At 33.8% G+C, this 60,948-nt stretch overlaps 3 protein-coding genes across 4 annotated transcripts; 1 reads left to right on the forward strand and 2 right to left on the reverse strand.

The window, feature by feature from the left end:
* Positions 1-7,118: 7,118 nt before the first annotated feature.
* Positions 7,119-13,137, forward strand: LOC132055344 (receptor-like serine/threonine-protein kinase ALE2). Its single transcript, XM_059447116.1, has 11 exons — positions 7,119-7,835; positions 8,399-8,515; positions 8,815-8,895; positions 8,969-9,181; positions 9,312-9,404; positions 9,509-9,607; positions 9,961-10,332; positions 10,429-10,725; positions 11,035-11,427; positions 11,528-11,771; positions 12,292-13,137. The coding sequence occupies exons 1-11, from the start codon at positions 7,760-7,762 to the stop codon at positions 12,926-12,928; spliced, it is 2,622 nt and encodes an 873-aa protein (XP_059303099.1). The 5' UTR covers positions 7,119-7,759; the 3' UTR covers positions 12,929-13,137.
* Positions 13,138-15,034: 1,897 nt separating this feature from the next.
* Positions 15,035-22,655, reverse strand: LOC132055345 (protein HOTHEAD-like). Of its 2 annotated transcripts, none has more exons than XM_059447118.1 (6): positions 22,256-22,655; positions 20,999-21,380; positions 17,327-17,637; positions 16,693-17,078; positions 15,745-16,313; positions 15,035-15,395 (listed from the first exon to the last, which is right to left on the reverse strand). In XM_059447118.1, exons 1-6 carry the CDS (start codon positions 22,347-22,349, stop codon positions 15,341-15,343), a joined length of 1,797 nt encoding a protein of 598 aa, XP_059303101.1. In that variant the 5' UTR covers positions 22,350-22,655; the 3' UTR covers positions 15,035-15,340. The 2 variants fall into 2 exon arrangements, with proteins under 2 accessions (XP_059303101.1, XP_059303100.1); XM_059447117.1 differs by having other exon boundaries at positions 20,999-21,383; positions 22,256-22,653.
* Positions 22,656-31,431: 8,776 nt separating this feature from the next.
* LOC132055346 (protein ROOT HAIR DEFECTIVE 3-like) lies at positions 31,432-43,172 on the reverse strand. Its single transcript, XM_059447120.1, has 22 exons — positions 43,013-43,172; positions 42,603-42,669; positions 42,424-42,526; positions 41,636-41,706; positions 41,472-41,535; positions 41,326-41,391; positions 41,177-41,224; positions 41,021-41,083; positions 40,873-40,929; positions 40,549-40,707; positions 40,394-40,462; positions 40,196-40,287; positions 37,135-37,213; positions 36,625-36,790; positions 35,822-35,946; positions 34,399-34,661; positions 34,211-34,307; positions 33,976-34,125; positions 33,454-33,558; positions 32,972-33,066; positions 32,776-32,872; positions 31,432-32,096 (listed from the first exon to the last, which is right to left on the reverse strand). Exons 1-22 carry the CDS (start codon positions 43,170-43,172, stop codon positions 31,848-31,850), a joined length of 2,445 nt encoding a protein of 814 aa, XP_059303103.1. The 3' UTR covers positions 31,432-31,847.
* Between the last annotated feature and the right edge of the window lie 17,776 nt (positions 43,173-60,948).

Below are 60,948 nucleotides of genomic sequence, written 5' to 3' on the forward strand. Positions count from 1 at the left end.
GGTTCATGCATGCTAGTTTATGATATGTTATGCTATTTTCAAGAAAATAATACATGTTTTACAAGTTCATGCAAGCAAGCTATAATTCATGAAAACCATGTACAAGCAAGTTATGATTTATAAAAACCATGTATAAGCAAGTTATGATTCATGAAAACCATGTACAAGCAAGTTATGTTTCATGATATACTATGGGCAGCAAGTGCCACTATTTTACATGTTCATATTTTTGGGAGTTGCTTTAATTACCGAGGAGGGCTTCGGATAGCCTCGAAACTACGTAGCCACCGTAGGAGGATCGCTCCACCCATGTCCTAGACGATCTCTCATAATGACCGGATCCTTTCATATTTTATTAAATCTCATGTTCCCCGGCAAGGATCGAGTGTTCCGGCGAAGGACGCAAGCACCAGACCATGGATCGGTTATAAGTTATTGCTCTCCCTACTTATGATATTTTTACCATGTTATATATATATATATATATATATATATATATATGTATTCATGTTCATGACCAGGTTTCAGTTCCTATCATTATTATTTCATGTCCCACGTTATTTCATTCAGTTGCTTTACATACCAGTACAGTCAAAGTGCCGACGTCCCTTTCTATTGCCGGGGGCCCGCATTTCACGATGCAGTACGATTACGGGACGACACATCCGCTCGTGGGGACGCATTCGTATCGGCTATTGCGAGCCCCATCTCATTCGGGTTTAGTCAACTTTTGTTTTATGATTAGTTATGCATCTAAGGTATGCTCGGGGCCTTGTCCCGCAAGTATGTTTTCCGGTCGTTCAGACTCATGAATAGAGGTTTCATAGACTAGACAAGTCATTATGTTATGTCGACATTCGGAGTCGTATTGCCATTTTGGCTCATTCATGTTATTTTCGCACTCATGTTTAAACAAGTATTTTTATTAAGTATTATGACTTACTACGTTTTATAAAGGCTCATCATGCATTTACGTTATATTTCGCTCATGTTATGCCTCATGATGATTCAGCAAGCCATGTGGTTCGCTCGGTCACATGCAGTAAGGCACCGAGTGTCGTGTTTCACCCAGGCCATGGTTCGGGGCGTGACAGGCAATTTGCAGGATTGGCCTTCGCTAGGGTGCTCTTTAATTTTTGTCCCTCAAATTGAGGGTCTTTAACTTTTGCCCTTCACTAAAAATTCCTTGATTTAGGGTTCGAACTCCTGCTCAAATTTTTTTTTAAAAAAATCGCAAGGTAGAGTTTGGATTCGCAAGGCAGAATTTTGCCTTTAAAACTCTGCCTTTTGCAATTTTGCCTTGTGAATCCAAACATCTGCCTTGCGAATTTTTTCTTTTTTTACTAAGCTGAGATTCGAACTCACAACCTCGTGTATTAGGCGAAGGGCAAAACTTAAAGACCACCAATTTGAAGGGCAAAAATTAAAGACCACCCCAAATGAAGGGCAACCCGCACAAAAAAAAATGATTTGTGGCGGTTGATGTTTTAGGACTTTAGGTTATCATTTCTTCTATAATCGATAATTTAACATCATCATGGTGTATGCAATCGATAAACGATTCCCACACTTCTCACTTAAATCTATGCTTTTATGTGCGAAAGAGTTCAAATTTGTAATATACGCCTAATCTATACATCACGCAATATGATCTTACCATTAGACCAAAATTTTGTGGCCAATTCAAATTATCTTTAGAAACATATTCATTCTTGCATCCAATTCAAATGAAATTCCATAAGGGACAGTCGGACAGATAAGTGATATGTCTGTCCCTTATGGAATTTCAAAATATGGATGATCTGTCTGTCATGATATGGATGATATGTGAATATGTGACAGACGTATCCTTCAAATGGACAGATATGTGACAGATATGGACTGGTCTTTAATTTTTCTCCTTCAAATGGATTGGTCTTTAATATTTGTCCTTTAAAATCGAACTTATGCCTAGCGGGGCATAAATTCTTTAAGGACGCTGGCATAACTTGTGGATATTATGATGCGTAACTTATGCCGCTCTAGGCATAAGCTCGACTTTGAAGGGCCAAAAAAAATAAAGACCAGTCAATTTGAAGGACAAAAATTAAAGACCAGTACAGAATTAGGAAACCCAACAGCCTAAATACTCAACATACCGATCAGAAACTTTTTTTGCGCTTATTGTCCTTCATTTGGGGTGGTCTTTAATTTTTGTCCTTCAAATTGGTGGTCTTTAAGTTTTCCTCAAATTAGCTGTCTTTAACTTTTGTCCTACGCAAAAAGTGCCTTAAGGCGGTTTTGCAAATCGTCCATGCAAAGGCGTAATTTGGACCTTAAAGCGTAAATTTGCACGGCGGTACCTCGCATTGGGCACTTACAACTCGCAAATTTCCGCAGGGCAAAAATTAAAGACCACCCCCCGCGAAGGACAATCCTGCAAATTGCCTGATCAGTAACCCACTCACCGGCCTCATTGGGCGGTAGCCGGTAGGGAGACCTAATTGCCTTCTTGCTAAGTAAATGGGAGCATGGAGCAACTTGCATGTTTGATTAATGCTGACAATTATATTTGGTAAACCATAATATAAAAATTGATGGAATGCAGGCATATACAGCGGAAGCAAATAGCTAGGATCGAACTTGCATGTAATATAGACAACATATAATCAAGATATTAATCAAACGTAAAATTGGTACTTATCTCTTGAAGTGTGACCGCGACCAAGAATAGAATCTTCAACCACGAACACACACCATCCATGAGATCGTCATCCTTTAGTTCCACAGTCTTCTACTGTGTAACCCGAATAAAACCATAATTTTTTAAATTCGTGTGGGCGAATTTCTGTGGAAAAAGTGTAGAAACTTTTAAAACCCTTTTTGCCTCCTTATGGAATAAGACCCCTATTTTATAACTACAGGTTTAGGGTTTTCACTCTTTTTCAAAAACTGTTGGGTCTTTATTTTTCCACCAAGAAATAATATTCCATTTAATTCTTTATTATTTTGGAACAGCAGGGACCACAAAATTTAATTAATGAGGCTTCCAATTATGGAATTAATTCAAAAAATCTGAATTAATCCTACCATAATAAATTACGAATTATTCCACTAAAAAATCGTAACTGCACTCCTCAATTCAATTTCGAAATCTTTCATTAAATCTTATTTAACTCCCCATGTTAAGATTACAGATACCAATCAATTAAATTAAATTATTAATAATTTAATTCATTGACTAATTGAATCCTTTATATTTCCGCTTAACTTATATCATGTGACGGGTACAAAATTCACCTGCAGGGTTTTTACATGAGACTTATAAGCGTCCATAAAGGGGTATCATCAATCTCAAAGTCGAGACATGGATTCTATCAACTACTTATTATTTCACAAATGTAATTTGCCATTATCCAATTTACCAGGAATTCATAGACCCGCAATTGAGTCGTACCTTTTAATAAATCAAAATAATGAACAAGTCACATTGATCATAATAATTATATCAAGATTAAGAGTATAAGTACATTTAATGAACTAGAGAATTTGTTTTATATATTCAGTGCAAAAACGCTTATCTCTACTTGGTCCGTTCAATACATACAAAATGTACTAGAACAAGAAGATGAAACCATACCTTTCCCATAATGAAGATACATTATATTAATCTTGTGCTACAATCATACCGATGGCTTTATCCAATTTCCATCTTAGATTGTGAACATAAATTTTATACTTATAAGAACCGACGATTTAATCTTCCGTGTATAAGCTAAACTCTATACACTAAATAATCTACTATATAAGTAAAGGACACACATACTAGTACATGATCTATTTAACTCTTTATTAAACAATGAATAAATAATTGTTCTATAATAAATACTATATCCAAACACATGGTTAATAGTATATATCCTACCAATCTCCCACTTAGACTCTTAACCATAAAAATTGTTAGAATATACCATGGCTAAACGCATGGCTAATGGTATATATACATGACCGGTGGTATTAATGCTATGCTCTACATAAATTAAGTATATGATTGAAATGTGGAAAGAAAATAGTAAATTCCTAATCAAAGACCCCCCACCTCCCAAAAAATAAAAAAAATAAAAAAAAATAAAAAACTACTGGTTTAATAGACTATTGAATTCTCACCTCCCTTCCAATAAATGTTATAAATGCTAAAAAAGGATCGAATTTCTAGTCTCAACTGTGAAGAACATTAAATTATTTAACACTTTCCATTGGATACTTTTTTTTTTTTTTTAACACCCCTCCCCGCAGGAGCTTTCCCTTTTGCTCCCTTAGTGACTCAAACTCGCAATCTTCGGGTTGAAAGTGGAGGGCGCTTACCATCTGAGCAACCCCCTCTTGTCCATTGGATACTTCTACTTTCTCCACTCGATAAGAAATTAGATATATTTGAAGATTTTAGTTAAAAATTATGGATGAGTTCGATTGTCATTATTCCCCTCACCTTTTTTGAGATGCGGATGCAATGCAGTTCCAGCGGGTTCAACTTAACTCCCATATTTTTTATTCGTATTATATATATCTAATAAATTATTAATCACTTGTCCTGATTTATGAGTACCATTTGACTAGACACAAAGTTTAAGAAAGAAAGAAAGACTTTTGAAATTTGTGATCTAAAACAAATCTTAAATATTTGTGTGGCTTTAAATTATCTCATAAAGTTAAGTTTTTTCCAAATATAGAAACATGACATTCTTTTTGGGACAGACTAAGAAGAAAAGTATGGCACATAAATTGGGACAAAGGGAGTAACTAATACTAAATTCTAAATCCATGATTATAAAAGTGCAATTTCATTCACTAGTGAAAATATAATTATTGAACTCATTAAATTCAAATTCTGTGTCCGCTTCTGATTTTAATGTAATAGAGATTTTTTTAGTTGACAATACAAGAGAGTTAATATAATGGAAAAAGGGTCAAAAATGCCTCTCTACTTTGGTAAAAGGGCTAAAAATATCCTCCGTAATAAATTTGGGTCAAAAATACCCTTCCCGTCATTAAAGTTTTCAACTATACCCCAATCTTAATGGAAATTCTCAAATCCCTCAAAATAACCCGATTTCATTTTTAAACCCGTTTCATTTAAACCCGACTCAACTATATAAAAAACCCATATGCAACCAACTTATTGTCGAGTCCTACATCTGGAGCCACTAGGCATAGGAGCGGGTAACCCATATGAATTTTTTATTTAGTTGAATCAGATTTAAATGGAGCGGGTTGTTGGATTTCCGTTAAGATAGGGTTATATTTGAAAACTTTAATAATGAGAGGGATATTTTTTACCCAAATTTATAATGGAGGATATTTTTAGCCCTTTTTTCAAAATAAAGGGATGTTTTTGATCCTTTTCCCTAATATAATACTACTTAGTAAATAGAGTTATTGGGAAGGGGCCAAGAGCACCGACAGAATGTCGAAGAGGTGTTTGACGTCAAAGTACATCATTTTCACCATAAAAATGATATTACTATATGTAATGTGGTGAAGATGCTGTCCAGCACCTCCATTCCAAGATCTCAACTAAACCTAACTTTATTTAGTTTGCTCGTTGTGGGGACATAGATCACGCTCTACATTACCCATATTCCCACATCGATAATGTGTCTCCTATCAAATATTAACACCCATTCTGATTCATTTGTCACAATATCTTCCAAACATTGAACAGTACCCACCAGACAATAGACATGACATTTAGGTTCTACCCATAATAACCTGTCCAATCCTGATTTCAATATTCATAATTTCATATACCCGTAGTGGAATTTCATTTCTTTGCACTCAAAAGTGTGATTTAACGGTTAATAAAGTGAGATACATACTTACTACAGAAGAAGAGCTCGAATTCCAACAAGATAAATGCTAAGTACATACTACATAATCTCTTTCCATCTACCTAAACTTTAGTGGATAGAATTACTTGATATCTATACTGACCAGAAGCAATGCGGATGCACAACCGATCATTTCCATCATAGAGTATAGATATAAATATAAAAGAATTACTAAAATATTACTCCCTCTGTCTCAAAAAGATTATCCTCCTTTTCTTTTTAGTTTGTCCTAAAAAGATTATCCCCTTTCTATATTTAGAAATAATTTAACTTTATGAGATGATTTACAGCCACACAAATATCTAAGACTTATTTTGGACCACACATTTCAAAAGTCTTCATTTATTTTTTAAACTTTGTGCCAAGTCAAAAGAGGACAATCTTTTTGGAACGGAGAGAGTAATAAATATCAAAAGTTTGACGTATAATTTCAAAAGTAGATTGAATTTTTCAAGTTTAAATCTCGGATCAGTCTATGATTGAAGGTAACATATACCAAATTGAATAATCGAGACATGTACAACCTGACTTGAAAGCAACGATTAGAAAAAGAAACAAAAGTTCATTTAAAAACTCTTCCAACTTTAAGATTGGTGTATTGATGATGTTAGGGAAAAAAGTTGAAAATGAGTTACATGTAAATGGGAAATGAGTGGAATTGAAGCAGCTACTAGTATTGACAATTGAGTAATTATTAATTTTGTATTATCTAAAAGATCATGGTGGATTGATATATGATAAATAATTGATCAAAATCCAATCACGTAGGTAACGTGGGGCATTATGTTATTCGCTGCTTTCAATTCAAAAAGTATAAAAAGTAAAAGGTGGAAAAGACACTACCTTTTACCAAACTCAGTTAGTTGCCCTAGAGCGTAATTAAGTAAGATAAGAATCTTTACAAATCAAAGACTAATCTTTCCAAGTTAGTGAGTTGAAAATGTCACTGCAAGTGGACCATTACCTCTTAATGATGGAACCTGCGAAGGATTAAAAATATAAATAATTTAATATTATTCACTATAATTTAACTATTATAATAAATTATTATTTTATTTTTCATGTTATACTTGATATGGAGGGCGACCTAATATTATTACTTTTATGTGACGCTCTGATCAGTTTGTGCATAACTTGATTAAGTGTGAGTGCATAACTACAGCATCCCTCATAATTTCGCAGGTTACCAGCAAAACTATCGGGTGACTGTATATCAAAGCTCATAAAACTTAGTATATACTACTAGTATTATTTACACTGTTGTCAGAGCATTAAAAACTAAAGTCAGTAGAATGGAGGTGGCTTTCCACTTGAACAATATGTCAACAATTTCGACTGAAAGATTTTCAATGTTTACTAATTTTCAATTAAACAAATCATGTCAAATGGATCTATGAATATAATTTTCAAAGAAGAATATTTTCTTCTGTCTTCTTTCATCCCCACGAGAAAAGAAGGGAGCTTTTTCCTTTCACAGTGTCTCTCTTGCTTTAGCTTTAGTTCTTTTCTGGATCAACCCCCTAGTGTAGTTCTTTTTTTTATTATTTTTTTTTTTGCTTTGATCAGTTTTAACAATCTTTAGTTACTCATTTTATGACTTTTTTTTCATTCCAAGAATATAAAAAAATCTGAGAGATTTTGTGGTTTTATTACTACTTATTCCCCACCTAACTTATACAGGGTTGTTGATGGTACCATTTTTCGGTCTCATTTGCATAAGCTAAAGACACTTGTATTTTTGTAGTCCTTTTGAACATATGATCATGTTCTTTCTAACCACATTGTACTAAATAGTACAGTTCCCATTCAAATTCTTGGTTGAAATTCATTCTTGATAGACAAATGAATGGTTCTGTAATTTGATCCTCTCTGCATTTTTGTTGAGGAGGAAAATGGGGTTGCTGCAGAATTTCAAGTTGCTGAAATTCTTGATGATTCTAAGTGTTTTTTCAGTTCAATTATCTGCAGGTACCATATTGTGATCACATTACCTTCGCCAAGTTTGTAACTTAAATTTGAACTTGATTGATATATGCATTTGTTCCAACTATGCTTATATAGTTATGTTTCTGGTTGAATTTCGTTGATTTTGTGTTAATAATGCAATTCTTGATTGTTTGAGCAAGGGCTTTGACTATGAGTCTACTCTTCCAATGAAAGAAGGTTAGAATGAGTAATTGTGCTTGTTGTAGTCAGAGGCTGATCAAAGATTTAAACTTTATGAGTTCAACCTTAGCACTAAACTCGTTAAGTTTAAAATTCGTTGAGTACTTAGTTTTTCACACATATATTGTTTGTGTAATGAGTTCAGATGAACCTGTAGGTGCTCCTGTCTGCTTCTGGACTTGTAGTTAAGGGAGTAGTTTTTTCTTTCTTTTTAAGATATCAAAGGAAAAGAAAAAAAGAAGTTGGAGAAAATGCAATGCATGACAAAATGCAATGCATGACTCTAGGATGTATTGAATATGAAGTTATGATCTACTTTTGTATGAGTACTCCAGAGTTATTGAGTAGATGTATTGCCATGGCAGGATTTGACCTACATTCACTGAAAACAACAGCTTCTACATTTTTCATTTTCAAAGACGGGCGAATTGATCTTAGTTTCCAGAGAAATACAGGATCGCGTCTATCCCTTCTACAAGAAGGTGACATTCTTTCCCTTTGTATGCGTTTGATCTCTTAGATTTCTTCAATTTGATGCATTTTTTTCATGCTCTTCATACGTTGGCACTCGTGTATCTTAATTTACTGAAGGCCTCCGAAAGCTTATCTCTATGATATTATAACCCAACATTCGGTATTCAAATATGTGTGTCAACCTGAAAATGATAAAAGCTATTGTCATAGCTTATTTTCCACCCTGCCCAGAATTATGTAAAATGTTATAGATATCTCCTGATTAGCAGATCTCTTGATATGTTGTTGCATTGCATACACATTGCAGATTTGTCGCCCGCTCCAACTTCTTGGACGAGACATGACACGTTTCTCAGTGCTCCACAGCCATATCATCATCCAAGTAAAGGTATTTTAAGTAGCTAGAACTATTTAAATTTTGAAGTTAGCAAAAACCTGATAGTCCAGATTTTCTTCTGCAGCTACTTATCAGCACAAGATCTTTGAACCATCTAATCATGCGGAAGCACCTTTAACTTCACCACATTTTAGGAATTCTGGCCGAAAGCAAATACACAGTTCTGCATCCGCACCTTCAATCTCCTCTATTTGGCACCATCACAGGAAAAACAAACACAGTGACTTTACACATAAACCATATGATCGCCTTCATCCACCCAGTCCAAGCTGGTCAGGTAAGCTATTCTAAAAAAGTATTGCCTTCGGTCTTGTAAATAGAAAATAGATCCAGTAAAGTATATATTTGGATGGTCCAATGTTTTGCCTACAAAAGTGACTATATTTTTCTCTTCTTATAACATATAGGGCCTTCAATCTCTCCATTCGCGTCTCCTGTGCCTTCTTCAATAAGTTGGGCACCTGTACCGTCACCGATAATCCAACCTAGTCACTCGGGAAGTATGTATATAAATTGTAATACTATGCATCATCTCTTTTCTTATTTGTAATAACAGGTAATGCTTAAAAAATACTGATTATCTGATTCGTCTTATTGTTGTCAGTTCCCACAATATCACCGACGAGTTCATCTATAAAAGGAAAGAAACCGAGAGCACCACCTTTACCTGTTATGACGCTGCCACCACCGCCTCCCAATCAAGGTACGTAGACGAGAAACTTTATTATGTGCCTCACACAACTGACACTAGTTGTGTGAGGCTTCTTTTTGCCTCACAAAAAAGTGGACCCAAATCTTACATCTTTGGGTCCGCAAGCCTTGGGTACACTTTTTTGTCAGACAATTAAGCCTCATACAGCTAGTGTCAGCTGTGTGAGGCACATAATACATTTTTCTGCATAGACAAGTGCGTTTAGCTCGCTATTCAAGACCAATTACTCTTCTAACTAATTCCATTGGCATTGGAACTTCAGCCAAGACCACAAAATTGTTATTAATGTTCTTTCAATTTCCTTTATTTATCATTTTTGATTAAGTAAAATGTATGATTATTAGATTGTAGTTCTTTGACATGCACTGAGCCGTTGACCTACACGCCTCCTGGATCACCATGTGGCTGTGTATGGCCCATGCAAGTAGCGGTGCGCCTCAACGTCACACTCTATACCTTCTTTCCTTTGGTATCTGAGTTAGCCAGGGAAATTGCTGCTGGTGTTTCCCTAAACAGGAGCCAAGTACGCATTATGGGAGCTAATGCAGCCAATCAACAGCTTGAGAAAACAATTGTACACATCAACTTGGTTCCTACTGATGGAAAATTTGATTACACCACTGCTTTTACAATTTATCAGAAGTTCTGGAAGAGGGCGGTGTTCATAAAGTCTACAGATTTTGGTGCCTATGAGATGGTTTATGTCCATTATCCAGGTTGTCAATTTGTACCATTAATAATTTAGTCTGATCTTTGTGGATTCCACCATGATATTCTTTGCTTGAGTTCTTATGAAGTTGATTCTTTTGCAGGGTTACCACCTTCTCCGCCTTCACATCATTCGAGCAGTGCTACTATTGATGATCTACCAGTCTATCCTGGCAATGGAAATGATGGAAGGACAATCAAACCTCTGGGTGTAGATGTGTCAAGAATGAGAAAGAAAGGGATAGCTAGAAATATGATCATTGTGATTGTCCTTTCATCATTCACAGCCTTTGTTGTGTGCGTGGGATCTATCTGGCTTCTTTTGTTTAAGCGCGGATGTTGTTCTCAATCACCTGAGCAACCTCCACATATTTTAATTTCCTCTCAGGGTAAAACATCAGGTAAACTCTACTGATAGAAATTGCAATGTCCGAAATATAGGACAGTCAGATCTCTCTATAACAGTCATCCTCTCCAACGACATATTATTAGAACAGTCATGTTTTCTGTGGAAATGATCTTACATGTCTTGTGTTATTATATGTTTCTATAACAGCATTTCGCTATAGCAGCCAAAAAAATATCAGAACAAATGACGTTATTGAGAAGCTTGACTGTAAATAGCAAATGCAGATAACTGCGATTTGGCCTATTTTTCTTTAAGCCGTTACATAGAATCATCTTAGAAATGATGAATGCATACTGAACAGGTGGTGCTGGATCTACGCTTTTGGGAAGTAGGCCCAGCTCAAAATCAATGTCCTTCAGTTCTAGTATTTTAGCTTACACAGGAAGTGCGAAAATTTTCAGTACAAACGATATAGAGAGAACAACTAACAACTTCAACACTTCAAGGGTTCTCGGTGAAGGAGGTTTTGGACTCGTGTATAGTGGAACCATTGATGATGGAAGGAAAGTAGCAGTTAAGGTTTTAAAAAGAGATGATCGGCGGGGAAGCCGTGAGTTTTTGGCAGAAGTTGAGATGCTTAGTAGGCTGCATCACAGAAACTTGGTCAAATTGATAGGTATTTGCACAGAGGAACATTGTCGCTGCCTTGTCTATGAACTTGTTCCTAACGGGAGTGTAGAATCACATTTACATGGTTGGTACATATCTGTCAAATGAATTCACCAAGACTTATATTTCATTACGTTAAATGTTCGCTTGAATAAGTACTTTTGGTTTCTCTTTTTCTCTTTCAGGAATGGATAAAGAGGCTTCTCCTCTTGATTGGTATGCAAGAATGAAGATTGCATTAGGTGCAGCTCGAGGATTGGCCTATCTGCACGAGGACTCGAGCCCTCGTGTAATACACAGGGACTTCAAGGCTAGTAACATCTTGCTAGAACATGATTTTACACCAAAAGTTTCAGATTTTGGCTTGGCTAGATCAGCACTGGATGAGGGAAACAAACATATATCCACGCATGTGATGGGCACTTTTGGGTATGCTCTCTTTCATTCGGAGAAATTTTCTGACGTATCGTACTTTTGCTAGCATCGCTAATAAGCAGAAGCAGATTCAAAATTACGGGGTTCAACATTTAATACTCCCTCTGTCCCAATTTATGTGACACTCTTTCTTTTCTAGTTAGTGTAAGAAAGAATGACACCTTTCTATATTTAGTAACATTTAACTTTAAACTCCCCATTTTACCTTAATGAGTTGATTTATAACCACACTAATATGTATGACTCATTGTGGACCACAAGGTTCAGAAGTCTTCCTTCATTATTATACTCCGTGCCAAGTCAAATACCTTCACATAAATTGGGACAGAGGGAGTATTTGCCAAAAAAAATTATTGTATTTTGCATATATTTTTATACTCCGTGTAAAGAATACTGAGGTCAGTTAAACCTATTAGACTTTTATTGTATCCGCCTCTACTAATAAGCAACACGGCAAAGAATCCTAACATATGATTTTGGCTTGTACCTAACTTTTGCTAATATTTTGCTGCAGTTACCTAGCTCCAGAATATGCAATGACTGGCCATCTCCTGGTGAAAAGTGATGTTTATAGCTATGGTGTAGTTCTCCTTGAGCTCCTGAGCGGACGAAAGCCTGTGGATTTATCACAGCCTCCAGGTCAAGAAAATCTTGTATCCTGGGCTCGTCCGCTCCTGACAATGAAGGAAGGTTTAGAAACAATAATAGATCCAGCTATAGAGTCTGATATCCCATTGGATAGTATCAGCAAAGTTGCAGCAATAGCATCAATGTGTGTACAGCCAGAAGTATCGCACCGCCCTTTCATGGGAGAAGTGGTTCAAGCCTTGAAATTGGTGTGTGATGAGTTTGATGAAACACGAGAGCCTATGTCACGGAGTTGCAGCCACGGGGAATTTTCTGTTACAGACGCTTCAGTAGTCCATAAATCATTTCCAGGTTTTGATTCTCCTTTAAATGTCGAAATGGAATTATCAGCTTCAGAATTAAAGAGTGCATCAGCTAGATATGGAAATCTTGAATCTGAGTCTGTTAGGAGGCAATTCAATTCTGCCCCTTTGAAAATGGGAAGAAAAAGGAATTTCTGGCAAAGGTTGAGAGTTCTTTCAAGTGGCAGCATGAGTGAACACAGTTTTTCATCAAAGACATGATGAGAATTTTTAGCAACAGCCATAAAGTCCTATATTATATCAGAACATAAAATTGCTGTTATTATTTTGTTTGTAGATATTACCATAAGAAGCTTTGAACCTGATAATTTGTGGCATTTTCAGTGCTAGATGATTTAAGATATCTATTTTATGTACTGCCTCTCCACTTTAAGTGCAAAACTCAATGTCAGACTAAAACTTTGTACTTCCTTTTTTTTTTTTTTTTTTTTAATATGAAAAGTTCGTGCTTATATTTGAAGTCTATTTTCAGAAAGTATTCCAATCATTGAGTCTATTTTCAGAAAGTATTCTAATCATTCTTTTTGTCTGTTTTCCTTTTTTCCTTGTTCTTTTTGTGAGAAAAGGACCAAAATCATACATTATGTTTGAGTTTGGATCAAAATCATACATATTCTTTCACATGGAAGACTAATAGTACGTTATGTTTGCGTAAGTGGTGCTTTTAGTCAAACTCCCAAATATTTTTTTAGAAATTAACCGGAAAAGAACAAAAATGCCCCTGAACTTTTAGAAAAGGTATAAAAATACCCTTTATTCATCTATTTTGCTAAAACTGCCCCTCAATTCAACTTTTTGGCTCATTTATTCCCCTTGACTAACGGACAACACTAATTTTTTTTTAAAAAAAATATTTAAATTGCACATGACATTTTATTACTGAAAAATTTATTTATTTTTTTAAAAAGAAATCTGAAAAATCGTTATTTGTAGAATAAGGAAAAATAATTTTTCAACACCCGTTTCTTTAAAAAACAAATGTAGTAAGCCTTTTATATATATATATATATATAAAACAGAATTGGATTTTCATTAAAATATGTGAAATTTTTTAAAATTTGGAAAACTTTTTTTTAACGAATAAAACCTTGACTAACGAACAACACTAATTTTTTTTCCTTTTCAAAATGTGAAAAACTGGATTTTTATAAAAATCTGAAAAAATTAAATTTTTTTATGGAAAAACTGTGTTTAAAAAAAAAACCAGAAAACTATCTTTTTTTAAATCTAGAAGAAAATTATGGAGTATTAGTTTTGCACATTTTACTTAAAAAAACAATCAGTTTTTCAGATTTAAAAATTGAATTTTCTAAAAAAAAATGGGGTTTTTTACTCGTTAAAAAAAAGTTTTCCAAATTTAAAAAAATTTCACATGTTTTAATGAAAATCCAATTAAATCGTTTTTTTTTTTTATATATATATATATATAAAAGGCTTACTACATTTGTTTTTTAAAGAAACGGATGTTGAAAAATTATTTTTTCTTATTCTACAAATAACGATTTTTCAGATTTCTTTTTAAAAAAATAAATCAATTTTTCAGTAATAAAATGTCATGTGCAATTTAAATATTTTTTTAAAAAAAAATTAGTGTTGTCCGTTAGTCAAGGGGAATAAATGAGACAAAAAGTTGAATTGAGGGGTAGTTTTAGCAAAATAAATGAATAAAGGGTATTTTTATACCTTTTCTAAAAGTTCAGGGGCATTTTTGTTCTTTTCCGTTAAATTTCTAAAAAAATATTTGGGAGTTTGACTAAAAGTGCACCACTTATGCAAATATAATGTACTATTAGTGCTCCATGTGAAAGAATGTGTATGATTTTGATCCAAACCCAAACATAATGTATGATTTTGGTCCTTTTCTCTTCTTTTTGTGAACCATTACTTACTATAGAAAGAGGGACCCTTTGTATCTATATAAATCTAGATTCCTTTCATTTCCCAAAGGAGAAACCAAAATTGTAAGAGCCTTGGTCTTTCTTGACAGATTGTGATACAAGAATTTATAACTCATTTCATTTAGCTAGAGTAATGTTAACCACTTAAAACTTGTTTGTTTCCAGTTTCTTGAATCCTGATGCAATTAAATTATCTAGTTTCATCAGAGTTTGAAAAAATTGAGCTCTCATTGCTATTTTCCTTATGAACCTAATTGCTATTGTTTGAGTTGTTTCATGTTCATTTTAGATATGAAATAGTTAGGCAAGGATGAATCTTGCAAGTCGAGTCAAATGCATGAAACGAGTTATACAAAAAGAGTTCAAGTTCTCTGCACCGACTCTATACAAAAAGAGTGATAGCTAGAGATAAGAATATAGATGCAAGGTTTATATATTAATTAAGCATGCATTTCATACATATTACAGTGTGAACACAACAGCACAAAAAGTTCCAATTTCCAACTCCACACACACGCATACAGAAACTCCTTTTTTCAATGGCAAGCCAATCTTGACAGACTACACATTACTGCTTGCTAAGAATTAGAATGGCAAAAAACCACAGTTAGTTAAAAAAAGAAGCAAATCCTTTCCACTTGTTTCAACAACACCTCAACAAAACAAACTAAAAGAATAGGTCTAATTCTCTTCTACTTCAAAGTTGTCTAAGTCTTTACAAACCAGCTGCTCTTCCTAATCTCTCTCTTAGAATCTTCACTCCCATGTACCTGCATCAATGGGACAAAAAGTACGAAACAATTAGCTATTCGGTCAAGTAGTATTCCCTTTGTTTCATTTTATATGACGGTATTTGACTACGAAAGGAGTTTAAGAAAGAAACATTGTAGCACGTACCAAAAGTACCAGTAGAACTTGTGGTGTTACTGATGCCATCACATTTTTATGTCTATACTAACATTATTAAGGGTAAAATTGAAAATTTTAAAGTTAAAGAATTTCTAAATATAGAAAAGTATCATTGTTTTGGAACAGATTAAAAAGGAAAGAGTGTCATATAAAATAAAATAGAAGGAGTTATTTTTTCTCATGGAATTTGTATTCTAATTATGGTCTTACCTTCCCATCATCATCACCGTGGCTTGAGGGTTAGTGCCTGGCGAATCTTTGAATGTGGAACCATCAATGACACGGAGCCTATGAACACCAAGAACCCTGTGATCGGGGGCGATCACCTTGCCAACTTGACACCCACCATGGTAATGCCATATCGTGATCACAGTGTCTTTGCAGAACTGTTCTAAAGACTCTGTGTTATTAGTGTGTTTTGGTATAAGGTTAACATTAGCTTGGACACTCATGTTAAGGAGCTTGTCCAGTGTCTCTTTGTCACACTGTGTGTAGTTGGTGAAGTGTTTGGATTTCACGATCTTCTCCACAATGCGTATTCCATCTACACATCGTTTTAAATCACGTGGATGGCTGAAATAGTTGAAGGTGATGGAAGGGTTGTCGTCCGGATTGGTAGTCACCAGACTGATGTTCCCTCTTGACAAAGGCATTGCTATCTTTTCTAAAATGAAACCTCCCATAAACGCCTCGTGTGGAATGTCTTTCTTGCTTCTTCGGTATGCTTCCATTGCTTCAAGTGTTCTCTGCTTTGGAGGAACAGTGGACAGTTGCCCAATCTGGTTATTCCAAAATGTAGACACAAAGTTAGGAAAACCATGATTAAGGGTATTTTTGTCATTTTAACAAAGGTTGTCCTTATCAGCATTTTCCACCAAACACATCAACTGCTTATTTTCAGCTATAGCATTTCTAGCCAAACACGTAATAACTTATTTTTAAATTCAGCTCCAGCACTTCAAAAGTGCTTGTAAGCTCAAGTTCTTACAAGCTACTTTTATTCAGCTAATCCAAACAGGCTCTAAATGGATTTCAGTAAACTTATCAATTATGTACTACAATATAGTCAAACCAAACAATAAACTATACATTATGAAACAATGAAAAACAACAATCCAAATTGACTGTAATTGATAAAATTAATACATTGCTACGAACCTCAGCCGAAACGATTCCGTGGTTGCAACGAATGCTATCTCCAGACTGTCCGAATCCACTACTAGCTTCAATGTAGACTCCCACTTTAGTAATGCCTACAGTCTGAATCAGTGACTGTTCTACGGGCCTATTTGTGGGGACGAAGATCGTGTTTAAGGGGTTGTCGGACATGCCATGACCGACGTACTTATTGGCAAGCACCACGGGGATGTTCAACCTTTCCAACTCGGCCTTTGGTCCAATTCCACTAAGCATCAAAATGTGAGGGCTCCCAATTGCACCAGATGACACTATAATCTCACTTCCTTTCCTCTTTGAAAGAAATGCCTTGTGTTGGTTCCCATTTTCATCTTTGAAAATGACTCCCACTGCCCTTGGCTTCCTTCCTACATAATTATTTCAATTCGGTTAATAGTACTATTAAGCAAATCTGTGTTATGGACTGTGCATAAGTGAGACCTCTCTGTAACAATATTTCACTATAACAACCATGTTTTCTGTGAAACCGATCTTTCATGTTATGTTATATTATATGTTCTCTATAACAATATTGCTATAGCAGTCAAAAAATATCAGACCAAACGATGTTGTTATAAAGAGGTTTGATTGTATTAGATTGTTTTGCATTAAGTACCTGATGTATCAAAGTCAATCTTTTGAACAGTGGCATGCACCAAAACATCAAGCTTCTTGGGATTAGCAGAGGCAAGTAGTTCAGCTGCAGTGTGACGACGGCCGAATCGGTCGAATATGGTCCCGCCAACTTTGGTTCCATAGATGTGATCATAAGTGAATCCATTGAAAGGTGAGATACCAATTTCAAGAAGACTCTCCCTTACTGCTTCTTGCCATGGAGCCAATTTTGGTTTATGAACAATTTGTTTCTCAATCCAAGGATATGATTCATTCACCAATTTAGAATCCCAACCTACTTTGTTGATGTAACTGCAAGTTCAAGAAAATCATAGCATCAACACATGTATTATCTGCAATCAATTTGTATTAACACAACAACTGTGACTCTGTAGTCTGTACTACTTAGTCCTCTAGCCGCCGCATCAACACAAGAAAAGAAATAAAAATATAGTCAAATGTCTCTATAATAACATTATTTGTCCGGATATTTTGACTGCTATAGTAAAATGTTGTTATAGAGAACGTATAATATAACATAATATAAAAAATTAGTTCCAAAGAAAACTCATTTGTATAGTGAAATTTCGTTATAGATGAAGATTGTTATAGAGAGATGTGACTGTAAAAGGACTCTAAAGTCTAAATGGATTAAATTCTCGTCAAAAGTAGGCCACTAAAGGTCGATTCGACCTGGTACCCCAGTGCATACTATCTACTTTCAAAATTTTTACAACCGCTTAAGAAAGACATGAAATAACCTTGAACATAAAGAGTATTTGTCTAAACTACTTTAACCACTGCTTAAACACTTAATTGCTACTCCACTCAGTAAGGGTAGATTTTGAAGGAAAAACATAATAAATGACTTATTGTTTTATAAATGTCATCTTTTGAACCAGATTTAGCTTGTCAAAACACTAGCTCCATTCCATAATAAGTGATGTTTTTAGCTTATGCACACCCCTTAAGAAATTATTTACTCTTAGAAAATTATGAGTGTTTTTACTAACTTACCCTTAATTAATGCCTAGAAAAAGAAAAGCTATTTAATGATTCTTGATTATAAATAAGGATAAATTTGGAAGAATAAGATCAATTTCTTCTTGGAATCCTAAAACACTCACTTATTTTGAAATAAAATGAAAACCCTAAAACACCACTTATTGTGGAATGGAGGGAGTAATATTTTGGACAAGAGGGAATAACTTTCAACATTTACATCCTCCGTTCCATATTACTTGTCCACTTTCCCCTTTATACGCCCTTTAAGAAATCAAAAATAAAAGCGTACTTTTATAATATTGTCTGTACCTCTCCAATAAATTGCTCTCTAATCAATATTAATTATTTAAAAAAAAAACATTTAATGTTACGGTCAAAATAGGAAAATTTTAATTAATTTTATCTTGATTTTATAAATGGATAAGTATTTTGGGACGGATATTTTTAGTAATGTGGACAACTAATATGAGACGGATATTTTTAGTAAGGTGGACAACTAATATGGGACGGAGGGAGTACATTGCACGCTAGCATTAGGATTTAGGACAAGACATCAATTGTTTGTGCACCTACTTTACTTCTCTGTTTCATATTTGGATTCACAAACCATTTATGCTTAAACAGTACGGAATAAACATCATAAAGAGGGAGCTTAAATTTATTGTCATTGATAATAAATGACTATATAAGTTTGGTAGTTGGCTGTTTAAAGTAGGCAGTGGGCTCAATTTCGAGGTATTTACCATTATACACTCAATTTCTGCTTTGTCTTTAAATATTTGTGTGTATTCCCCACCAAATCTTTATTTCATGGCCAAGAACTAAGATAGACAGAAATCACACGTCTCAACTCTCAAATATTCAAAGGTTATCTTAAATAGTTATACTGTAGTTGATAAAGGACAATGTCTTAAAGCTTCACATCCACAAAAAGCTAAACGAGAAGAGTCTCTTATTTTTTTTATTTTTTTTATACTATCAAGTTACCTAAAGGATTTATAGGTAAGTCTGGACATTTAATCTTAAAAACACTATATATTACATGCCTACAGCAGATAAAGATGGTATGATGGTATAGAATAACTTACATGATGGTATAGAATAACTTACATGATGGTGTATATAACTTAAATATGTACTTAACAGTTTCTCAAGGTGATTAAACGGGGCTAGCTAACAAGGTCAATCCCCACCATATTTTGAGGAAATGGTACAAAATAATATAATCAGTTACAATTTGAAATATGCCATATAACTAAAAGAAAGTTTGTAATGGGTCGTATATTTTGGTCTCACTCGACAACTCATCAAGTCGATACAAAACATAATTGTAGTTTGAGTTTTTTTTTGGAAGTCTAAATCATGTTTGGTAAGGTCGTGTACTTAGTCCGGTATATAAATGTACGCATTAATTGAATCATAAAGCATTTAGGTGATGGTAACGGCTCGTTAAAAGTAGTACTCATACTTTTGATAATGACAAATTGACATACTAAGGAAGTTTCTCTTTGTGTTTCACTTTATAAAACCCTTTAAATCACTGATTAATTTTTATCTCAATTAATTCGATCATTTTCATTTATTAAATAAGCTTAGTCTAATAGTAACACATTTTGGTCATTTTTCCATTGTTTTTTTCGTTTCATTTTTTCTCTTTTCTTAAAAAATAAAATAAAGTGAGAGGGCTAGTTCTAGAGAAAGTGAGAACCACTACTTTTTTTTTTTTTTTTTTTCTGTTTGGTCCAAAGAACCAATACAGTTGGCATAACGTGAGTGCACACTGGATGGGTAGATGTCTTGACGAGCTTACCAAAAATAAGACAAAGTATTTACTACAATAACATGACCAAAATTTGTTGTTTCCACTAAAAACCACATGCTGATTTCAGTTTTCTAGTTGGGAGTTCATTATTCACCGACCAATTCCCAAAATTAGGCTTTCGAACATATTGTTCTCTATGATGATAAGAACTACTCTCCCTTCCCTGAATAGTTATCCTATTTGCTACTAAGATCCTATTTGGCCCTTTATTTTCTTTCTTAAAAATAAACTTCAAGATGTAGTAAAAAGAGCATTTAGCCAAGAGAAAAAATGTCTAAAAACATATAATAATAAAGTTTAATTATATATTACTCAAATTTTATGCTGTATATATCAAGTCGCATAAAAAAGTTCAAATTAAATACACTCACTATTAGCTCTGTTTATATTAGGCCATTAATCAATCTTCTATATATTTTACAATATCAAGATTAATACGAAGACTTAATAACTAAATTTGATGGTGTAAAGAAATTCAAACGGTCAATGCATAAAATATAAACTCAAGAAAAATTACATGTAATCGCCTAAAATAAATAGGGATTACTCACCTAAAAATAAGGTACTAAATGACCTATTACAACATATTAATGCACAAATTGTGTAACAAATTTTTTATACTATACGTACCCATCACTATAAACAAAAATTATGTAGGAATTAGCGACAATTAACACCCATCGCCCCACAATAAAAAAATTGTCATTAATCCTTTTCAACTACAGATTAATTCTTGGAAAATTCTATTAGCGAATAACTATTTAACGACAGATTAACGCAATCTTTGTTATTAATTTTTTTTTTTATTATTCATAATAAGACAATGTATAAGTGTAGTACACATACCTTGGGCCAGCACGAGTGTAAAAACCGGCGTTAATGGAAGTGCCACCACCTAAAACTCTAGCCCTCGAATTAAAGACACCATCGGTAGAGACGAAGAATTGAGAAGCAGAAGCAGGTGAAGTGTCAGCCAAAGAGATGTGGAAATTTTTCATGAATGACACATTTCCATTTGCAAATGGAACTCCTCCTCTTTCCAGCAATAAGACACTAAAGTTTTGTGACAAAGTTGTTGCCAAGGGACATCCAGCTGTGCCACCTCCAACTATTATATAGTCGTAAGGTTTGTTATAATTAGCATCTGATGATGATGATGATGATGATGAGAATGTACTTGCTTCTCTTATGAATGGATATCTATCTTGCCACGGTTCCCATTTGCCTGCTGCTGTGGGTTTTTACAAAATGCCTGCAATTGTTAGAAAATAGAAACAAAAATGTTGTGCTAAAAATGCAATTGCTAGTCTAGTCTTCTTTCTTATTCTATCTTTTCCTTTCTCTTTCTTAATTTAATGTACGTACACGCAATCAGGGGTTGACGGATGCAAAAGTGCAATGCGTAAATATATACTAGTATAAATTATGTACTAATTATATTTTAATATATTTTGAAATTTAAAATATGAACACACAATTGCAAGATTGCAATGCATTTAATGGTAAAAATATAAAAAATAAACTTTATCAAATTTAAATCTTGAATCTGTTGCGAGTAAGATTAACATTAATTACGGAAAGCAATAACAAAGCACCTGAAAATATATTAAATAAACAAAAATAATCAGAAATCTTTAGTTTGGACTGATAAGATTGTTGGGAACTCGAAAAATGGAGATTTAACAACAAATCATGCAACTTAGCCTCGTTTTCTTTCAATCTTCTTGCTTAATCTTTTTCCATTTTCTTTTGTGTGTATCTATGATCAATAAATCCATTATCAGAACTGAGAGGAAAAAACAAGAATTGCAAGAAAGGAGGCGAATAGAGCCACTGAGCTGAGCATGGCGAAGAAAACAAAACAAAACAAAACAAAACAAAGAAAATGGAAGTAGTACCAGAAATGATGTTTATATAGTAATTAATTACCCACCAGTCCACCACAAAAGAAGAGTAGAGAAATTAAACAAGTGAAAAGTGAAGATCGATGATCTTTTACGAGAATTCTTATAGTATTTCATACCGACCACCTCGATTTCCCCGAACAAAAAGGGTCAAGAAAAAGAGAGAGAAAAAGAAAACAAAGGAAATGGATCATCATACCTTGAGTGAGAGTGCTAAAAGAGTTAAAGTGGAGACATAGAATTAAAGAGAGAAGAAGCTTCAAAATCACAGGCACACGACCAACCACAGCCATTGACCTCAGACAAACTTCAGAGCAAATTAAGTTAAAAAAAATAATTTAACAAAACTCAGCAGGAGAAGCAGCTTGCAGTTTCTCCCACCTCAAGCTTTTCTCTATGTGGCTTCTTCTGGTTGGCCTTGTTTTTGTGTACACTCTATATATAAACATATTGCACTAGTACTAATGTATATACGTATATACTCACCACTGTATTCTGTATATCCGCTACTAGCTAGCTAGCATTAATAGCTATTGTATGAAACAACGTAATATATTACTACTATTTTGTTAGCTAGCAATAATAATGACGAGCTCATCTAAGAAAAAAGAGAAGTAAAGATGGTTAGCAGTAGTATTTGTTTTTTTTCTTCGGGACGAAAGTATTAAATGCCACATAAACTCTAACCCAAGAGGTCATTAATGGCGAAATCAATGCCAACTGCTAGACTGTATCATCAATGCATATTGGCCGTTCGATTGTTTTGTACTTTTATCTTCTCCGTCTATACCCTCTGATCATTTACTTGGATGGACAGCTCACTCATATCTATGTACTGGCTGTTAAAAGCATTGAGACGTAAAAATTTGTCCATATATTAGTAAGATGACACACAAGTTTTTATTTTTATTTTTGTAAGATAAAATAAAGTCAGTTGACACTTGACTTTGTTGAGGAAGGCTTGTATACTGCTAGAGGAATCGATACAGATTTTACTACACCAACTTGCACAAGTTTAAACGGTTGTGTAATGATCGATTCGTTTGTTGAATTGACCTAAAATGAGCAATCAAAATATTGGATCGAAACACAATTCAACCCAAAAACATAACATTAAGTTTAGAGATTATGAATTATGTAAATTTGGAGTCACTAATTAAACTAATACTCCCTCCGTTTCAGTTTTAAGTGTCTTACTTTCCTTTTTGGTCTGTCTCAAAAATAGTGTCTCTTTCTATAATTAGTAAGTTAACAATTTAAACATCCTACATGCAGATTTATAACCACAAGATTCAAAGGACAGTTCATTACTTTTTACGAATCTTTAATTTAGGACCATAAAATTCAAAAACCTCTCTTTATTTCTTAAACTCTTTGATTAGTCAAAGTCTAGTTTGACTCGGTTTTTGGTTAAAACCAAACCAAACCAATTAAATCGGGTTTTTTTGATATTCAAACCAAACCATTATAGTATAAATTCAATCAGTTTCGGTTTTGTTGGCTTTATCGGGTTGGTTCGGATTTTGCGGTTTTTAAGGAAGTATTTTATAATGCAAAGAAATTGATACAAGTAAGGTGCAAAAAATAAAAATGAGATACAACAACTATGGTGAAAACAGTATCACATTCACATCAATGCTAAAACATTCATTCCCTATCATTTTTCTTTAAGGACTTCTTCTTTTGTTTAAAGACTTCAAGTTACGCACAAAGATTTTGTTGTTTACCTTGAATTACTGGATAGTCGTGAATTAGATATGACCCCAGGCTTGAGGGACTAGTAACTCCAAATTGGATCAAATATTTAACCTACTCCTACACTTATAGAACCATTTTGTTTTTACTCGCTCTCCCTGCAGCAGAGACATAACCGGAAATTCAAGCAAATACTATACAAATTAGAAGCTCTTAGCTTCATTCCCCTAAGAAAGTGGGGGAAACAGGATTAGACCACCACCCAAGATAATGGGCTAGACTTTTCTTTCTAATTATTTGAATAAGTATTGGATTTGAAATGAACCAAAATTATAAAGAAGATAGAATTTTTTTTTAATTAACATGCAAGATATATATATATATATATATATATATATATATATATATAACACAATATTTTAAATACGTATGTATTTATCGGTTTGATTCGGTTTTTTTTGATGTTACACCAAACCAAACCAAATATTAATCGGTATTTTCAAAATTTAAAACCAAATCAAACCAAACCGAGCCGGTTTTCGATTCATTAAGTCGGTTTGGCTCGGTTTACCTGTTCGGATCAGTTTTTCGGTCTCATTTGAACACCCCTAAGTCAAACTATGACACTTAAATTGGAACGGAGTAATGTAAAGGAAAATAAATTAGCTTTCGGATTATTTTTCGAGTCAATCCCACTTAATCCCCCTAACATTTAAGGGTTAGGAAACAATACCCCCTCCACATATTGAACGGGAACGGTAACCCCCTTATGTAATATTTTCAGGTGAGATTTTTTTTTTTTTAATAAAGATCTTTTTTTTTTCCTTTCTAGAATTAAATTACAAAAATATATAACTCTTGTTATTGTTCCATTCAAATATTCCATTGAAAATACTGTACTTATCTATTATGAAATAACAACTACTTGGAATAATTTGTAAATAAATTTCAAGCTAGGAGTTAGTATTTTCTTAAAGGGTGTACTAAAGGCTAAGTAAACATTTTCTTAAAGGGTGTACTAAAGGCTAAGTAAACACTTGTTTTGAACCGGAGGGAGTAATCTAATTTTTAAAATTTTCATTTCACTATTAATAAGATGATTTATAATCATAAAAATATTTATAATTTATTGTAGACAACAAATTTTAAAAGTTCTTTTAAAAAACTCTATGTCTAGTCAAAGTTTTCATATCAATTGGAATGGAGAGTAGAATTTTACCAAAATTTGTAATTTGGCATAAAATGCACACGTTGAATGAAATTTATATATGTCCTAAATAGAAGTATTGAATGGTCTGAAAGATGTCCTAAATATGTCCTGAATAGCTTAGATCTTGAAGAGAAAACCAACAATTTTTCAAAATTTAGTTCTACAATCTTTTTTCAAAAACTTTAAATGCCAATTATGTCCAACCAATTAAAATTAGGGAAGAAAAATTATTGATACAATATTTGTTATTAACATATGGTATGAAAAGTTATTGATACAACGAACGCCACATAACTTGAAATTTATTAACAAATTATTCCACATAGTTGTTATATCCTAAAAGATAAGTACATTATTTTCTATGGAATAGGTGAATGGGGCAATAATAAGGGTTTTACATTTTTGTAATTTAATTCTAGAAAGGAAAAAAAAGATCTTTATTAAAAAAAATCTCACCGGAAAATACCGCAGAAGAGGATTATCATTCCCATTCAATATATGGAGGGAATATCGTTTTCCAACCCTTAAATGTTAGGAGCGTAAAGTGGGATTGACTATTATTTTTCTTTAAAAAGCAAGAAACTAAAGAGAAGGGAATTTTATGGGCATATCCAATCCAGTAACTTTTATGCATATGCATTACAAAGTACACTAAATAAGTATGAACATCCAGTAAATTAAATGAGGTTGTGACTATTATTTTTCTTCAAAAAGCAACAAACTAAAGAGAAGGGAATTTTATGGGCATATCCAATCCAGTAATTTTTATGCATATGCATTACAAAGGTCACTAAATAAGTATGAACATCCAGTAAATTAAATGAGTTTGTGATAGGATTTCGAATCCAAACTCATAATGTTATTAAATGCTTGATCTACCTCTAGTTGATTTGATATCCATTTCGATCCGTTCAAGTTTGACTCATATACCTTGCACATTTGCCACCATTATTATTAAACCATCATTCGCTGCCTTCTTCTATCATCACCCAACCTAGATCCAGTAATCCACCGCCAATAAAATTTAGTAAAAAAGGAAATTAAATGAAGAAGTAGCAATAGTAGGTCTGACCAAATTGCTATTGCCTTGCGTATAATTTTTTTATTATTCAAACAACAGAGCTGCAGTGCGTAAAAGGGTTATTCCAAATCCCTTAGGCCGAAAAATTATATGGTATATATAATGTTAAAATTATTTCATATATATATATATATATATATATAGTCTCTTAGTTTCTTCTTGTGTTTATGTTTTATATTTTGAATTAATTTAGTGAAAATACTGATTTTGCTATTAATTCAGCAATCAGACCATATCATACAGTACACAACCCTGCATGCAGTAATCACTTAATCTATAACTTTAATTAGTTAACTCCGTTCACAATCAAAACCTGTGCAAATTTACAACGAACTAGGGCCCAGATATTTACGAAACGGAGTAATCGCTTATTTGTAAGGTATGACTCGGTATTTTATGGATAATATTTATGATGAAGAATTTTATGGTTTAATTTGATCATGACACAAACAAAGTAGAAATCGTTATATATACCTCTCCTGTTGCTGGGAACATTAAATGACCTTATTTTGGAATCTGACAAGTATTAATGGAAAAATAAAACAAGAGAACGTGTGCGCTTTTTTTTAAAAAAAAAAAAAAAACTTTTTTGTTTTTTCATTTTGGGCCACCATGAATTTCAGCTGCATCTGGAAACGTGGTGAGAAGCGATTCATTTCACATTTGATGGCGTAAAAGATGTATATATGTCACCACATAAGACAAATATATATTTTGACAAAATTAACCATGTTAACTAGAGGGGTAAAAAACATTAATGACTTCTACTCCTAGTAAAAATATTCACTGTTCCTCCGACCCAACTTCAATTAATGTACCTAATACTTATCATCTCGAAACAATACGAGATGATAATACTTATCATCAACAAACAAATATATATGAGTTTTAAGTATACATATTCCCTTTCCTTTTAATATGACATTCGATATATTATGGACCCCTAAAAGCTAACTCTTCAGAAAGATTGATAAAGATCATATAAGAAGAGATCACAATTCATTCCCTCAACTAATAGAGACTATAACCCACTCTAACAAACCCACCCACGCCGGCCTAGACTGGCAACGAGAGCGTGACAACTTAATATGGGAGCCAATATCTGATATGATTTCTACTAACTTCACCCCAAAAGTTGTTCACTGAAGGAAGAATTAATCACAAGTTCATATAAGGAGAACATCAGTCCGTTCCCAAACTAATGTGGGACTCTAAGTCTTCACCCACTCTAACACTCTCTACACGCTCAAACTACCAACTGAAGCGTGGATAATACGGTAATTTTGCTTAAATCTTACATTTTGTATTAAAAAAACTTGTTAATAAATATTTAATTATGTATCCAGCAACTAAAATAATGAATGAATTTGGTGAAATTCGGAACACACATCAACTACAGATCTTCACTCCTCCTCTATTTAAAATACTTTGATATGTTTTTATTTTTAAACTCTTCAAACACCGATATATAACACGAAACGGAGAGGAAGTAGTAATCATTTTGAAAATGAACTTTTGCCAAAAGATCTAGGAGGACGAATAAGAACCCTCGAATGTTTTAAAATTTCACACAGAGCTAACTTCTCGAAGGATGTTTTTGTCAGTCAATCATGATTGAGAAGATAACTTGACATCTAGAAGGATATAATGTCCATACATAATGTTGGCACATGTCTCTGCATATACAAGTTAGCATAGCAGATTATATGTTTTTCCATGTTCACTACAGCTTTAATTTCAGTCAGTCCAATTGTTTTTACTTTTTTTCGTCCATATTATTTATTTTTTCAATTTTCTTCGGGACGGTATGTATAATGTCCGTTTTCCACCGGCCACTTAATGATTATATTTACCTGTAAGTTAGTTAGTTAGAAGGAATATAATTCAGAAATATGTACACTTGCCCATAATATTAATTTATGAATACCAAACGTATTTAATATTTTAATACTATAGTCTTTGTAGCACAGAAGATGAATCCCATACAATAAAATTTAAAAAACAAGCATGAAACGGGAGGCGAATCATGTATTGAATAGAGGTAGAGGTAGTAGAGGTGGAGTCCTTAACTGAAACCTGCTACATTAAATTTCACATGAATTTTTTTTAACCTTTTTGAATTTCTTGCTAGCTACCTCCTGATCTAGCTACCTTCTACACTATTCTTATTATTATTTCCTCCATATATCCATCCAGCCAGCTGGAAATTTGTTAATAAAAGGAAACTTGCATTTATTTATTTTTCAGTAATAGATGAAACCCAACAGCTTTTTACATATATCAGTCTGGAGAAACATGGAAATGATCATTTATAAAATCAGTATCTTAAAGTTGGTCTTTTTTGGCTTAACAAATTAAATTCACAACTTCCATTTTCATGAGCTATAAATGTGTGTTAATGTTCGTCTAGTTTAGAAAATCATAATTTCTTATGAAAAAAAGCTCAATTAAAGCTGATTGATTGGTGAACAAAATTAGTTTAGGTCAAGTGCAACATGTCAAAAATTCAACTACTTCATATTGGATGTGGATTCAGAATTTTAACTTGGTAGGTTCAACTTTTAAAGCAGCTCATTATAAATTGTATTTTCAAATTAAGGATCCAGATGAACCCATTACTTAATATTATCATAACTTTAGTTTGATACACGGACTATATAAAACTTGACCCTCTCAATAGTTTTTGTTGTCTTTGTCTAATTACATGTAATTTGGCTTTTAAAGTTACTTGATTGTGTAACTAGTTGAAACATTTGCTCAGTTTCTGATGGGGTACCTCCGTACGATACTTTTGAGTGTTTAATATAAGTATAGGCGCCTCCTAATTAGTTTTTAACTTCAACTTCATATTTGTTTAGTACATGTTTGCCTTTACTATTATATGGAGTACTAGCATGAGGTTAGAGTAGGTAACTGAATTTCTTGCTTTTACCAGCTAATATAATTATGTTGCATTATTGAATGCCCAAACTACGTATATATATATGTTAAGGAGAAATATTTACGAAACGTAACGATAGTTTTCCTTATTTACAAAACATAACGATATATTACAAAATATGACGGATTTTCATATATTTTTCGTTTTTTTATTTTTTTTTTCCAGAAAATATATATATTTTTTATAAAAAAAATATTTTTTTTTAAAAAAAATAATTTTTATATATATTTTTTAAATATTATTTTTTTTTTTTTTTGCTCAATGGCTTAAAAAATTACCTCATATTTCTATGTATGAAAGTTGTATGAAATGTGTATGTGTGAGCAAAATTTTTAATATAATTTTCGTATACAAAATTTTGAGCGAAAACTTTAAGCCTTGAATATTGTATGAAAATTGTTACAATGTTGTTGTAGTTGTATTAATTTTCAGAAACCTAATATGAAATTTATATACAAACAATGTGAATGAAATTCTAAGTCTTGAGGAAGATATACACATTTCATACCATTCTTATGCATAAAATTTTAAGCATAATGTTTAAGCCTTGATCAAGATATACACATTTCATACGTTCTTCATACATAAAATTTGAGCGAACTTTTTAAGCCTTGAGCAAGATATACACATTTCATACACAAAAATTTGAGCGATTATTTTAAGTCTTGAATGTTGTATCAAAGTTATATACAATGTTGTTGTAGTTGTATTAATTTTACGTAAATCTAACATGAACTTTATACATGAAAATGTGAGCGAAATTTTAAGACATGAGCAAGATACAAATTTCATATTGTTTTCATACACACAATTTTGAGCGGATTTTTAAGCCTTGAACGAGATATACACATTTCATACACATTTCATACATTTTTCATACACTAAATTTTGAGCAAACTTTTAAGTCTTGAGCGAGATATACACATTTCATACAACTTTCATACATAAGTTTTTGAGCAAAAAAAAAAAATTAATTTTTTAAAAAATTAAAAAAAAATAATATTTTTTTAAAAAATAAAAAAATATTTTTTAAAAAAATGATTTTTAAAAAATAAAAAATAATTTAATTTTTTTTTTTTTTTAAATATAAAGCATGTTTTGTATAGGATTTGTAATGTTATGTTTTGTAAATATAAAACTATCGTCACGTTTCGTAAATATTTCTCCTTAAGATGTATATATATGTCAAAGACCCTTATTGAATCGCGTAACACTGTTAGATGTTAGGGATGAAATAGGCCTTTGAATGGAACTGCACTCTACATATCGTAAGAAATGTTATAAATGCACACAGCTGGACCAGAGATATATGCTTTTTACATTTTGTAAGAGCTTTGTTAGACCTTTACTAATATATAGGCTCCCGTCCGTTCAATCTTGTTATATTAGTTTAAATCAGTATATATAGCTTTACAATGAATAAAAATTATATAAGTAGTAGTGGTTCTTATTGTTAGCACAAATGTTTGGGGAAAGTAAAGCTTTTTTTCTTCTTTTTAAAAAAATCCAATGATAGGCTTCTCATATAGCTCAGTAATTGCAGAATATAAATTCCCCAACTAACAAATAATAATAGAGATTTGCCAAAAAGGACAAACTATTAATAGATAATTTAATGTATATTACAGCTTTAAAACCATCATTCACATAATTGAAATTTGAGATTGGCTACATCGTAGAGGCCAGAGGGTCTCCGATTTGGTAAACTACTTGTATAAGGGTCAAGTTCGAGCCCAACGTAGGACTTCAGTAATTGGTGGTCCACACTCTCTTCTTACCATAAACAATCTTTCACTTTTTATTAGTACTTTTTTTGTAACCATTGTAGGAACTATTTCACCTGCTTCTATGGCTTACTAGTTTCTGATGCTTAATTATAGAAACTACTAAAAATGTTCCGTCTTTTTCAAGTGAAAAATGTTGCAGGTGTCAGCTTTACTCATATTGCTGGTCCCAAGCTCCGATAGAGGAAGATTATATTAGGTTAGCAGTCAACGTGACCAATTCATGATAAATACACCATAAATAAAGCTTAAATGGAAAAAACATGATTAGTGCGAATTCATATAGCCAACCATAACCAAGCTCGTACATGGCCAGTCCCAAGCTCGGATGGTAGGCTAGCCGCCAGCGTATAACTTACCAATTCTATGATGAAAAGCCACGTAATACAGATAAAGCTTATATGGAACATGGTCAGAGAAATCATATAGCCAACCACACTCACAACTTGCAAGGACTGAGGTGTCATTGTGGTCGTGGTCTTATTTAAGGGGAAGATTTTACATCAAACGGAAAAAATTAACTTATATTATTGCTTATAAATCATTTTTATATCAGGTAACGGAGTAGTTTCACTCTTCCCTAGATGCTCAAATTTAACATCAAAATCTTAACATGTAGAGAGGGAAAGCTGGAAAAAAAAAATCAGAAATTTCTCTAATAATCTTTGAAAAAAATCCCATCTCATTAGAAATATAATAGTTTTTGATATCTTTCATCAGCTCATCAATAAAATACAGACATTATATTAGGCTTCTCACAAGAAAAATTTGATGGCAAACCGGGAGAATGATAACAAAGAAAGCAGAAAAGAAAGGGCCCTCTTCTTAGTTCACCAACAAATGAAAATCAACGCAAAAAGAACGAGAGAAAATTAAAACACAGCCTATGCAGTGGAGACTTCTTTAATTTCGTGACAACCCAAGCCCCAGTGTACAAAAATCAATGCTTCAGTGTCTGATTCTTTCACATGCTTTGCCTCTAAAGGTCCATCAAGCCGAATTGTGTACCATACCACGTCCGGATGAGCATAAAAGCTTTGCTGTCGCAGAATAAGAGTGTGTTTCTATATAAACAATAGCTTACTGTCTTTTGTCATGTAACGAGGAGCTAGAGTATTCTGTTCCATTTTCTGAAGTTACTTCAGATGTAGTGCTCGTTGACACGTCACCATTATCGTTCGTGCTACCACGGAAGCTCTTTGCAGCAAGGGCAGGGTTACCCTGAGGTTGTTGACCACTTGCCATACCTTGTCCTTCCTCTGCTAGTCGTTTAAGAAGATTCATGATTGTAGGAACGAACTTTGTGGATAAAGAGAGAAGTCCAGGTAGCTGTCACAACATATATAGAACATCACATCCCCGAGAAGACAATTATTTCAAAAGTTTCCACATATGTGAATGAAGCAATTATAGAGGATAAATAAGATTATTGGTTATTTGACTCACATACTCCCAGTCAATATCTACACAGTTACCTATAAAATATCGCAAAAATAGAAAGGAAAGGTCAAATCTACTGAAAGACCCCGAACAAAGATGTCTGCTTCTTGCATCGCTTGGAAACTAGACAAAGGAAGAGAAGAAAGGGATTGTTGTGTGATGATCAGAAAAAATTATGAAAGAGAATTATTTCCCTTCCGGCTTCTCCTACTCTCTCTTTCTTCCCCTAGTTTGCTAGGGTAGGGTAGAACATCTCCAGGAAAATAATGAACTTACCACCGAAAGATCAAAACTTCATCAATTCTCTTTTTGTAACTATGTCGAACAGAATTTTAGAACGTCACTTGCAACTGAATATCATCAATGTGTTGTCCTTATAGTGTAGAAAATATATTCAAACAATCTTTTAAAAAGTGATGAGCAAGAGTTTGCAACAGTTATTTGGTTTAGTTGCTTTTATTTTATAAAGATATTTGATCAAATTGCTTTTTCTTTAATAAAGGTATTTGGTTGAATAGCTTTTAGTATGCAAACAATAGAACTCTAAGATATCAGATTCAGCACTTACAACTCCATTGCGGAATTCGCCCGAGATGTCCAATTGCACCCAAAGGGCTTTAAATAGCAGATAGGCGACGAATATAAACCCCAAATATAAAGGATTTCTGGAAAAAAGTAAAACCCAGCATCAGCCCATGAGTTAAACCATATTATACTGTAAAACGTAGGGGGGCATCATGAACTACAAGTCAGAAAGAATATACCTTAAAAGTGTCATGAATTCATTGAATCCCAAAATCACCATGGCAGCAATTGCCCACGGAGGTGGTAGCCAGTTATTATTTCTCTTGCTAGCCTCCTGAAAGTTGAATAAAAGAAAATGAGAAGCGATCAAGAATGAAGGGAAAAACTTTAATAAAGCTTATCCATGCGAGAACACCTAAAGGTGATTAGATATTCTCTTAACATTTCAACATTCAAAATTGAACATACACCTAGCATGAAAGACAATCAACCTCCGAAGTACCAAAAGGCTGTTTGTGCAAAAATCAAATCTCTAGTGTTAAATGAACAAGATTGCACTTCGAATGTTCTAATCCCATTATTTAGTGAAAACACCCGCATTAAACGATACCTTCTATCCTTATTGGAACTCGAACATATTCAACCGACAATCAAAAACCAACATAGAAGAATGGACTATCGAAAAGCAGAAAGACATGCAGAATAGCATCTAATATCTTGCCTGAGCAGCAATGGCTTGTGAAACAACATATTCAGTCTCCGTCTTAAATTGCCTCCACAAAGACTTGCACTGGACAGGTGTAATCAAAGTTTTCGATGGAGGGACCTGCAATTATTGACCACAAGATGAAAATTTTGATGGGCTGACACTGCACCATGCAAAGATTACTTAATCATACAAAAAAAGATCTAGCTCCTAAAGACGAAAATTTATTAGGAACCTTTGTAGACTTTTCAGGTCTAAAAAATCAAATCCTTATGAAGCAATAAACTCCTCAGACACGCACTGGGATTAGCTTATATGTGTAGAACTGGATTGATATTATATTCAATCCAAAATTTTAAATAATTAGTTGATGGTCATCACCAGCAAGTGACCCCAAACAATATATTCACAATCTATGAACCATGTCGTGGAGACTGGCCTTTTCAATGGAAAGAATCTTGTCTTCCCCTTTTCATAGACCAAATCCTTTTGCTTGCAAATAGCTTCCAAGACAAACCACATAAGTAAATCAATTACCTCATCCCAAGTGCTAGACGCCAGAGGATCAACTGATGAAACGCTCTTTGCGGAGGAAGAATCCACAAGAGCAAGGATAAGTGTTTTGTCTATACTGTCACCCTCATCTTCCAAGCGAACTGCAGCCATAACTGATAGGAGCTTCAGAGACTGGGAGAAAATTGAGAGTAGTCAGTAATGAATTATTGAAACGTGAGATCACACACCAAAAAAAGGGTTTTGCAATCAATCATACAGCTGATCGTGCAGTTTTAGTAATTGCTCGAATATCTTCCTTGCCAGTCCAAATTCGTGGCATAGAATCCTGATCATGGCTGAACAATGTTGAAAACCTGCCAATAATTTTCAGGTCATCAGCATATTCTTTTGTATTATAAGTATTGTATGTCAGAGCTGTAGAACAAGATCAACTCATGTCCATACCTGTCCTTCATGCGACTCAACACCCTTCCAGCTTCTTCCTTTGTCTTTGCTTCAACTACTCCACGTGCATAATCTTTCAACCGCAAAACCATACTATCCCTACTTTCTTCATCCATTTCAAAACCAGAGAGTGCAGAAGCAAAACCAGAGACTGCTGTGTCAGTCTCACGCTGAAGCAGTTTTCTTATTGCTGGCCATGTATCATCACCCGCTCCATCTAAAAGGGCCTCAACTGGTCCAGCCAATGCCTCGTTCAGTTTTGTCTAAACAAAGAATTTCTCTTCAGTTCCAGCATAATTACATCTAAAATTAAAATCAAATGGTCCTCACACTTGTTTGATATCAAGCAGGAGTCACTACCAACAACAAATAGTTACTAATATATATGCATGTTGGACCAGCCATTCAGCTATCAGATGCAACCAAGTGATGGCATATTCCGTTAATTAGGGAGATAATATTAAACATCCCAAGTATGCCCAACGCACATTATTTTTACCTCAAAATCCTAGAACAAAACACTACAAAAAATTGAAGTACAACAACAACAACATACCCAGTGAAATCCCACAAAGTGGAGTCTGGGGAGGGTAGAGTGCACGCAAACCTTACCCCTACCTTGGGTGTACAGGCTGTTTCCGATAGACCCTCGGCATAAGAACAATCAAGTCAAAGCAGGATGAAAAAGAATTCTGAAAGTTAATATTAAGATAGTAAACTTTGGCCCTAACGCAACCTCAAAAGTTAAATGAGGAGGTGAGGATTATCTGAGACCCAAGTAAGGAGACGACATCCCATACACTTGCCCAATGTGGGACTCTTAACACCTCTAGCACAACCAGTCTGGACATTTGGAGGTGAATAACATAAGGGTCTGTCATTGGATAACACAAACACGTGTAAATGTTTGGTATGTCTTTGATATCGTGTTAAGAAAAACATACTAGGCATGTGGAGCTTAGGCCTTTTGGCGTTCAACTTTTGGTTTCAGGAATTGGTGTTGACCATCTCGAGGCACACGGTTAGGACTGCTCCACAAGCCATTCAGTTGGATACTTTTGGTGAGACTCCACTTACTTTTCGTGGAGCTTGAATAGTTTTATTCTTTGAGTCACCGGAACCTGTTTCAGTTCACTAATCTATTCATTGTTGTAAGATTAATTATTTTCGGCTTGTAATCTATGGCTACTCGTATGGCATGCATGAACGAAACTATGTTACTTTATGAGATTTTCATTATAACGAAATATGTTGATTTAAAGGTTGTGAGTATGCATGGTTTTCATTATTGAAGTATTTATGTTGGACCTCGGGCCTTGTTCAATCTCAAAGGTGAGCATCCCCCAAAATGTAAGGAGACAACAGCTAGTCAGCTACAGCGTGAGACTTAATGGTAAACTATAAAGGCTGTCAAATTTCATACCTCGTAGAGGGTTGTCACTTCAGCAAGCTTGGCACTACGAACTTCAGCAATATGAGCATCTACATCACGCCTCAGCTTATCCCTCACTCTAGATGAGTCCCATTTTGCTTGATCAATAATAGCATCTACAAAATGATGCATCAGCTGTCAGATTTCAAATAGCTAGCTGTCACGCTGCTGACACTACGCTCAACATTTTATGTCCCAAACAAAATATCACCTATTAAAGTTTTCCAGTCTAGGGGCATTTCATTAACTACAAGTGCAGCAAGATCTTGGAAGAAAAATATTAAGGAGCACTAATTTCCTACAAATGCTGAAAGTCAGCAAGTGATACAGCAATCTCTTTGCGAAAATTCTTTTCTAATTTGGTATTTCCAGCTAGAAAAGTTGCTATTTTTCTAAGAGCAGGGAAGAAGAATATGACAACAGTTGTTGCAACTCTCATCACATGCATCCAAAAAGGCATAGAACTGGATACCCTATAGCAACCAAAAACATCAGAAATTTACCCTGCAAACTCAAGTGAACATTTCAAGAAATAATCATTAGTAATAAGCAACTACTTCAACTAACTGACATTTAATAGAAGCTTAGTCAGCTCTACAAGTTTATTCCCAGAGTAAGAACACTTTTTATAACTAGGCCCCTACACAGAGATAGGGTATCAATTCCTCAATCCTTTTTTTTTAAGACCTGGGGAATAAGGGTTGCTCATGAAGGATAATATGCCCTTGTCAGAAGAAAAGATATAAATCAAGTGCGGTAAACCAGTAACAGAAATGGCAGATTGCATCCTGTACCTGTGCTTTCTTCGTCAAAATGGGACATAAAAGACTCAGTACATTCACGAGCGGACAGAGCAAACCCTTTACCCCCCTTCAATGCCTTCTCAAATGCTTCTTTGAATCTTTCAAAAGTATCAGATCGAATGTGTCCCAGCATAGATTGGTAGGCTGGTTGGACAAGCTACGACAAAAGACGGGATAAATCAGAAGAGGATTGCAATAAAAAAATGGCCCTTCGTTTTGAGAAAAAAAAAAAGGGTAAAAAGGTAGTGTTTTACTAGTGGGAGAGAGAGAATGCATTTACATCATTGGTTGAAAGAGTGCCACTAAGATAGAAATTTTAGCATGTAAATTTATTTGGTTGACTCTAAAAAGGCCAAAGAGTTCTCATTAAGACACACAGGAACCCAGCAAGTTTGGTTGGTCAATCATCAAAACTAGAATTGGTTAATGCAGGAATATAACAAAAGGATTCTGTGTATGCAGTAAAACAGGTTTAGGAGAGAGCGGAGCCTAGCCCGTTACCTGAAGCAATTTCTCTTTCAACTGCTTTCGCTTTGAGGATCTAACCCCTTCGTCAAAGAAGGTAGCCTCGGCATCATACCTGAGAACAAAAAATCTTATTATCCATGTGCACCCTTCTTATAATGTATACATGCATAATGAAAACAATAATTACATACCATGGAGCAAAATGGTAAGAAGAAATGAATCCAACAGAAAATTAAAATAAAAAGAATCTCCAGTTCAAACTATATGATACTTTCTATTTCGGGACATCAGGAACTTCCCTGCTAATCTTATACATAAAGATTATTAAAAGTTTTACAAGATCACATTCATTTAACTGATCAAAGTTACATATTAGAAATGATCACATCCGATAAAATATGCCATCCGTAGGTGTGACTATGATGAATAAAGGTGCTAAAATAGAAAGACATACAACCTAAAATCACATGGAGAGAAGTCTCAAAACGGCTATATTCTCATGGAATCAATGGAGATTTAGCAAAAGACAAATACAGTAGAAGCAAAGTACTAATATAATAGATACCAACTAGTTGTGGTTAAGGCTCAGTAGTTGTTATATCTATATCAGATTTGGTGTTTGCCAGTAGTGTTTCTAGCCTTACTAGAGACTTGTCTATCAGTACAGTGATAAGAGTGCAACTCAGAAAATTCCTAATTTTCCTTTTAAAAAAAATATTTTTTATAACCGTGGTGTCCGGGCCTGATTGTGCGCACTTCAACTAATTCCACGGGATACCTGCCACCTCCCACTAGCAACAGGTACCAGGTAACTCAGTCCACCAAGACTAAAACAGATGGGAAGAAATTTTTTGTCCCTATTTGGATTTGAACCTAAGACCTCAGTGTTCACAATCCACTTCACTGACCACTAGGCCACACCCTTGGAGTCTTAAAATCACATTATTATTATTATTGTTATTATTATTATTATTATTATTATTATTATTATTATTATTATTACTACTTATTAGAATAAGAAGAGCCTAATCAAAGGGATGGATACAAAGAGTTCGAATGGCAGGACACCAACAAATTAATAATTTTTATTTTTTTTGAATAAGGTAACATTTTCACCAATAAATTAAGAATTGCAGAATAGTTGATTGATTGTTTAGAAATAGAAAAGCAAGGAAGAAAGCACAACATGAAAAGAACAAGAGAAAAAAAGGTGGACCAGCGCAACGGCAGGTAGGGCAGCAGCGGTATTACTTAGCCATCATGATTAGTCTAGGGTTACAATGGAAGAAAAAAGGTAGAAAATTCAACAAATTAGGGGCACACAAAGTGGAGACTTTTTGGGTTTGAGATTTAGAAGGGGTTTTCAAGATTGGAAGTGAGTGAGTTTCAAATATTGATAGACTTACTTTCTAGGCAAGTCAATCCGGTGGATAATCCCGACGTGCGGTGGTGGGGCCTGGGAAATAATGGAGTGTTCTTTGTGAAGTCTTTTTATGAGAAACTTTTGGTTAGGGAGGAGGTTGATTTCCCATGAATGCAATATGGATTCCAAGTGTGCCGAAGGAGATGTGTTTCTTCACCTGCCTAGCCACGAGGGTTGATTTTGAAAGCGAAAAATCTTAGAAAGTGGAAGATTGTCTGTGTCAGTTGGTGTTACATGTGCAAGGAGGCGGGCGAGGACGTGGACCATCTTCTTCTACATTGCGGGTTTACCATGAGATTATGGTGGGGTATGTTTAAGTGGTTTCAAACTCCTTGGGCAATGCCAAGAAGTGTGAAAGAGTTGATGTTCAGTTGGAAGAGCGGAGGAGGAGGAGAAGAAGAAGGGCTTGGAACGTGGTTCCGCTTGCATTAATGTGGGTGGTTTGGAGAGAGAGAAACAGGAAAGCTTTTGACATAGTAGATTCAAGTTTCTCTCAGTTGAGGAGCAGTCTCCGCTCCCTTATTTTCTTTTGGTGCGAACAGAAAGTTCCTTGTAGCGTAGATGACTGGGCGGAGTTTGTAGAGAGTCATGTTGTGTAGATGCTTTACCTTTTGGTATATCCCTTGTATACAGCTAGTTTGGCCATGTTTATTATGAATGAAAATACCTTTACTTGATAAAAAAAGAAAGGAAAAACAGTAGAGGAGAATTTTTTTTTTTTTTTGGGGGGGGGGGGGGGGGGGTTGCGGGAGGTTAAGTTGGGTGTGAGGGAGAAGAAAAAGAAAGAGTAGTTTTTCCGAAACTCGAGGACAATGAGCCCGACCTTCCACCCTTCTCCACTTAAATATCAAAGTTAGTTCGCTTGGCAAAGGGCTGGAACGGCCAAACCTATGACCAAAGGCACAAATTCCTCAGCTAGCCCTCGAGGGCGAAAAGAACTAGTTTAAGGACAAGAAGATGGATGGAAGGAGGAATGCTGAGAGAAGGGTTTGCTTCCTTTATTTGTACCCTAGTAATCATTTTTGTTAAAATATCCAGAGGGATATTAGGCACACAAATTCCATTCCACTCAAAGAGTAAAGCCAGAGACAAAAACACAGTGAGAAGGTGGATCATCCACAGTGGGCCACAACAACCACATACCTAATACTGTAACACCCTATCTTTGATCACTTTAGCAAGATATAGAGAAGAATTTTTTTTTTTTTTGATAAGGTAGCACGATATAGATAAGATACTGTACAAAGTAGCCATATAAATCTCTTTGCTTTCCTACATTGATGCTAAACCAAAATAAGGTCCGACCCACGCTCAACCATAGTTCTTGTGTATCATCATCCTAAACACCATGCTCCACCAGCATTTCTGACACTGTTAAAATTCAGAGAAACCAGTCAGCCTTTCCTTTGTCCTCAAGGCTCAACTCTCTTTATGTTATACTCTTCTAGCAGCGTTCATAATACCATAAGCTTTATCAAATATAATGAAAATGCAGTGATTAATTATATTCTTGTGTTCTCCTTGCTTTAACCACAAGAAAGGCAAGAAATATCACATTAAGAACGTCCGCAACAGATGAGTTTCACACAAGAAAATTACTAGCTTTCCAACATTCTTTGTCTGTTACTAGAAGCACACCCCTGCTATACCGCATGAAAGTTGTGTTCTTACTCTGATAAACAAGCGTCCAAAATTGAGCTGAGCTTCCTTCCAAAGCCCCGTACAGAATGAGAATTAACTGCCTCTTCTAATTGACGCCATTCCTACAAGAAGGTCAATCAATTTAAAATTAATTGTGATATTTAAGATAGTAGATAAAACAGAACAACGTATAACTTCTTAAATAAACCTCCAAACAATTCTATGTACCTCATTTTCAGTGAAAGCAACATATTTTTCATTGGCAATCTCTTCACAGCGCACCGTAGCTACCATAACCTGTAATTATATCAAAATAGAGTATGTCAAAAATACATCGATAACTAACTGATAATTTCAAATGCAGTAGATATTTAGGTTATAACCTTATGGGCAGGCAGGTCAAGGTCCTTGTTCTCCTTTATAACCCTCCATATCTCTTGTGAACTAAATGAAAAGCCTGAAGCAGGAACAACAGCCCGCCTATCTCCAGCAAGCCCACCAGGTGCAATAGAATGAAAGAACCGCTGTCTTAGACTAGCCACCTTAACAAAGAAACGAACACAAAAAATTAAACCAGAGTCAACTAAGCAAAAAAGTAGCTTTTCTGAGCTGATCATTGGCTACAACATATACAAGACAACCATATATGATAGGAGTAGATAGGAACATATAATCAACGAATGCTCAAAAAAATATTTCTCGCGTACCTGCTCTTTGAATTGTTCTTCCTTCTCCTCGAAACTAGAAAGAGCCACGACCTCGACCTGGACATTCAATCAATTTCACTAAATCTGTGAGCACAGATATAAACAGACAACAAGAAAGTAAAGCAGATCAAATTTTACTGTGACTCACATTAAAAAACTCACTTAACGGTGTTTCCTTGTGAGCTTGCGGCTTTGGGACAGAATCCCATATCTACAAAGCCCAGAACAGGTATGATAAATTCAATAATATAGAGTTTAGAAGGGAACATAAAATAAGAAAACTCAAAAACCATGAACATGTTACCTTCTGAATGTCTTCCCTTAGAACAGGTTCCAAATTTTCAAGGGGAGTCTACAAATGAAAGTGAAAAAACAACCTGCTCAAACATTTTTTTCACAGGACATGCAGATATTATAAATGGCAGAAAAACGCTCGTGAGAGAAGGCACCTACCCTTGTTTTGTCACGAATAACAAACATCAATGTCGTTTTACGTGGACTAAATAAACGCATCATAACCTGTTCAAAATAAAGTAAGTCGTAAAATATCCGGAAGGAATATTCCAACAAACAAACAAAAAGGCCTCTATGTACTTTACCTGGAAGACAGTCTTCAAAAGAGGCTTATTGGCAGCCTGCTCACGACCAATATCATGACACCACCTGAATAGTTAAACTTTTGAGCCACTCATACATATTTTTTTTTAATTTCAATTTATTAGAAGTTCATGTACTATATGTTTCACATAATAGAGGAACTTACATGTTGATAAGCACTATATCAGAAACAGCAAGTGCGAATAGAGCACTTTGCTTTTCAAACGCGGTGTCATCCTAAAAAAAAAAAAGTAAATCCTGAATGAGAAACAATCTGCTCAATTACTAGTTATCCCACCTCAACAACAACATACCCAGTGTAATCCGACAAGTGGGGTCTGTGGAGGGTAGAGTGTACACAGACCTTACCCCTACCTTAAGGGGTAGAGAGGCTGTTTCCGATAAACCCTCAGCTCAAGGAAAAGCATTTTAAAACTAGTTATCCCACCTCATGACCAAGTATAGGCAAGGATCATCTCAAATTGTTAGCTCCAAATTAATCACAGAATAGATTATGGTTCCCAGTATATCTAGCAGAAATATCCATAGACATCTTTTGACACAGTGCAACTACATTAACACAAAGAACAGTGAGGTAAAAGATATCAGAGACCGGGAATCTACTAAAATCTGTTCAAAAATTATTCAGTGAGCTCATCATAGGATTACAATTTGCAAAGGATTACTATTTGCAAAGAGGAAGCTACAACGATTTTGAAATTATTTTTTATAGGCAAGAAGTAGGGATGTGAAATAACTAATGATCCATACTTTATTTTTCAACAAAGTAACAAACAGCTGTCCATGATGGTATCTGTCATCTGCACCCTTATCAAAGGGGTACAGCACTTGGGGAAAATGCATTAAGGATAACGTGCATCTGGTCACGCGAAAATAAATTATGCAACAGCAAAAGGAAAGTACAATGTCATCTAAAAAGTACTTTCAACACACCTCTCCTCGTTCTCTACCATCTGTGCCTTCTAAATCCATGACTAGGGTGCAAGGCTCAATCCCAGCACATCGAGCCATCCAAATACCTTTTGTGGTTTGTGACCTAGAAAATACTTAATTCTGTCAGCTCACCTACAATGAAACAGCAGACATCTGGCAAATAAAACATTCATACATACCTTCCCTTGTAGGCATCCATCTCTCTGAAGTTAGTATGAAAAAGATGATTTAACAGTGTACTCTTCCCTGCATTATCACACAATTAAATTTAGCCACTATTGGAAAACAATATAATAGCATTGGTTTCACAAAGAGCATTAGGATGATTTGTGTAGTCAAGCAGCGAGGATGCAATAAGGAAACGCTGACAAAAAGGAGGCGATAAGACTTGACGCATTCAAAGACATGGACATAAAGATCTTAATCAGCTCCAGTGTTCGTCAACAACATGAGCCATTCACAGACGAGGACATAAAGATATGACAAGGACCTACTCTTCGTCAAGCTTCACCAAACTAATATGAAGTCATGATATTGCAAAGTGGTAAATGGATGATCGCTATTATGGTTTTTGAGAGAGAATTCATACCGCTACTTTGCGGGCCCATAATGGACACAACGGCATATGAAAGACCACATTCCGCCAGTTTAACTTCCTTCATAAAGTTCTCGACTCCAACAACATTGAACGCTCCATCGCCGTCAATGAGGTGAGTTGAACAGCACTCATCCTTATTATCTGAAAGCATTAGCATATACAGTTAACAGAAACCCAACTTCCGTACATGAACAGAACTAACAACCTTCAATAAACTATCATAATAATTCATAATTAGATGGAAAAAAGGAGAAGCTACACTTGATCCAGAAAAGCTGAAAGTCCCACCGTCAGGCTATTAAGCGGGTAAAATCTACTCCTATTACTGCACTCAGCACATTTACAGTGTGCAGTAATCTGATTCAGGCCAAGAACAACCAAAAATACAAAAAACACTTCTAAGAAAATTATTCCTAGAGTACCTTTTTTTTTTCAGCAACCAAACTAATCCAACTTGAAAAACATGTGTTAGCAGAAAACACAATTACATAGACTAAATCACCAAATCAAAGGTAACTCAATTTCAGTCCATCTCTTAGCCAAACAGCAGTATTAATCAAATGCAATCAACAAGGACCAATGAATCAAGATCAGTAATTAGGAAGAACTTACAGACCCAAGAAACAAATACTAACCAATCTTAATTACCTTACTTAAAAAAACGATTTTTCTGAATAAACCCCAAGAAAAGGGCTAAACCGTGACAACCCATTAATAAATACCATTAGGTTATACAAAATCAGTAAATGAATCATTAAATTTGGGGTTGGGATTATACATATGCTCAAGTACTCCTAAAGTACTTTATCTTCAGCAACCAAACTATTCCAACTTGTAAACATGCATTAGCTGCAAAGCCAATTACATCTACTAAATCCTCAAATCAAAGGTAATTCAATTTCAGTCCATCTCTTAGCCAAACAGCAGTATTAATCAAATGCAATCAACAAGGACCAATAAATCAAGATCAAGATTTAGAAGAACTCAAAGACCCAAGAGTCAAAAAAAAAAAAAAAACAATCTTTGTGAGGAAAAAAATACCTTACTAACCAAAAACCAATCTTTCTGAATAAACCCCAAGAGAAAAGGGCTAAACCGTGAAAACCCATAAATAAATACCATTCGGTTATACAAAATCAGTAAATGAATCATCAAATCTTAGGGGGTTTAACTACAATGATCAATACTAACCAATCTTAATTACCTTACTTGTAAAAACTTAATCTTTCTGAAGAAACCCAAGATACAAGGACTAAACTATGAAAACCCATTGATTAATATCATTCGGCTATACAAAATCATTAAATTTCGGAGGGTTTAAGAGCAAGAATCGAGAGTAGTAATAAGATTGAAAATGGATCGGAAAATAAGAAAGTAAAACATACCCATCTGAGAAGTAGAGAGTTAAATCAAAGGACCCAATCGAAGATCGCTAAGACTTGTTGAAACTTGAAAAAGTTGAAGGAATGAATGAATATTAGACAAAGTGCGATCTAGCAGAACAGTAGCCCTTTTTTGTGTCTTAAAAAGTGCGCTAGGACTATCCGATGATCTGAAGGACACCGCAGGTGAAATATAAAGGAAAAACAAAAAGAACCCAATTGCAATACCAGTTGTATTTTTTCAATTTTTACACAGAGGTGAAAGAAATCAAATGGTGTTTTTAAGGTTTTTTTGCTTTTTCAGGGTTGAAAATTCAAGTTTAGATAAGAACATTTAATGTACTGCTACTCTAAAGAAAGAGTAATTTCTTTCTTTTTGGGTTTAGTTTTTTTTTGACAAGATAAAAAGAAAGAAGGAATTTAAAGGCATAAGAGTTTTTGAGGCTAAAAATATGTCATGGATGAGATAATGAAGATTAAATTTTAAAAATTTGAGCAATTATCACATTATTTTCCTCTTAGTTTGTTGTAGGTATTTAATGATGGATGTGTTAAGACGATAACGATATAAATTCAAATGTGATATGCGTGCATAATATGCAACTCTTTTAAATAAAGTATGTGTACTACTATTGAATTTGAGTAAAATATTTGATAAGTAATACGGGGAAAAAAAGCAGTCTAGTGCACTAAGTTCTCTCACGGGGTTTGATTTCTGAAGAAGGGTCCGGCCATAAAGGACTATAAGTAATACGAAATATAATAAAATTAATGTAAAAAAATTATACATTTATGAATTTTAATAAGATTGCCTATTATTTCTGAGTTCAATCTCTCCTGACAATTTCTTTTTAACTTCTTTTACTCGAGGACTCAAAAATGGTTTTTCTTAGAACAGGAAAAAAAAAATTACATTTATAGTAAACACAAGTAGTGAATTCCTGAAAACGTATTACTATTTGGATTTTCAGGTCAATCATGAGAATTGAATTTGTTCATCATTTCACTTATTGGAAAAGCTGAAGAAGTGAAAAAAGTGTTTTAACGAACGAATCGGTGAAAGCTTTTACTGCCACGAACTAATTACCATGCCTTACTGTATCATAATAGTAATTTGAATACCTTGGGAGTATACTCTATAATATAAGAATATTATAGTACTATAGTTTAAGAATTAAAAAGAAGAAAAAAAGGAAATTAGCATGATTCAGTCTAATAAAATTACCGACACGTGGCCCACCAACCGCCCATCTAGCTTTTTAGAAAAACAACGACGCCGTCCAATGGCGCGTGTGGGCGCACGCCACTTAATGATTCGGAAAATGCTGTCACAATTTATTTACGTCCCGCGTGGATCCCACGTATAATATATAAAATCAACTTTTTAAAAGTTTGGACCAAAACATTCCCTCAATTTTGTAAAGATTTGAGTCATATAAAAGTTTTATATTTTCTCAATGACTTGTTAATCTGTACTTGTGGTCTCCCTTTGATTTTAAATGGTTCGATCGAAAGCGATTAACTCAAATTAGACCTCTGTGACCCCACTTTATAAATTTATTTAATTAAAAGAAGAATTAAGCGCATATATATAAAGAAGAGTGTTAAAAATATAATTAAATTTCTTTTCTAACAACTTAAGTTTTAAAATGAAATCGCTAAATCCTTCAACAATATCCTCATTTTCTTAAAAAATCTCAAAATAGTTTATAGCTTTGATAAACTTTAGAGAGTCACCTTCTCAAGTTATCACTCTACAACTTTTGTACACAATTAGTTCATATAGTCAAAATGAAAATTAGGATGTCAATTCTTCTTTTCGTGAACCAAATAAGCTTAAAAAATTGTGACGTGCATTAGTGATACAGGGCAATTAGTTTAGACTTTAGATGATTAGCAGTGACTAGTTGGCTTGGTAACAACTAACAACAATGCTCTAGATAGTTCATAATCATCACCTCAATCAAAACAACCAATTATAACACTTGGAAAGCTACAGTACATGGCGAACCAAAATTCAATGGATTTGCCGCAAGGAATAGGTGGCAATGTTTGTTTAAATAAACTGGCAATGTCTATAATTAGGAATATTTGATCATCTCCATCTTTGCGCACATTACATTAAACATCAAGGCCCCTTGGATTATGAATGTTGTTGAAGGTGGGTAGACAAAAACACATTAATGATACAGTTGAGCTACAGACAAATTAATCAAGAATATGCTAAAGAGGCTCATTAGACGTTGAAAAAACTACAACATGTTCAGAATATTTATGAAGGAATTCGGTCCATAATATTAATAATAATTATTTTTTTTATATGACAGATAATTTACCTGAAAGTGGAAATCCTAAATTTAATAGAGTATATTATGCTATAAGTGAGAGGATTAATAGTGTAAGATGGTACTTTGGCAATTATGGAGGTTCCAAATGCACAAGTCTTTTATTTTATTTTTTTGATTTTTCATCCGGTGTCCGGTATACACATTAAAGCCCGATTAAATCTGAATTCGCACAGCGTAGGATCCACTCGGGGACCCTTAATGGTAAAACAAGTCCAAGGATTGTCAAATCAAGTCCTAGCTAGACTGTCTTGGAGCCAACAAGTAAAGGAAGAACTCAAACAAGCACAAAAGGTCCAACCTCAATTTTGTTAGTATATTTGAGTTCAAAAACCAGAAAGTAAAAACTAGAAAAGCAATTAAATGCAGAAAATGAAAAAACTTCGAGACCACGGAATTCAAGGTATGTCCTTAAGGAATTTAATTGTTTTTCTAGTTTTTACTTGCTGTTTTTCGAACACATATATACTAACAGGCTTAAGGAATTTAATCCCCTCATTGTACTCGAGGCTATGAATTACTTCCTTCCAAAATAAAACGGATATATCTGTTGATGGCGTAGCGATACCTCAAACCCCACCACGACAGACGCAAATTCGGAAACAAATAACACAAAGCTCGATATTTAGTTTGTAAAAAAGTATGTAGATATCCAACACTAACTTTGGGATTAATTTTGTATCATGTTTAGTATAAGGTATAAAATTATCTCAGGATAAATATCTTCTACCAAATAGAGTATAAAATGAAGCCCATAGTTGAGATGGGATATCCCACCTTATCTCATTAACCTTGGGATTATTTTATCCCACCTTTTAGATGGAATAAATTAGTCCCGTGATTATAATCTTGAAATTATAATACCGAAATAATTTTGTCGGTGTACCCAACCAAGCAATTCGCAGAATTGCCCTTCTTTTGGGGTGGTCTTTAAATTTTGCCCCTCATATTTGAAATCTTTAAATTTTGCCCTTTAGCTAAAACCCACGGGTTCCAAGTTCGAACTCACACAGTCAAATTTTTTAAAAAAATTCGCAAGGCAGAGTTTAAATTTCGCTATGCCCCCACGAGCATACACTTGTGAAGGAATTACTAAAGTTATGCCGGCCCTGGCATACTTATGCCTTATGGGCAGACTTGGCATGAGTATGCCATGTCCGGCATAACTTTGGTAATTCCTTCATAAGTTTATCGCGGTCCCGATAAAAGTTTGTCCGTTAAAAGTATGCCCCCACCGCATAAACTTGTTAAGGAATTACCAAAGTTATGCGGACCGATACTTATGCCAAGTCTGCCCATAAGGCATGAGTATGCCCCGTCCGGCATAAATTTGGTAATTCCTTAACAAGAGTATGCCGGGTCCGGCATACACCCGACCCAAACCTTGCCTTGTAATTTTTTTTTTAAAATTTATGCTTGAGCGGGGGTTCGAACTCAGAACCTAGTGATTTCTGCGTGAACGCTCAGAGTTGCAATGCGAAGGGCAAAAATTAAAGACCAGCAATATGAGAGGCATAATTTAAAGACCACAAATACGAGAGGCAAAATTTTAAGACCACCCCAGAAGAGGGGCAATCCGCGCAAAAAAATGTACCCAGCCACCACTTAAAGCCCAACAAATTTGTGGTACAACGTCTTGGCTCATAAATGCCAATGTGGGTCCTGAAGGTTCTGGGCCATCTTCGTTGAAAATTGTTACGACCACATGTAATTCTCCAACACAAAATGCTACTCCCTCGAATCCATATTATATAACGTTCTTAGTTTTTAATATTTGGCTCAAAATAAATACTTGTTTACATAATTAATAAAGTATTGATTTTTTCTCTCAAATTGATTCTTAATTAGATAATTGAATTTTTATGTAACTAATAAATCATTTAAATAGGTATATTGCTTAATTAAGTGTAATTTAGTGAAAATACATTTTACTTTTCTAGAGGTGAGTGAACTATTTAAGAGGCGTGTCCAAACTAACACCACCATATAAGATGGACCGGAGGGAGTATAGTTATTATGCAAAACGTTGAGAAGTAAACGAATAACCTCATATAGTGTCATTTAAATAAGTTGTTATATGAGGTTTTTTTTTTTTTTTTTTTTTTTGTCTCACAAGTTGGTGGATCCGTATCTTTCATTTTTTTTATCCACAAACTTTAAGTCCACTCTTTTGTGAGGCAAAAAGATGTCTCATAAACTAGCCACAGCTGTATGAGGCACAAAATAAAAAACTTCGGATGAAGATTACTAAGGTGAGAAATAGTTGCCGACCTATCGTATTTGCTAACGTGGTCATGATGGAATTAGAGGTGTACAAAGAATATCGATAAACGCACCAAATCAATAATTCGAGAACCCGGAAAAAAATTGACTATGGTTTGCTATAAAGAAAACTGATCAATAATGATTTGGTTTAACTAAAAAAATCAAACCGAGACTAAACCAATTAGATAACATATATACACGTTTTTTAAGGAAATTATGCATAAAGATATTTATTATAATGTAATTTATAGTATTTCTTAAACTTTTTCATAGTTTTTGTCTCTTAACGTATTATTTCACGCTTGTACTTGGATTTTTTGGATGGTCTGATAAGTTTATAGCCCATAAATGTTAGTAATTAATAAAGCTCAAACCAAACTAAATCAATGTTAATGCTAACAAAAAGAAGTTCAATTCGACGCTAAGAATGGCAAAAGTATTGTATATCTATTTTTTTAGTTTAACATTGGTTTAGACTGTTACACCCCGTATCTTAGAACTAAGGTTATATCTGTAACATTAGAATTTTAGCAAAAAATTTGAAAGTTTGTGTGTATTGTGAAAATGGTTGACAAGTCTACTTCGGGCACCCGTAACCCCTTGGTTCGTTCAGAAATTAGGAAAGGTTCCTAAATGAAAGTTGTAGTACATGGAAATACCTTTCCATGCATATATGGTGGAGTTCAAATAGAGCTCTGTGCTAGGAGTTATACCCATTTAACTGAATGTTGTTGCGAGCAGAGAAACATGAAACTTTGACTAAGTGTAAAATGGACAGGGGAGCTCGCTGAGCTCGCCCCAAAGCGAGGCAGGGGCTGGCCATAGACCGCGCTCGGCGAGGTAGGGGTCCAAAAAGTGAAAAAAATGAGAAAAATCATCTAAGTCCAAAATGTCAGGGGAGCTCGCCCCAAAGCGAGACAGGGGCTCACCTTAGATTGCGCTGGGGAGCCTTGGGGGAACAAAATGCCCGTGCTATAAATTCAACACTTAACTCAAAAATTCATTTATCAAACATTCCAATTTCGTTCTAAAGCCCTAAGCAGTCGTTTTCCTCCTCTCCCCATCCTCCCACATCAAGGTAAGATCGCTCTAACGATTCCTAAGTAATTCTAACATTAATTCATGATTCTTCAACCAAAACATAGGATTTCCAAGGTAAATCCTACTCAAGCGATTCAAAACTACGGTTTTGGTGTTCTTCGTCAGAGAAGCAGTTTAGTTCGTTAGATTGGAGCGATTACAGGTATGTAGGGTTTCTATCTACGTATGAGAACATCATTCTTTTCCACGCCACGTTCTTCCATGATTATATGAAAGTTTACCAAAACTAGGGTTCTAGACATGTTCATGATAACCCTAAGTACATGTACCATGATATACCATATTTATATGATTACTTCGTTATTGTGTCCTTAATATTCCATTCTGGTTATTGAGAATCTGTCTGTAATCCATGAAAACCCATACTTTGCATTCCATGGGTTCTTAAATGTAAGATATGAACTTTTATGTTTATTTTCATGAACTTCTACATGTTTCCATGTTTTCATAAAAGTTATATTATATATCTGTATATTATAATACAATCACGAATCATGTTTATATACCTCATGGGCTACTAAGCCAAATATATTTATGTTAGTGTTTTGGGAGTTGCACATATTACCGAGAAGGCTCAGACAGCCTGAAACTACGTATGCTAGTGTGGGATAAGGATCGCGCCGCTCAGTTAGGATGATACCTTCATGTTTACCCATTGCAGGTTATTGGATCCATTCATGTTCATGTCTTGTACCCCGGCAAGGTACAAGATGGCTTAGCTGGTGGGGTAGAGATTAGACACCATGTACTTACGTGGTGGTTATATGTCGGTTATACTAAGGCTCTCTCACTTAAAATGTTTTACTCATGTTATATATACATGTCAGATGATACTCATGTTCATGTTCAGCTTGTAGATACAGTATGCTAGTGTGGGATAAGGATCGCGCCGCTCAGTTAGGATGATACCTTCATGTTTACCCATTGCAGGTTATTGGATCCATTCATGTTCATGTCTTGTACCCCGGCAAGGTACAAGATGGCTTAGCTGGTGGGGTAGAGATTAGACACCATGTACTTACGTGGTGGTTATATGTCGGTTATACTAAGGCTCTCTCACTTAAAATGTTTTACTCATGTTATATATACATGTCAGATGATACTCATGTTCATGTTCAGCTTGTAGATACAGTCTCAGTTTTAGTTCTATTATTTCATGTGCTATGCTTATTTCATTCAATCGCTTTACATACCAGTACAATTCGAATGTACTGACATCCCCTTTTATTTGCCCGGGGGCCTGCATTTCACGATGCAGATTTACAGGACGATGGATCAGCTCGTATCAGCTATTGGTGAGTCCCATTCCATTCGGTGTATTATCCTTACTTTAATTTTATGTTAGTTATGCAGTTAAAGTATGCCGGAGGCCTTGTCCTGATAAACAATTTAACAGTCAGACTCATGTCAGAGTTTTCATAAACTAGTTAGTTATGCCATGTCAGATGTTCAGAGTCGTATAGCCAGTATTGACTCATTACTTACTATGTTTTCAGACTATTCCGCATTCGTGATATATTATTATTTTCCGACTTATGATTATTGATTCCCATGTCATGCGTGTTTATATTATATTCTGCATTAGCTCATGTCTCATGTTAATTCAGCAAGCCATGTGGTTCGCTCGGTCACATACAACAAGACATCGAGTGTCGTGTTACGCCCAGTCTTTGGTTCAGGGCGTGACATAGACAGTAAAAAATGTGTAACTTAGTTTTATGTTTTTCTAAGTGTTTATTCATGTAGGTACTAGTACTTGTTAGTCATACTTATTTATGCATGACTTTGTACTTTTAGATTATGTTCGTTTTCTTTATGGCTTAACAATTAGCAATATTTATTTTATGCGATATCATTATCTTTGTTCATATTTTAGTACAACATCATGATTTTTGTGTTATTTTCTTCGGAAACACCTTATAGAGTCGTATCATATTAGGACTAAATAAATATTTGGAGCATCAGCGGAGCCACGTATAACCAAGGGATGTCAATTGACACCTCTTGGCTGGAAAATACATTTTTTTAAGCATCCGCTTAGTAGCTTTTATTTTATTAATAAATAAATAAATAAAGAGTATCTTTTACATCAAAACAATCAGAAAAAGGAAATTTCTACACAAAACTTGAATAAGAAACTATATCTAATGGGTTTTCCTCTTCAAGTTCATCACTCTAGAAGTTGAACCCCGAATTTGCTAGCTGGTGCTAAACTTCAACTGAATGTCATCTTCTCACATTGAATCTGAATCTCATATACTCATTTTCGCACAGTAGCTGACGCTCAACTTCAATTGAGTTTCATCAAATCTCACATCTTCTTCGATCTGCTGGTTTCTAACCCAGGTAAATACATTGTGTACCTAGGTAATCTTTTTAAAATTGATGCATATATATTTATACCAGCTGCATGAGGCCCGGGCACCACGTTACAACTTAATTAAAAAATATAACGTATGTCACATTTTTTTATTGCACAATTAAGTTAATTTAGTGTCACGTTAACATGTCTCATGGTAAATCTTCATAATTATTAAAGTATTTTAGTCACATAATTGAATAAGTTTTAAAGAACAAATTTATTTATGAGAAAGGAAGTGTGGAAGGAGAACTAGCAAATACAAAGGGACACAAGATTTGACATTCACTAAAGAAGCAAAATATTGGAGGTTTAAAACAAATAAAGGGTGTGTTTGGTATGGAGTTTTCAATTTTCTCGTGTTTGGTTGGTTAAAATTTTCGGAAAATATTTTCTCTAAAAAAATAAGTTCCTTAAAAATGAGGAAATCACTTCTAGTGGAAGTAGGAAAATAAAGTTCCACAAGTGGCCTGGCATTTTCACATTCATTATGTAGGGATTCAGTAGCTCAGTTGCTTGGCTACCTGAACTTCACCTTGTTGGTGAGAGTTCGAATCCCTACGTTGTAATCCCCTCTCCCCTTTCCCTACCTCCTATGTAATAAAAATAAAAATGAAAAATTCCACATTCATTATGTCCCCCTTGCCGTTCAATACAACTCATCTTCATCCCGACTTTTGTAGCCCCCATCCCTACCATCCACCCCCCCACATCCCACGCCCCACCTCCACCCCCATCTTCACCTCACCTCTCATAGTAGTTGTCTAGATTATATACAAGTGATTTTAAGAAAATAAGTAAGAAACACACTTATTTTCTTGAAAAGTATTTTTAAAATAATCTTTTCTATGAAAAACATTTTCCTTCATACCAAACACAGACGAAGAGAAGGATATGGGGTACTAATTAGTACTATCTCCGGTCCGAAATAAGTGTCTACTTAGCCTTTTGCACAACCTTTAAGAAAATTCTAACTGCTAGAAGGAAATAAGTATATTGACTAAGCTATCCTTAATTAAATACTACCTAATGAATATACTTTCTTGATTACATGAAAATTCACTTATCTAAATATGGTAAATTTGGAAGAAAATAATTAATTCCTTGCTGATTGTGTGAGTGGACACTTATTTTGAACCAAAATAAAGAGGCTACCTAAACACTTATTTTGAACTGGAGAGAGTAAGACCTAATAAATGCTTTGATTGGAAATGAAAGTGTGACTCGAAAGTGCATAAATTTTACCAAAATGTTTAATGACTAAGAATGTAAAAGGTACTCCCTCGATTCTTTTTTACTTGTCTCTTGTTGACTTGGTACTTCCCTTACGAAATTATTTATTAGGAGTTAAATATTCTAAATTACTCTTATTAGTTATGCTTTGGTAATTTAAATATGACTACTAATACTCCATGTAGTTACTTAATGATAAAGGATAATATAAAAAGAAATTAATAAATCTTTCGTGATTTGCTAAAATAGACAAGAAAAATAAAAAATTATCTAATAAAGGAACAAGAAGAATGAATGGAAAGAATAATTTAATAGGTACTAAAAGAGATCCACAATAAATTAATACTTCCTTTGTCTCAATTCACGTGGCACAAAATTTCGAAAGTCAAACAGTTTATTTTTTACCTATAATTCATGCATAAAATCTTTAAGTTTTTCTAAATAAAATTTAAATATTTGAAAGCTGCGTAAAAAGTACTATAAGTTACAAGAATTGATAAATTAAAATATTTAAAATATGTAAGAAAAAAATACGGTAAGAAAAAGACTTGTTTGAATTTTGAAATTTGAAACATATCACATAAAACCGAATGAAGAGAGTATATAGTTCAATATTAGTCCAATTATATATATATATATATATATATATATATATATATATATATATATATATATATATATATATTGAAACCACTAAGTTAAACTTAGTGGAGGATATTTTATTAATTACTACTTAATATAAGAGTCGATCGGCTCTTTTGGTCATCCTCACAAGGACTAAATCGGAATTACAGTGACGAATTTGAATTATCTTATGTATTACACGTGGCTGCTATTGTAATTAGCTTTGTTGTCATCATTCATTTTCTGAGTACTACTCTTGGGCGGGCTTTTGTCATGGGCCCTTTATCAGGTTTCTTTGTAGGGAAAGTTTCATAAATGACTAACTTGGAAGGCCTTATTTATGCATTTTAGCTACATTTTACCTATTTACATGACGTAGCAAACCTATAGGCTATAGCAAAACTCAGCACTTGTTACTTATTGTATTCGCGTCGCTGTATTCATGAATACAGTCATTAAAATTTGCTGAATTTTGTATTCAATTTAAATGTATTCAAACTCAACTGTATTCATTGTAGCTACTTTTATATTGTATTCACTTTATTATATTTAATCGGTTGTATACAAAACACATAATTTTGCACTAAAAAATTAACGAATACACTCAAAAACTGAATACAAAGAAATAAAATTCACTCTATTCATTTGTATACACTTCAAAATTCAATGTATTCATTTGTATATAAGAAATAAAATTAACGAATATACTCAAATACAGAATACAAGAAATAAAATACACCCAAACACTAAATTGTATGCTAAAAATTTAAAGAATACATTGAATTGTACGCTAAAAAATTAATGAATACATTGAAAAAGAAACACGATTTTTCAAATCCGGCACCAAAATCTGACCTGAAAAAGCCACCGTCGGCTAGACTCCGACAAAGCAACATTTGTCGACGGTGAAGATCTCATGTATATCCGGTCAGATCCGGCCAAGATCTGGCCAGATCTGACCGTCAAAGTTCGCCGGAGAAGGATGGAAGGCCAATAATTGAAGATCTGATGTATATCCATCAAATCCAGTCAGATCTTAACCGAATCTAACCATCAAAGTTCGTCGGAGAAGGATGAAAGGCCAATCGATGAAGATCTGATGTATATCCGATCAGATCCGGCCAAGATATGACCGGATCTGACCGTCAAAATTCGCCGAAGAAAGGTCGTGGTGGCCGGCGGCAGAGCATTAGGGCGGAGATGGGAGAGAGAGAGAGAGAGAGTTGGGTTGAAAGTGAATAATATGATGATGGGGTATTCTACTTTGTATATATATATATATAGCTATAAGTTGTATTTAACATATTATTATTAGCTATGGGATGTAATTATTTTAAACTATAGCTATTATATATAAATATGTAGTAGAGTTAGTTATGCTATGTAGAATTCCCTTCTTTCTAAGGTATATTGGGCCTTTTCCCAATACTCCTTCCGTTCTAATTTATGCGGCATCTTTTGAATTTTGAGATTCAAACGATCTTTTTGTTGATCATATTTTTTCATATATTCTTTTAAATATTTTAAATTATAAATTATTGTGACTTATAGTACTTTTTACGTATTTTTCAAATATGTAAATTTATTTTAAAAAAAACTTAAAAACTTCATGTCCGAATTTACGGTCAAACTAAAAAGATTTAACTCTCGAAATTCTAACCATGCCGCGTAAATTTGGATAGAGGGAGTAGTGTATTTAAAAGTTACATTTACTCTAAAATATATAGTAATATTTTTACATAATCAAGAAGTTAATAAATTTTTTCTCTAAATTTACTCTTATTTTAATAATGAGTTTTTACATATTCAAGAAATCATATTAAATAGGTACTATTTAATTAAAAGTAGTTTAGTGAAAGCCCTTCTTATTTTTTAGGGGTGAGTGGATTTCTTAATAAGTATGCCCAAACTAAAAACGCCATATAATATAGACGGGAGTGAGTACCTTTTGGACTATTTTTTCCTCATACATTTTGGTAAAACTTAGACATCTTGGAGCCAATATAATTTTCCAAGTGAAGCATTTATTAGGTCATGCTTTACATTTAAATATGTCTCACGTCATATGTTTCTTTCCATATTTCTTTCTCTTTATTTGTGTTAAACTTCCAAAATCTTACTTTTATAGTGACCCTATATGCTTAGATCAGTTATAGAATTATTTTCAGGTATAATTTAAATATTTTGTTACTTTATTAGAAAACTTGAATTATTATTTATTACCACCAAGGATGTAGTGCAGTGGATGGGGTTGTTTTGCCCTTAACTAGAGGTCTTGGGTTAGAGCCCCTGGGTATAGAAAAATCCTCGGTAGGGGAGCTCCCCCCGAATGGATCCTACGACGCGAATCTGTTATAGTCGGGCTCCAACGTGTGTTACCGAACGCCGGATGGGAAACCAATTTTTTTTTTATTAATGTTTTATAAGTTCATTAGGTCAATCTGTGTGTGTAAAAATTCTAAACTAGGGTTATTTAAATATGAATCTTTTGCTAATACATGTGAAAATAAAATACATTAATAAAATCTTAAATGAGTTCAAGATAAACATAAATGAGTTTGAAGTAATAATTCCATAAACCGTGAGAGCTAAAATATTAAAAGAGTAAAATGAAGTTTTCATTTCATATATGGGAAACATATATACTTATTTGAAATTTTAATTATTATGTGAGATTGTTACTTTATATGTTTTGAAGCGTGTATTTTATATACCACTGATTTTTTTATGTACCTTATTTTAGGGATTTCTTTAAAGATCAAAATCTACTCTTTTATCGGTCTAATAAAAAAATTAGTACATATTTGAAATTACTTAGGATATCTTTCATGAATAAGTGGTTATTTTTCTTTGAGTTGGGTACCACGTAGATATTTTTTTAACACTGGGGTGTTTTTTGTTATGCCTTAACGCACCTCCAAGCGGTGTAGTCACCTTCTTGGACAGGTCAACTTTTAAGGGTGAGAATATTTCACTTTTAAAATTTTTAGTAGGGTAATAGGACTCTCGCAGAGGTTTGGTATGTAGTTGGAATGTCGGTCAAATGTTGGGGGCTCATTTGGCCATTTTCTCACACAAAAATTCTTTCTTTTCGTAGAATTCGTATTAAACTTTTTTCCCTATTAAAAGGTTAGTACAACGACTTTTAATAGATTAAGAGTGTATAGAATGCTTCAATAATTAATTAAATAAGCATCTTTTGAAAAAAGAAGACAAGAACCTTTTAAGTTTTATTTTAAATTCTTTCAATTATATTTGGGATAAAGAAGAGGAAAAAGGAGAAGAGGTTAGAACCTTCCAGAAATTTGGTGATTCTACGGATTATATTTTCATTATGAACCAAGTATGATTCTTATATAATTAGTTCTTTTATTCTAACTATCTTTTTTCTGAATTGAACAATAAAAAATTTAGGGACAATTTTATATGTCGCCTTTGAAATATCTATAATGTCTTACAAATATTAAAAATAAAAATTATTGAATGGCGTCATATACTATTGAAAACAAAAATAATGTTATTAGTCATGCTCGGATTGTCTTCAAAATCTCTTGTTTGATTAGCTAAAATTATTTTTTAAATAATAAAGTATATACAAAAAACTAAATTACATTGATTCGTGAGGTACATTTTAATGAATAAAGGTTACTTCTTGAATTTCGTCTAAAACTAAGATTAAAAATTATACTTAACTAGCACAAATTCTAGACACATAAAATAATGAGTGAAATTAGTAAACATCAAAAGAGATCTATTTTATATTTAAATAAAAATCACACGCTCACAAATTCATAAAAGTACGAAAATATTTTTCAATCTATGGTCTTCGCCAAGTTGTTAATTATCATACTAAATCATGTTAGTTTATAGAATATCGAATCACTTGTGTCCATTTGGATTTTTGCTAATTTTCCTACTTTAGTTTCTTCCTCATAAGTAAAATTTTCTTTAAAAACTATCCAATTATATGACGGAGAAACATTAATAATTATAAAAACTTATCAATAAGATATGATTTACTTGCAATTACATTAAATCAATTATATGGTAAACAAAATATGACACATATTATACTTATCTAATGAAATTTACTATTTTTATATTCAAAATTTGGGCCTGGACTTATCACGGGCCTTCCGTAACTAGTAATAATAAACAAAAACAAACAACAAAAGCAAATGAAAGAAAATCAAAAGGTCCAAAAACAAAACCAAAAAACTCAAATAGGCCCAAATGAGAAATGATTGAGGGCAATATGCAAGGAAAAAGCAACACATGTGTAGTAGCCTCATAGGACCTAACCATAATGTGAGAACAACAAAACCTCATGGTTCGCGCTAATATATAGTTAAAATGTTGAATCCCCTAGATTTTTTTAAATATTTAATTTTTATGTTTTGACACCCCTTAATGAAAATCTTAACCCTGCCACTGATTTGGACCACAAGTTATATGTATTGTGCTATGAAAAGTTTACAAAAAAAAAAAACCAAAAAATCGACCAAATCGAGATTGAAAAAACAGGAAAAAATATTCAGGAGTTTGGACAAAACAAGAGATCAACAACAAAACATATCAGCTAAACCGACAAACCCTAACCCTTCGAAAGACATTCAGCTCATCTTCTTCAATCTTGCTTCAAGGGATTCAACTTGTCAAGCTCGCAAACAAACAAGTGCGCAAAGATTTCTGATTTTGTCTTCTCTTTGTTGAAATGATGAATTAAATTTGCATTTCACTTAATCGAAGCCCTAAATGGAACAAAGAATCTCGATTTTGTATCAGATCTTGATGATAACACCTGCTATTGATCTTGTCTTGATTTCAGCTCTGTTTGATGTTACATCTTCTTGCTTTGTATTTGGTAAATCCTTGCTTCATAGTTAGTATCTCAGCCGTGTGAGCTGAAATACAAGTTTTCCCCATCTGGAAGCTTATAAAGATTGCTTGTTTTGTCTAAGTAGCACTTAGTAGCCTTTGATTGACCCACCCATTTATATGCCCCTCAAAGCTCTCACTAGGGATATGGTTAACAACCACAAGGAGTATGCCTCCAGGCTATAAGGTGGACTAAATACAATAAAATTTAGCAATCACTATGTACTTTCCGGAATAGACATCATAAGCTCATGGAATCTCAAATTTCCTTTTATTACTTTCACTTGCAGAGGGGGATTAGAACATGCTACTAGTTGCTCATGTCCAAACAACTACTAAATATCTTAAATTCATGTCCAAAACAGTTTCTTAACAAAATCAAAATCTAAAGGTCTGTCCGGCTATACAATTTGGACTTTAGATTCAAATTTTTTATTTGAAATTTATATTTGTTTATGACATTTGAACAAAACTTTAACTTCAATTTAAATATAAGCTGAAGTAGTAAAAACATCCATAAACTTGGCACGGATTCGTAGTTTAGTCCCTGAACTATTGCTACACTTAAAAACACCCCTAATCTTGGCTAACTGAATTTTAATTCACCCCCGAATTGACATGCCACAGCTAGTGGAATGCACTCGCTGTCCACTTGGCATTTTCTTCCTATGTGTTCTGAAACAATGGATTTTTTTTTAAATTGGAAAATTTAATTTAAAAAAAAAATACGAAAACTAGATTTTTAATTAAAATATCTTTAAAAAATTGATTTAAAAAAAAATAATTTGAAAACTTGATATTTTTTTAAAAAGTGTCCTAAAAATCCAGATTTTCATGATTGTTTTAGGACACTTCTTTAAAAAAGAACTAGAAAACAGTGGATTAAATGCGAATTTTATACAAATATGGAAAAACTATTTTTTTTTTAAAATGTGGAAAACCCATTTAAAAAAAAAATCCCGATAAATTATATTATTTTTTAAATATAGAAAAAAATTATCAGTTTTTCACTTTATTCTTTAAAAAAATCAGTATTCCAGGTTTTTAATTAAAAATTCAATTTTCCAGATTATTTTTTAGAACAACGGGTTTATTCTGTTTTCCAGATTTTAAAAAAGTCCAGGTTTTTTAATAAAAAATAATAATTCCATATTTAAAAAAAAAAAGGTTTTGCACTTTTTTTTTTTTTAAATTCAGTTTTTCAGATAGTCCACATTTAGTTTTAAAAAAATCTACTTTTTAATGGAGGGGATGATTTAGATGTTGGAATAGGAAAAAAAAATTAAAGGTAAAAGTTAAAAAAAAATGATTCTTCTTGCTTTAAAAAAAAAAAAAAAAAAGCTGATGTGGAAGCTTCTCACGCGCGTGTAGGAGTTTGGGCACACTTGTTGTGCCATGTGTCAATTTAGGGGTGAATTAAAATTCAGTTAGCCAAGATTAGGGGTGTTTTTAAGTGTGGCAATAGTTCAGGGACTAAACTACGAATCCGTGCCAAGTTTAGGGATGTTTTCACCACTTTAACCTATTTTAATTTCTAATATCAAATTCACCACCTAAAAAGTAGGATTTCAATTCCAAGTTTGTGCTTAAAGAATGTGGGAGAATTATGTTAAATAATAGTCAGTTACTACTAGTGATTATTTATTGGACCAATGAATATTCATAAAGTACGTGCATTTCAAAGTTTGTAATAACATGTAATCGCAAGCATTCATTATTTATAAAAGAAATGCGGAGATG

This window comes from Lycium ferocissimum, chromosome 5 (assembly GCF_029784015.1).
Source record: "Lycium ferocissimum isolate CSIRO_LF1 chromosome 5, AGI_CSIRO_Lferr_CH_V1, whole genome shotgun sequence".
In the NCBI taxonomy this organism is placed as follows: Eukaryota; Viridiplantae; Streptophyta; class Magnoliopsida; order Solanales; family Solanaceae; genus Lycium; species Lycium ferocissimum.

Bases quoted from the DNA above. Each gene is read 5' to 3' on its own strand.
- LOC132055345 (XM_059447117.1), bottom strand. From the start codon at position 22,349: ATGGCTGTGGTTGGTCGTGTGCCTGTGATTTTGAAGCTTCTTCTCTCT. The intron at 21,384-22,255 runs GTATGATGATCC...AAAAACCCACAG, and splicing joins TTTTAGCACTCTCACTCAAG to CAGCAGGCAAATGGGAACCG. The intron at 17,079-17,326 runs GTACTTAATGCA...ATAATTATGTAG, and splicing joins GATTGACTTTGATACATCAG to GAAGGAAGCCAAGGGCAGTG.
- LOC132055346 (XM_059447120.1), bottom strand. From the start codon at position 43,172: ATGCTTTCAGATAATAAGGATGAGTGCTGTTCAACTCACCTCATTGAC. The intron at 40,708-40,872 runs GTACGCGAGAAA...TTCTTTGTTAAG, and splicing joins AAGAACAATTCAAAGAGCAG to GTGGCTAGTCTAAGACAGCG. The intron at 32,873-32,971 runs GTATATTCTTTC...ACTTTTTTCCAG, and splicing joins GAATTCATGACACTTTTAAG to AAATCCTTTATATTTGGGGT.
- LOC132055344 (XM_059447116.1), top strand. From the start codon at position 7,760: ATGGGGTTGCTGCAGAATTTCAAGTTGCTGAAATTCTTGATGATTCTA. The intron at 8,516-8,814 runs GTGACATTCTTT...TACACATTGCAG, and splicing joins TCTATCCCTTCTACAAGAAG to ATTTGTCGCCCGCTCCAACT. The intron at 8,896-8,968 runs GTATTTTAAGTA...TTTCTTCTGCAG, and splicing joins ATATCATCATCCAAGTAAAG to CTACTTATCAGCACAAGATC.